Here is a 60,779-nt window from a genome sequence, read left to right as displayed (position 1 = left end):
TGTTGTATGGTCGAACCGATTTCATTCTCATACAACTAAGCTGCAAAAAATTCAAAAGAGGGCCGCAAGAATAATATTGAACAAGACATATGACACACCGTCGGCTGATTTGTTCACAAGTCTTAAATGGATGACACTAGACAAGCGGTTTGAGTTAAGTCGCGTTATGATGATATATAAATGCGTTCATAACTTAGCACCCTCTTACCTTCAGGTAGGCTTAATCAATCCTAATGATGTACATGAGCATCATACAAGGCAAATAGACAGTGGATGTTTACGTGTGCCTAGATTTCACACTGATTGTTATAAGTGTAGCCCAATTGTTTCTTCCATATTTGAATGGAATAAGCTAGATAATTCGTTGAGAACGGCTTCCTCTGTCAATTCATTTAAGAGATTGTTTAAACAAAGTTGTAATTTGTGAATGGCTCAGCCGTACATACACTACGTGCATGTTCTGTAATATTTACATGTCTTATTCACATAATTGCGACTTTTTTAATTAATATTTTCCTATTGACATTACTGCTTACTAGGTTAATGATATATGTTAATTTTGCAAACGAGTATTATTTTTGTAACTGTTCTGTATAAATGTTATAAACGATGTAAATATGTTCATTCAGGGCCCCATGGAAGACCACTACTTGCTGGTGAATGGGCTACCCTGTCAAAAGATCAGAAATAAATAAATAAATAAATAAATAAGGAAGGGAAGGGAAAGGGAAAGAGGAGAGAAAGGAAAAGAAGAAAAAAGTAAATGAAGAAAGGTAAGGGATATCAGTTGCAATTTTCCCGCCAACAAGGTGTAGATCAGAGAGAGGGGGGGGGGGGGAGAAAATGCTTCTTGAGATGCCTACATATCAGGGCCCGCGGAACGGCGGGATCGGGATCTTCGAGCCCCGCCCCCTCACTTTCTTTGAAAAAGTATATTAAAGAGAAATAGAAAGAGAGAGAGCGAGAAAGAAAAAATAGTTAACTGCCAGTGTCACATTATAATGGGATATCAAAATATGTTCATCTGACCATGATTAAATGCCTAAAACCCCAATGGCTCTGCCCCCTGGATTCCAACTAGGGCCCTAAGGCGGGCCCTTAGATGCTCATCTGACGGTCATTTAATGCCTAAAACCCCTGATTTCTGGGGGCTCTGCCCCCTGGACCCAACCAAGAGCCCTTAGGTGGGCCCCTTGATACTCATCTGACCGTTATTGAGTGCCTAAAACCCTTGAGATTCCGGGGCTCCGCCCCCTGAACCCCAAGCCAATTAGTGACCTGCCACTGTAATAATTAGGTATCAAAATAAGGCTCATCTGACCGTAATTAAATGCCTAAAACTTCCGAACTTCTGGGGCTCTGCCCCCTGGACCCCGCCTAGGGCCCTAAGGCGGACCCTTGAATGCTAATCTGACCGTAAATTAAAACCTTAAACCCCTGAGCTTCCGGGGCGGATAAGGTATCATAACATAATGTTCATCTGACCGCAGGCGAGTAGCCAGGGGGGCAATGGGGTGGTCCCCCCATAAACGCCGGCCAAAAAAAGAGAGAAGTGAAAAGGAAGAGGACGTAGGAAGAAAAGGGAATAGACAAAGAACATTTTTGAAATTCAGACAAGGATTAAGAGTCGAGAACGGGACAACGAATCGTCTTCTTTCTCTAATGAATTAATGAAACGTCAAAGCTTCCGCGCTTCGCGCGGGTGGGGGAAACTAAATTATTTTCGAGAGCGGAACAAATAATCGTCTTCATTCTCTAAAAAATTAATGAAACGTCGAAGCGGGGAGAAAACTGAATTTAGACAAGGATTAAGAGTCGAGAACGGAACAACGAATCGTCTTCTTTCTTTAATGAAACGTAAAAGCTTCCGCGCTTCGCGTTGGAGGGGGGGAGGAAACTGAATTTACACAAGGATTAAAAGTAATAACGTACAAAGAATCGTCTTATTTCGCTAATGATTTAATGAAACGTGAAAGTTTCCGCGCTTCGCGCGGGAGGGGGAACTAATTTTTTTTCGAGAGCGGTACAACAAATCTTCTTCTTTCTCTAATAATTTAATGAAACGTCTAAGCTCCCGCGCTTTGCGCGGGAGAGGGGGGGGGCTGAATTTAGACAAGGATTAAGAGTCGAGAACGGTACAAAAAATCGTCTTCTTTCTCTAATGATTTAATGAAACGTAAAAGCTTCCGCGCTTCGCGCGGCAGGGGGAAAACTGAAATTAGACGAGGATTAAAAGGCATAACGGTACCACGAATCGTCTTCTTTCTCTAATGATTTAATGAAACGTAAAAGGGTGGGGGGGGGAAACTAAAATTAGACGAGGATTAAGAGTCACAACGGTACAACGAATCGTCTCCTTTCGCTAATGATTTAATGAAACGTAAAAGCTTCCGCGCTTTGCGCGGTGAGGGGTGGAACTGAATTTAGACGAGGATTAAAAGTCATAACGGTACAATGAATCGTCTTCTTTCGCTAATGATTTAATGAAACGTAAAAGCTTCCGCGCTTTGCGCGGTAAGGGGTGGAACTGAATTTAGACGAGGATTAAAAGTCATAACGGTACAATGAATCGTCTTCTTTCGCTAATGATTTAATGAAACGTAAAAGCTTCCGCGCTTTGCGCGGTGAGGGGTGGAACTGAATTTAGACGAGGATTAAAAGTCATAACGGTACAATGAATCGTCTTCTTTCGCTAATGATTTAATGAAACGTTGAAGCTTCCGCGCTTCGCGCGGGAGTCGGGGGGGGGGGGGGGGGGGAACTGAATTTAGACAAGGATTAAGAGTCGAGAACGGTACAGCGAATCGTCTTCTTTCTCTAATATTTTAATGAAACGTCGAAGCTTTGGTCTAGTGGATACGTCCCCGGACTGTGGATCACATGGTTCGCGGTTCGAGTCCCGCTGCGGGATTAATGTCCGTCGGCAAGACCATCCCAGGTCGAAAATCTCATAGAGACCATTAGAAAAATGATATTGGTCTCTAATGGTTTCTGCTGGAGTCTATTGGTTTCTGTTGGACCCATATAATAGAATCCCATAGAGACCATTCAAACCACTGCAGAAACCAACAGAAACCAATAGGACCAATAGGAATAATGGAACCCAATAGGACCAATAGAAACCAAAAGGACCAACACTCAATATAGAAACCGATTGGAACCAATAGAACCAAAATCAACATTTGCCACTCACGACCTAGGTGAGGTTATTGCTAGAGCGAAATAGTGGCACCCATGCTAAGGTCAGGGTAAAATAGTCTGATTTCCATACCCTTGCAACGCATGTTGTACGTTTTGTGTCGTATCCGGACACAACCCCCTGGACATACACCCCCGGATAACCAACCCCAGTCAACTAACCCCTAGGACAACTACCCCCTAGGGCAACCACCCTCTAGGACGACTACCTCCAGACAACTACCCTCTAGGACAACTACCCCCGGACAACTATCCCCGGATAATTACCCCCTGTCGTCCTAGAGGGTGGTTACCATAGGGTGTAGTTGTTCTATAGGGGGTAGTTGACTGGGGTTGGTTATCCGGTGTGGATGTCCAGGGGTAGGTGTCCTAGAACTGTTTTGTGTTGCACAAAGATTCAATTTATTTAATTTTTGCCATTACAAGAAGTGGGTTATGATGTAGACAAAATGTTCATGTACCCTTTACAGCTCATTTTGTGCATGCTATTACCAAAGAAAAAAATGAAATTATTCAGTTAGTCACTCAATAGTGTCTGACAGGGAAGTCTAGAAGTAAACGGGGTTCCTTGCATAATTTGAATACTAGTATTACTAGGACACCGCTCACGTTAACATTTCACAAATAGGTCATATTACGTGACACATTGATAATTCCTGCAAAATTCTACAGAATTTGATGTTGGCTGCAAGTGGGACATAGTACCTTTAAAGGGGCAGTTCAGCCTGATAATAAGTTGGTTATAATAAGAGCAGATTTTTTTCGGGGGGTAATTATCTTTGAGGGTAATAATTGTCCACAGGGGATTATTTTCATAGGGGTGATTTTCCGGGGGGTAATTGTCCTTGGGGTTATTCTCCGGGGGGGGGGGGGGGTAATTTTCCGGAAGGGGGGGGGGGGGTAACTGTCTTTGAGGAGTAGTTTTCCGGGGGGGTCATTTTTCGGGGGGTGATTTCCCAGGTGGTAATTGTCCTAAAAAACCCGCGTGAGTCACATAATATTATTTTGTAGATTAAAATATGTCTACTGGTAAATCGATATTAAGTACATAAATATCTCGTTGAGGAATCACTGATTTAGTGTAGGTAGGCCTATTACAATAGTAGGTATAATAGCATATAAACAGTTACACCAAATAGATTGTTATTGGAGATGAAAACACTGTTTATTAGATACAAGTCTACAACCACCAACGTTGGAATGGCTGACAGAATGATTTGAATGATTGCCCGGGTGGACGGATATATCACCCCCTTACAAATCTCTTGCTGTCTATTTTCCACTAAGTTGGGCCGGTGTGGGGTAGCAGCGACGTAGCCGGGTCCATGCAGCCATAACTTAGGGGGCACTATATCATCGAGGGGCGCGAGCGTGGGGGGGGGGGGGGGGAATGGACCGATCTTATTTAATGAATTAAATTCGAGATAACAAGGATAGGGTCCTTTAATCTTCCTCTTCTCGTCCGCTAGCTCCTTTTCTATGTTTTTGCTGTTCGTCATTCAGAAAGAGAGAGGGAGAGAGAGAGAGAGAGAGAGAATGAGGGGACGAGAAATAGAGAGAAGGGGAGGGGTATGAGAGGGGAGGTATAAAATATTAAGAGGTACAAAAAATAAATAGACGGGCAGGATCGGAGAAAGACATGCAGACACGCGAATGGGTGTATGTGAGAGAGGGAGACAGAGGGAGAGGGTAGAACAGGAAGATAATATGTACATGTATTTATTTTGAGAGAGAGAGAGAGAGAGAGAGAGAGAGAGAGAGAGGAGAGAGAGAGAGAGAAGAGAGAGAGAGAGAGAGGGGGAGAGAGAGAGGGAGAGAGAATCGAGAGAATGAGAGAGAGAGAGAGAGAGAGAGAGAGAGAAAGAGACAGACACACAGAACATACAGCTCAACAAAATTACATAGCACACCCTTTACTATGCTATACCCCAGTATTCATAATGCATATATTACTGCATGGTTGGGGAAATATCATAACATATACTGTTAGAAATTTCTGTCAACACGGAACTATTATATTTGCTGTCCTTGGGATTCGTGCTGGTCCACTCACATACACATACTAGTACGGCACGTTGTAATAGTGAGTGCACAGGACATGATATATCTTCACGCATTGAACTAATTAGAGTGCAGAAATCTTTATTTTACACAAGTTTACAGCCTTTCTCGTCACATAATTCTCGTCGTACATTTGATTTCAAAAGTATAATTTCTGACAAACTTCAGCCATGGATAAGCTCAAGTCTATGGCATCTGGAGCGGGAACGTTTATCAACCGAACGGTCCAGGTGAGTATACCAGCTTATCTTATACTCGTAAAAAAAAATTAAAAAAAATAAATAAAAATTATGTACGCAACCGCGTTGAGTTGGCGAAATGTCTGCGTTTTTAATAAATAGCCTACGAGAAAGAGAATTGCAACAATAATCATATCGGCCCACTACTTTGATAAGCATACAGTTTCAGTAGGCCTACTGTGTTGAGATAGGCCTCGTTCTAATTAGTTCAATCCAATGTGTTCTGAATAAAAAAAAAAAGACATAGGCCTATAGCAAGTATAAAAAAAGGCTTATTTTATTATTGTCGTTTTGACTTCTATGTTGAGGCTCTGTGCATGTTAAAATGCACGGTTAACGTTTTGGGAAGCATGAAATAAGTAGGCCTACCCACAAAAATTATGTTTACAAAAAAGTTTGAAAATGACCATCAACATAGATTATATTCTTCATTTATTTTTTCTTATATAATTTGACGATGTTGATTGTTTCACAGCCATGGTAATATAGCTTGTTTATTAATTAATCGTCGTTTTTGTTGGACGAAACGTTTGGGAATGTTTGTAGTGAGCTCACTACAAACGTACCATATCACGTTACCCCCCCCCCCCCCCCCAGTTTTGCATTTTACAGCCTGGCGCGGTGGCACTGCCTGTACTGCGAGGGCCGTATAATAGCTATGCGTTGATCGAGGTCCCAATCGAAACATATCTTGAAATATAGGGCAATAACGCATTCGACTGGCCAGATACCCGTGCCCAGAGGCGGCTCTCCCGGGGGGGGGGGGGGCAGGGGGCACAGTGCCCCCACGTGTTTAAGGACCCGAAAAGTGCCCCTTTTTACATAGGAACAGTGCCCCTTTAAATATATAAGAAGTGCCCCTTTTACTTAGGAATAGTGTCCTTTTTACTTTGACAAGTGCCCCTATTAATTTGTAAAAGGGCCCCTTCCCCCTTTTCATATCTGATAAGTGCCCCTTTTAGTTTGACACGTGCCCTTTTTCCTTCGACAAGTTCCCACTTTCCTTTTCAAAAAGTGTCCATTCTCCATTCTCATAAGTGCCCTTTTTAAGTGCCCCTTTTCAGGTACGAAAAGTGCCCCTTTTCACTTACGATAAGTACCCCCTTCTCCTCTGATAATCGCCCTATTCAAATCTGAGAGGTGCCCCTTTTTCTTTGACAGGTGCCCCTTTTCTTTTGTGAGAAGTGCCACTTCCCCTATTGATAACTACCCCTCGAATAAGCGCACCTTATATTTTCACATTTGCCTCTTTACCTTTCTAATAAGTGCCCCCATTAAAAAAGAGCCCCTTCCCCTTCCCCTTCTCACAAATGCCCCTTTTCATCTCTGGTAAATGAGCCTTTTCAAGTACGAGAAGTTACTCCTTTTCACTTCAGATAAGTACGTGCCCCCTTCACCTCCGATAAATGCCCCTTTAAAATCTGATCGGTGCCCATTTTCTTTCAACTAATGCATGTTTTCCTTTATTTTAAGTGCCCTTTTTTTTTACTTACATAAGTGCCCGTTTTCATTTCTGGTTATTTCCTCTTTTCAGGTGCGATGATTACCTCTTTTTACCTCTGATAATTTCCCTTTTAAAAATGATACGTGCCCCTTTTCCTTGCTAATAAGGGACCTATCCCCTTTTCATAAATGTCCCTTTTCACCTCTTATAAATGCCCCATCAAAATCTGATAGGGACCCCCTTTCCTTTTCTCATGACAGACTTTTTTCATCCCTGGTGAGTGCCTCTTTTGAAGGTGCAAGAAGTGCCCCATTTTCACCTCTGATAATTACTCTTTGTACTTTGACACATGCTCCTTTTCTTTTGATAAGTGTCCCTTTTTCCTGTCATCATTATACGCCCCCTAATTTCAAGCGACTATAAGAGTATTTTTCCTCCAAAAGTCGCTCGCTAAGCTCGCACTCATTTATAGATGATATACTCATGTTACTTATAAAAGGTGTTTTCAGTCTTCTGATAACGCCATCAGGATTGGGTTTTTTCCTCTGATAAGATGTAATTTCTTGCACTACAAAAATGACTTCACAAATATCAAAAATTTCCTTGCATGCACGCTAATTCGCTCGCACGTAAAAAAATTGTCAGACCATCACACTCAACTGCAAAGTAGCAACATCTTTTATGGTGTATAAAGTGAAGGAAATATTGAAATCATCCCTAATACTATAATTACAATGTAGGGGCCTATACCAATCTCGCTTTGAGATTTCCCTTAATTTGAATTAGGTGCCCCTTTTTTCCCAGAGAGGGCCATTTTTTCTTTGGAAGTCGCTCGGCCGCCCCTGCCCGTGCTTCTTGTTATTATTTTATGCCGAAATTTAATCCACTGAAATGGTAGCTAGACCTATATATATATATATATATAGACTATGACACTGTGTTTATCAAAATGGATTAATATTCATTCGAATCACGAGAGAGGGCGGGGTCACTAGAGGTCATTTCCTCTTGCAATATGGCTATGGACAACGTCAAGAAATTTGCTGGCCAAGCTGGCACTTTTCTGTCAAGAGCCAAACAGGTAAACCCCACCCTTTTCGATTTTGTATTGATTCTAACATTTAGTATGACTTGTATTTCTAAAATGAAAACATAAAGCTGCTGAAAAACAGAAATATCGATTTATTTCTGTCTCGTTCGATCTGCCTGGTGATGCATAAAATCTGATTTCAGTCCCATACGATGATATTAGTGTCAAGACTGGATGTGAAAACTATTTGAAGGCTCGCTCATCATCGTAGATTTGAATGTTATATTTCCTGTAGGTTTATCTGTTGATTCTATTGAAATTCTTGATTTGTGACAGAGCTGGTTATGACTTATGCCTATGGTATCTAAATTTGCTGACATTGTGATAAATTTGATGAAAACGAACATTCACCATTTCACTCTAGCAAAAAGCGTTGCATGCAATTGCAAATGATCGATCATCTAGCCTACATGATCATGGATAAAACAATCCATTTTTGAACTTTTATACTGGTAAAATACTCTACTATTACAACATAATTTGGACTATCAAATCATTAGGTTGAATCATATAGGTCTAGCCTACCATTTTTTATACGTGACGGTACTAAAACATGAAAGTCTAGAATGGAAAGAAATTTCGTAAAGTTTAAAGCCCTTCCGCTCCCTTGAGAGACGACTGCTTAGTTCCCTCCTCTTGATATCCATAAAATAAATGAGCGGGCGTTGTGGACACTCCACCAGTGACGTCATTTGAAGCAGTTGTGCTGCTTGTGCAATATCCGACGGGTGGCTGTCTCGCATACGCTGATAGCCTGCCGCTGACCTGTCTTAATAACCGATCGCAACGATAAACACATACAAAGTAATAGGGCGTTGAGGTAACCCTGCATTTTGAAAAAACGTCATAAAATTAGAAAATAGCGGAACATAGCTGAAGACGGTTGGCCCAATTGGTAAAAATAGGCTCAAATATCTGGAAAACCAAGGAAATTTTCACCAAACAAAACTTGGAAGTTCCATTCATTACTTATTTGTAATCAACATTGATTCATTAAATTGTTTATCATTTAAAAGTATCGTACAGCAGATTTTACAAAATATTGCGTGAATGTACTGCAGTACAGTGTTGCTCGTCTTAATACACAGCCAGGATAGTAATGTGTGGCTGGAATGGGTATCCAGATCCTGGCTGATGAATTAAGAATTTATCCCTAAACGGGCCTGGCCCACACCACACTGCAGTGGGTAATCTTTGTTGCATGAAGTAGCACTTGATAAGAAGAGTGATTGCTATTTTGCTTACCTTCCATGTGTTTGTGATTATAATGAGTTAATGTGCGATTTACATGTTCACAAGAGTTTGCGATATTGGTTCTGTGGCTTCTACACACAAAAATGTTTTTGCTTTGCTGATATGATACTTACTTTACTATATGATATTATTACTTATACTACATGTATATAATATAATACTTAATTTTACTGTGTAAAAGGTCTGTGTGTAGGTTTTAATACCAAAATCAGGCTTTCAAAACGGGCCTAAAAGTTGCTAAAGGTACAATGTTAGTTTCTAATAATCATGTACATGTACATGTAAAAGTGGACTTTACCAAAGGATTCTAAACTGAATAGTTAAATATAGTTTCCCCAAATTTTGGATGCAAAACGTTACCAGTACTACAGACTGTTTTCATATTGTATGTATGTTTGTAATTCACTTGATTGTCACAGTATACAGAGGAGAAGCTGGGGAATGCAGAGAAGACAGAGTTAGACGCCCGCTTTGAGAATTTGTTGCAGAGGGCAGACAGGACTCGACTATGGACGGAACAGATCCTGGCAAAAATGGGAGCCGTACTGGAACCAAACCCAAGTAAAATACCACATACCATCACAATCTTGTCACTGAAAGCCTATGATCATCAATAAACAAGAAATTTTTATACTGTAGATTGTAAATTATCATGGTCTTTGTAGAATTCTACTCAAAATGTTATACCCAGGATTTTTCCAAACTTTAACTTTGTGAGTTTACTAAATGGAATTTAATTTTATGCAATTTTTTTGTTTATTTGTTCTGGTGTTCTTGTTGTTTAAACTTGCTTTGAATGGTCTTTCTGTTCATGGATGTGGTATATTTATCAGGCTTATGGGTAAAAAAATAGTCTTTGTAACCAATATACTTGTTTGATTTAGTTGCTGATGGATTAACCAATTTTTTATGACATGTTTTGTACCATAAGTAACCTTAAACAGACATACAGTATGTATGATATTCTGTTACATGAAAATGTGAAATGCTCAGAAGTTAAGCAAGGCCCAATTTTCACCTCCCAAAGATTCCAGAATGGAGGACTTTGTCAACACAAAGCTAGACCGTCGCGCCAGAGACAGAGAAAGCAATAGTGAGCAGTTTGGGAGTGCAATGATTGACGGAGGGAATGAGCTTGGTCCTGGAACACAGTATGGTAGGTTAAAGTGTTGGTCAGGGGTCATTAATTGACCTCTCGATATATAATCTGTGTCTGATTCTATGGGGAGGGTGGGGCCTATGAAAAGGCCTCAGCACTCAAAATGATAAGCAGTGTCAATTGGCCATTTAAAAATAAAACATATTGACTATTTCTGGGTAACCCAATAAATTGTGTCTTTCTTCTTAAATTTTTTAAACAAATCATCAATAAACTGAGCTTAAATATCATTGAATTATGTGTTTGTAAAGTTTTAAAATCAAACTGAAATGCATCAGTTATTTCAATCTAAATAACCAATGCTTCACTACAAAAATCTGGATTTAAAGATTTCCTCATGCATTTTGGGGGCAATACCTCCTGGCCAAATTAGTGCAGATAGGCGTTAAATGGTGTTAAAACTTAAAACCCCATTATTTCATGATTTTCCAAGATGTAACATTACTTACATGTACATGTAATATTACTATCCAACATTTTAAAATGTCGCTTAAAATCAAAAGGATCAATAACTGAAGAAATATAGTGTTATCTAACTTTGCCTATTTGGCGTATGATGGCAGATCAAAGATTACTTATACAATTTTACATTTCTTTTTATTGTAATGTTACTACTCAAAATTTGCCCCAGGCAATGCTCAAATTATTCTATTTTCACACAAGTTATAGGTCTACACAAGAACTACCCTTGGTTTTATAATAGCAATTGAACATGCCCAATTTTGTTTTCTTTTAATGAGGCCAAAAGTGAACAATTTCTCTTGAAAATGGAACTAACTAATCATGGAATCACCCTTTTATTCATTTGCTGCTCCAGGGGCAACACTGATACAGGTCGGTCAGAGCCAGCGCAAAATTGGACAGATTCAGAGAGAATACGTGCAGTCATCGCTGACCAACTACATCGTACCACTCAGGACTTTCCTAGAGGGGGATATGAAGACCATTACGGTACGACATCTAGCTTTAATAGAAAATGAATAGAATGATGATGATGATAATGTATTGATGGCAATAATGACAGGAATAGCAACAATAATGACAATGATTATGATAGCAAGATGGTAATTTTGATTCTGAGTGGATAATGTGCACAATAAAGTGCAGAATCATAATAGAATCTGGTAACCGGGTAGTAATACTGAAAGTACTTTGCTCAGTTAAGTTGTAGCTGATAAAGTGCAATGTTAGAACAGTTCTTTTATCAATGATAATAGTTTATTATGTTATGAAGACAATGCAAATGACAGTATTTATGGTGAGGGCGATGATAAAGATGAAGGTAATGACGATGATGGTGATGATTGATAGCATTATTTATAATAGTAGTCATGTTACAATAATACAATCTTGAGTAATGCTTTAATATCAATATGTTGAGGTTATACCGGTACCTGCAAATTTGGTCCAATCGTGCACTTATTGGACCTTCAATTTATTAAACATCCTGAGAAATGTCCTTGATGTTACAGAAAGAGCGCAAAATCCTGGAAAATGTTCGTCTGGACCTTGATGCAGCGAAAGGCAAAGTCAGAAAGGCCCGATCTGCTGAAGCCTCAAAAGCAGTAAGTACATGCCTTTGATACTGATGAAATATATCACCTGTTAGGAGCCAGTAGGGCATTAACACAGAGTTAATGCCCTACTGGCTCTTAACAGATGATATAAGCATGTTTGATCTACTGAGAGCTGGGGGGTGTTTCACAAAGATCCTAAGTAGAACTTAACACTAAGTTGGACTTAAAAAATATGGACAGCCATTGGAGCCTTAAAATGAAATATATTCAAAAGCAGAAATTCAAGTATTTTAGACTTTTTATAAATTCCACATCAAGAACATAGAATCTCCCATGATAATAGAAAATATGAATGATTTGAATCAACATTTTATGCCTTTTAAAGTAACTTTTACAAAAAGGGATGCTAATGGCTTTCCATAATTTTTAAGTCCAACTTAGTGTTAAGTTCTACTTAGGATCTTTGTGAAACACCCCCCTGGAATGATGTTAATCCTATTCAAAGCTACATGTATGTACATGTAACTGATAGTGACATGCAAATATTTCTATGCGTAATGGGCTTTACAAAAACATTTAATTATTAATATTAGCTGATGGTGCACGTAGGCACATGATGGGAGGAAAGAGTAGACTCCAAGGATAACCATGTATAACATGATATGTATACAAGCTATCAGGAAGGCTTGATATTATTGATTATAATTATATTGTTTTTCTACTCGAAATAACATTGTCCACATACTGAGTAAATAAGTTCACCTTAGCTGGCATCCATTCTCTAACTTGTTCTTCAATCTTGTCCATAAAATCTCTTTCACAAATTTGCTAAATAACTTTAATAATGAAAGCATATTTGCATTTTAATGTTAAGATATTTTCTACATTCAATGGTAGAGTAAATGGGAGGAGGGACATACATTTAGTGTTTGTTCCCTGTCTCACATCCTTAACATAATTTTATCATGTCTGTAAAGAAATGCTTTGAACATATTCTTAATTATATTTTTGCCCAGGTTGTAGCAACAGTAAGTACTATCCTCTATAGTAATATGGTCATCTCTAATTGGAATGTCACTACTTCATACATGTAAAATTATTTCCTTTTAATACCCATTGCGACACTTTACAGTATTTTTGTTTGCATGAATTTGCCCTATTTAGAAATTACTTTTTCATGATCATTTCTCCATTATTTCCCATATATTGCCCTACACTAGCCTAACCATGAAGAAATGATAAAGGCTGTAAGTTCTTATTGTTGATTTATTATTGGACTTTCAATGAGTATTATGTGTAAAGAAGAGTGCATTTTGAATTAACTGTGAACTTGTGCAAAGTTGTGGAAAAGGAATTTTTTATTTTATTAAAGAGAACAGTCATATTTTATTTGCTTATGAAATTATGATGTCATATGACATTCTGACTCGTTAATTACTTTGAATTATATTTAGACAAAAAATGATAATAGAATTCATGGAATGATAACGTGTGGATGCAATAATGTTTTGTTCAGTTGTAATGCTTGCGTAAACCTAGGATCTTCAAAACAGCTGTTTTGAAACTTTCAATTATAATTTCAAAACCCTCACCGTCTTTAGCAATAGTTTTGTATTTCTCAGTATCCCTCCTTTGCACTGGCCAATCCCTTTTTATCCTATTGTTTATCATTTATTATGGGTTAATTAAATTTATTTTTTCAGTGTACCTTTGAAAAGATATACATATGGTGAATATGCTTGGTGATTATCTTTTAACTTGCCATTCTTGTGTTTGTTGAATATATCTAAGATCTGAACTATATAGTAAAAGGTTTTTCAAAGCTTTTCATTTTAGATTCATTCTGGGATATTTAAAAAAAAATCTCCATGACAAACAAGAAATTAAAAAATTAAAAGGACCCTTCAATGATCAAAATATCTTAGCATTTGCAGTTTGGGGTGAAAGTAAGTACCGGTAGTCCGAGGAACGGCAAATCACTGATAATTTATTGTTGGTCACATATTGTTGTTCAAATTGGCAACAAAAATATTTCAATTTATTTCATATACATGGGTAGGGATGTTGTCAAAATGTTTAACAAATGGCCAGTTTTTATAGAAAAAAAAATGATTGTTAATTTCTCAAACTGTTGACAATTTAAGGATTTAATAACTAATATTTCGTTTTTAAACTCCTAGTATCAAATACAATATAGTCATGAAACGAAAATGGATGCTTTGTGTGCAGAAATGTTTGCCCTTTCTACTTGTGTATCTGGTTTATTTGTTTGGGCTTTGAAATCAAAAGTTATTGCCAAACTGCAAAATGTGGAATAATAGTAACAAAAGGGTTAAGGTAGCCTACTAGGGTTAGGGGTAGGGTTAGAGAACATCAAGGTTGGAGCTGAAAGGGACAGCTGTTCAGGAGAATGTCTGCATGCTCTCCATGTACATGAATCTTGACATCCTTTTATATGTTTGCATTATAGCAGGGCTCTCTTGATTCAAGTAATTTAAAAAAGTTTTTATATGAATCTTCTCAAAGCAATATGAAAATCAATGTACATGTAGACAGGTGGATAAGAGTATAGCATTATGAAGGGAAAAAAAGATTACTCAATATGTGTATAAAAGTAGACCAAGGTTTAAAGGGACTTGTAACATTGTTCAGATGAAAGAAAATGGTGCTAAGGTAGTGACTTCAATGCTAGATGTACAATTGAAGATAATCTGAAAGTTTGAGTGAAAAAAATTTGGGAAAAACTGATCTGATTGATTCCTTAATTCTGCCAACTATATCCTTACAATTTATTTACATTTAAGTGATTGTAAATTGTCACACAGCAATGAATTGGCTCTCTATACCATTCCAGACATTTAAGTGTTGAAAGATTTTAAAAAGCATGTCTTCTGTCTTATTTTTGTGGAAAAACGGTTATGAAAATACAAAAAGGTTGGGGGAATTTACTGTTATAAAGGGTGTCGCACAGTGACACCTTCAAAGAAAACCATAAATATCTTTGTGTTTTGAGAATTTGTTCGGGATTTTTTGCATGTTAGAGGGATATTACAGTAAAAGGAATGTAATAAGTAACATTTCATAAAAAAAGTACGCAGTTTTTTTCCAGTCTTTTTCATCAACCTTTAACAATGACAATGTTACTGAGTAACTTTAGGGATACGTGGCTTGGAATTGAATGTATAAAGTAGGTAAGAAGGTTGGAGTCCATTACATAAAAAACAAACAGTTAACAACATTATGTAGCAATTCCATATCGAATTTCATTTAAAATGTAAATCATGATAATTAGATCATACTCTTTATACCAAACACCTTCCTCCTTAAAATCCCCATATACTGCCAAAGCATGCTTGTGAAGAGTGCCATATGATGTGTATAGACTTTGTGAAACAGCTGGTTCAGCCTCAAATCAATTAATCAATGTACTTGTATTATAACAAGAACAATAATATGCTTGTGATTCATGTTAGCTTCTCCAGGGGTGCTAAAGATACAGATTGAAGTAGCATGTACATGTACATGTATTCAATCCATTATTGCTGTTGTTTTTGTTACCTTTAATAGTTGTTGACTTGTTGTTGTTATTATTGTCATTATTATGATTATTATTATTATTTATATTATTATTAATAATAATATTATCTTCATCATTTCTGTATTTTTGATATATTTTGCAGTCAAAGACTGCTTTAGAAGATTATCTGTCATATTATTTTATTCAATCTTTGTTATTTTTTAGTTTGATACTTCATCTGTGTTTGTGCTGCCTCTTTAATTTTTTCCAACTTTTAATGTTATTATTTTATTCCATCATCCTCCGCCAATAGTTTGAGTTTATCCTTCTCGTATCTCCATCATATATTTATGTCTCTATTTCATATTTGTGAGTCTTTTTGTGTCATTATCTCTTTCTGAATCTTTCAATACCCCTCTCTCTCTCTCTCTCTCTCTCTCTCTCTCCTTGTTTCACTACTTCCTATCTTTCTACTGTCTTATTTACCGGTATGCCAGTTTTTTTAGTCTTTCTCCATTTCTCTCATTTTCTCATATTAAAAGGTTGATATCTTAGAATGTTCAAAGGTTTATATCCATGCATGAACAACATCCTTCAATATAAGTGTAATGATTATCAATATGATATGTTATTCTCTTATATTTTGGCGTTTATGAATGATTTTATTATTGTTCTGTGTCCTTGTGTATACACATGTGCAAAAACGTGATGTATAATTATTTTGTGTTTTTTTTTTAAGTAGTAGTAAAACAATTTGTCTGTGACAAACTACCTGCACTTTAAACATATTTTTTAAATTTTTATTGAACTAGGACAGACATGCTTGTAAAGTGCTGTAATTTATCCAGGTAGTAATGTAATAGCATTATTTAATCAGTCATAACATTTCCTAGAATATTTGATTTTATGGCATTTTAATGGTGTCAGTATTAAAGGAGGTCAAAATTTCACAGTCACGTTTGTAAAAGCTGGTTTTTCTAGCTTGGCAATTATAAAATTTGAATTCCAGTTTTTTAAAATCTCAAGTGATATTGTCAAGTTAATGCAGCTTAAAGGTATAGACCAGTATTGGAAATGCCCCAATTTCAAAAAATTGAAATGGAAGCTCTTATTACCAATCATGTGAAAGAATATGTTTTGACTAATACATGATAAAAATTTTGCCGGGAAACCGCCTTCTAATTGATATATTTGGTAAATTAGGTAAATTTGGTAAAAATATCTACACGGTCTGTGAGAGATAAACGCATGTGTCGCGCACATGTGCGTATAGTCCCATATACATGTACATCTTTCTGTGTACAGTGCTTGTAACTTTACGAAGACTGGGCCAAATTTCTTATCATTTTGATGATTCCAGAACCTTGCAGTACACACCAATACTTATATGCTAGATGATCAACCTTTTCTGATCGATTCCACAACGTTTCTTTCACAATGCAATCGCATGACCATAACTGATCTTTACCTTTAATAGTTTCATTTCATTTATGAATCTGTATAGCAATGCTTGCTTACTAATATCAATGAATCATTGAAGTTGTATTCAACAAATCTTGGGTTTTTAGCAAATTTCAGGTCTGTTCACAAGACCATAGGGGTTGAAAGCACTGTGGTATATTAATAATAAATAATATGGATATTTAAATGTATATAGCGCTGGTATCTGCCAAGCTCTGATGCTCATGGCGCTTTACACATTACCCTGGTTATAGTGTAGCTGCCAAAGTAACTAGCGCTCAAGCATATCAGGTACCCATTTACACCCGGGTGGAGAATGGCAAATGTAGATTAACATCCTGCCACAGGACATTAGTGCCGCGGCGGGACTTGAACCTCGTACCTTGTGATCTGCAGTCGGGTGACTTATCCACTAGACCACAACACCTCCAATGAGGGCTCTTGGCTCTTTACTCGTCCTAGGTGAATTCAGTGCCTGAATATCATTTTGACTGCAAGGTGCCTGAATGTACATGTATCAAAATATATAGAAATTAAATTTTTACAATGCTTAATTGTTTGCTTCATTCGCTTGGAACATTTAGAAAGAGAATGAATTGCCCTAACATCCTCACATTACTGTTTCAAGATGACCAAATATATGATTTTTGTTATTCATGCATTTATATGTTTCGATTATAAAATGATATTTCAATAATGTAATTTTTATGTAGAAAAAAATATGTCTGTACACTGTATGTGCATAAACATTACACTTGACAAGAACCAGAGCGATGCAAAATGAATCTTCTGTATTGAATTTGGGATTTCTTAAAAGATTGCAATGCTATAAAAAGGTTAAGGGTATCTTGCTTCCTAGTTTGAGTAAGCAGAATATGATGTTGCCATGTAAAAAGGTCTTGTAAACCATTTACTTTATATGCTGGCATAATATTATAACTAGTGCTGTGGTCGTGTACCTGTACACGCACGAACTACCACTACACGTGTAGAAAATTCAATTCACGGATAAACGGGGGAAAACAAATCCCCTTTTTTCAGCATTATAAATTGCTGAAGTCAATATTTTACAAAAATCTCTGTCATCAGTTTAAAAGTAAAGTTTAAATTCCAATGCTAAATAATCATTTCCATACACTGTACAATTTTGATCCAATGCCATCCAGTCTCTTCTCTTGTCGTCATGCAGACAATATCATTCATTGCGGTCTGACTTTTCCACAAGCGCGATGGTTTTGTGTGCAATACCCTTAGTACAGTAACAACCTTTCTGAGAAAATCCGAAGGTTGTGCAATGTTTTCCCTGAGAATGTGCGCTGGATTGCTGGTCTTATGTGGCTGAAAAACTGTTTTTGTTTTTGGTTAATTTCATTCATTGCGGTCTGACTTTTCCACAAGCGCGATGGTTTTGTGTGCAATACCCTTAGTACAGTAACAACCTTTCTGAGAAAATCTGAAGGTTGTGCAATGTTTTCCCTGAGAATGTGCGCTGGATTGCTGGTCTTACATGGCTGAAAAACTGTTTTTGCTTTTGGTTAATTTCATAACTGTGTACATGCACGGATAAACTAGCCGTTTACACACAGAGGAAATTTCAGGGTCATTCACAGCACTAACTATAACTATTTATTGCGGTCTTTGTCTTAATTACCGGTAGACTGTGTATACAGGCTGAAATATGTTGACTAGTCCCAGGCCGGCAATATCACTATTAGACTATACTGTACATGCCTAAATGTAGGTCAATCAGCTAAATATATTTTGTTTGACTTTTTGTTACAGCTTATGGCTGGTTTGTGTACATCAACCCCTTCCATCCGGCCACAGAAAATTTTAAATGTTGTACAGTGACTTTAAGACTAAGAATTCCTTTTCTTCCCTTCTTCTTGAACCACCCCCTTGGATGTCACTAGACTGTATTTCACTCAATTTGAACAAAAGTTGCACAATTTCCTGCTTGGAGACGCATGTTATTTAAGAGTTACGTCGTTTTGATCTTTGATAAAGGCCTTGTTATCGAATATATGTTTTATATCTTTGTGTTACTATGTATTCAGGCTGAAGCAGAACTTCGCAAGGCCCAGGCAGATTTTGATAGACAGTATGAGATAACTACGTTGCTCCTAGAGGGTATCACTAGTGCACATGTAAGTCTAAATGTAAATTTACCTCCCCCCTCCCCCTTCCCCCATCCCTCTAAATTCCCCAAATATCACAGAGATCACATGCACATACATGTATACTCTAAAATACTGAAAAATTGGACTCTGTATGAATAAAAAGTCGTCCTGTAACAATTTGAAAAGACATCTACTAAGAACCAGAAGTACATTCACACTTGATATTTAACACAATGTTCCCCTAATGGCCCTCAGCAGGATATCATTCATTCTCTCATATTCAACTCGATTACACTCGGTACATTGTAGTATGGTTAGGAATTGATAATACATGTATCTTGATTTATTGTGACTCCAAAGAATTAGTTTAATAACTATCCAAGCTATAGAAAATAATTTTTATATGAAGAAAATAAAAAAAGGTCTACATGCATTAATTGTACACTGAATAATAAACAGAAGGGATTATCAAGTGGGGAACATGCAAATTCTGAAATTCAATTGGGACATTGCAAAAACTTATGACTCGTTGAATTTAGACATTTAAATCTTCTGCAATTATTTCAAGAGCACATTCCTTTTTTTTTGTTGGGAGGGGGGGGGGGGGGGTGGGGGAAATGGATTAAAGATAAAATGTCTGGGCCTTATAACCATGGATGCAGTGAATTACAGATGATATTTGCGCACTCAAGACATTTATTGGAATGTGAAGAGGTATTTACTCATTACGATTGATTCTAAATATCCTGGCCCTCTTGACAATCCTGATCTTGTCTAAACAGTCAACTCACTTGGAACGTTTGAAGGACTTTGTGGAAGCCGAGCAGACGTACTACGCTCAGTGCAGCCAAACCATGACTGAGCTACAGCAGCAACTTGGAAAGTAAGTCATGATGCAGAGAGTAGAGTCATCACATAAGAAGTGGGGGGGGGGGGGGGGGGGCAATGCGGTATATAAATATTTGTTTGATTTTGATTGGTAATGGAACAGGGAGAAAAAAACCTGTTGGTTGATTTTTTTGTTGTTGCTTGTTCAAAATAAGTTGTAGGCCAAATTTGTCCAGCTTGATCCAACAGCACCCCCCTTCCCCCTTTACCCCCAATTTAAAATGATCGTTCAATGCTGGTAGTTTTCTGAAATAGGGGTTCTCTATCTGGAAAACTGCTATCTATAGAAAAGCCTTCAAATAAATTTTAGTCCAATTATTTTTGCTATGGTGATGGGTTTGAGGTTGATGCTGAAGGCAACTGCCTGTATTCAACTTGATTTTTTTCTTTTCTTCTAATGACGAAGGTTATAACTTACAACTGAAAGCTATGGTAGTTTTAGTTGAAACTGACGAAGGTTATAACTTACAACTGCAAGCTATGGTAGTTTTAGTTGGTAATGCTGTGAGGCTCAGCTAGTGGCTTCTAAAAACTAAATATATATTTTTGTAAACAATGCACAGGGAATAAATTGTCTATAGTTTATTGTATAGCTTCACGAGTCATTATGACAAAGTATGCTTGCAGAGCTCTGTAACATTTTGTATCATGGAATTAAATAAGAAAAAAAAATACTGGTAAATAATATTACAACAGAATTTTTTTTTTTAAATCGATGTATCTGTAAGAACCAGCCTTTATCACAAATCTAAAAATGGAATACAAGTTAATGTTTTCTTATTTTATCATTATTTTTTTAATTAAGTAAAACGGATACATCTGTAGGAATTGCATGAATTACAAGTTACTATTAAACTCTGCTGAATGTAGATCATAACATTTCCTCTGAATATATTTTTGCTTTCAACTTTTAAAATATATTGCATGGCGGGAATTTTCATTCACTTTGCTCCTGTTGCTCAACTGCATGAAAATCCAAAGATGGCAAAGTTGCATACATACATATACATGTACACCCATATTAAATATGATGCATGTTCAATGCTTTGCTCTTATCAAAAACACATTCAACCTCATTGTTAATCATGTCTTTCAATTCAGTTACAATGATTAATTCTCAAATTTTGCATGATTCATAAATGTAGAAGAAAAAAAAGAAGATGTTTTTTACTATGCAATTTCATGATTATGTCAAGTAAGGTGCACTTTAACAAAATGTGGCCTAAGATTGCAAACACTTTATTTCATATGTAAGTCTAGATTCATTAACAGTTTGTGCATTAGTTGACTACTGAATTCTCTCCTTCCCATAGACTCAGTTGATTGATTGATTGATTGAACTTGTATAGCAGCCAAATGCTGAAACAAATTCACTTTACACAGGATTTTAAAAATGCATTAAAATACAAAACATTGAAAAAATGGTTTTAAAAAAATACAGTAAAAATGCACAACAATATACAAAACAGGAATAATATTGCAAACACACAAAAAAAAATCAACAAGGAAATGGAAAAAGACAGGGAAATGAAAATGAGAGACGAAGTAAAGCTTGAAATAGAAGAAGAGAGAGAAAGTTAGGTGAAGTAATTAAAATTATTTAACACAGAACAATTGCACATTATATTTACACAGGTTTGAGAGTTAAAATAGTCATGTGTTCAAAATTAAGAAGGTTTGGAGAAATGTTTGGCTATGTACACTGACATTTAGAATAGCAACATAATTTGAACCAACGATGAGAGATTTTTAATAATTGAAATACATTGCAACTGATTCTAAATGTTAACGTCTAAATTCCAGTTATTATAGGAACTACCTGGTTTATTAGCCAATGATAAATAATCATGATTAAATGAGTAAATTCTGTGCATTATTGTACTAATTGGTGGTTTGAATGGCAATGCTAATAATTATAATAAATATATTGGAATTGGTTCTACAATTGTAAGTTCTAACTGCCATTATTATTTACTCTTATCATGTATCCCATTTAAGAATGGATTTTCTAACACAGAAAAAATTACTTACTACAATATGTATGCCTGTTGTTAGCCGCTAATTTTGAGACGTCTCATCTGTTGTGGGCCATTGGTTCCCACCCCCATAAACCATACTGATTTTCCAATAAATCACAATTTTTTATATCGTACAAGAGTTTGTCAAATTGGCAACAGCCGATTGTGCTGTGATCTTCTTCATATTGGATATAATTTTGTTTGCATCCAAATTAAAGAGCCTTATATGGCTCACCTTACTTATTATTTTATTATTTTTAGAGTGAATGTTGGATATGAGGAATTTGTCTATGAAAACAGAAAAATCATTGACAAATCTTGTTTGTAATATTTGAGAAACTCCTCACTCATGAATATTCAAGGTCATCTATTGTTTTAGAATCATAGCACATTCATTTAATAAAGGATTGAGAATACGATCTGAGCAATGGGATCTTAACATACAAAGAAATACATTTGTAACATGGTTGTGTTTCACCCAAACAATACAAAGCGCTCCCCTCAAAGCTACATCACACGTTGCTGAACAATAACAATAACATTGCAGTGTACATGTACAAAATGTATACTGCTTTACGGTTTTAATGACAATGCATGTCTGGTTGCCTGGCTACCCCAATCTCCCTTTGAATAATGAATGTTATGGAAATGCATGGTATATTATAAAGAGAATGATGAGTACCAGTCATGAGGTTACATTGTGAGATATGCTGCCTAGAAGCAATCAGGGAAAGATTGATTATGTGGTACACAACTGATGTAGATACTGTGAAGTTTTAGAATGATCAAAAGGAAAATAAATTAATCCAATCTTGCTGAAAATCACACACACTGTACAGAAAGATTCTGATATGTCTTGTCATATTTCAAATATGAAAGCATTTTCTAAAACATTTGTGTACACTGATATAATAAGACAAATAAAAAAGCTCACAAATTATTTCTCGCCTCTACTACATGTGAAACTCAACCTTCTCTTTAAAATGGAAAATGTAATCCTTGTTGGGAGCATGACTTGTATGTATTTAAATGGCTTGTATCTATAGCACTGCATAGCATCCCAAATCTATGTTTCTATGTATGCAGCATTCCAGGTACAATGGGTGGTATCAGACCGCCCCGCCCTGTCTCGGGTCCCCCACAGGGTGTGGCCACCGCCACGCCCACGCCCTCAGCCCCACCCCTCGATGCGATGCTCCCAGAGGATAAGTCTCGACCGCAGAAAGGGGTCCGGAAAGCCAAAGTTCTTTACGATTACGATGCGGGCGACGATTCCGAACTATCTGTTCTTGCCGATGAGGTATGAATGCCCACTATAGAGGGAGCCTGTTAGACATCTAACCTACTAACCCCATTTATGATATAGTGTGTTGAGTTTGTTAGTCGATATAATACCCTGTCAGTTTATGTCAGTTTGAAAGAGTGACCCTTCTTCACTTACAAACCATAGATAATTCTCGGCTTTCTGTCTCATTTTCCCAAGTTTGTATTCAGATAATTAAAATATAAAATAGTTTTAGGATTTTAAAGAAGGTCAAAGGTCAAGTAGATATCTGCCCCACCTGTCTCTCTTAGAGGTATACTTTTTATTTTTACAATAAATTGGAATATTGGATCCATGTTGTGGAATAAAATTGTATAGTCTTGCACTTTGGTTGGGGGAAGTCCATTTCTCCTGCTTACTTGGTAGAATACAAAATTACCGGTATGAACGATAAATTGATGTCCCATCTATTAGGTCTTACATTTACAGCATGAACATATCTGATGGATAAAAAATGAAATCCTTGTACTATCATGATCATAACATTATAGGGTAAGGTAAACATTTTTTAAAAATTGTATATCAATCTCAGTGAAATTTCAAAAGTAAACTAGCAGGTTACGAGAATGCACAAGTCATAATCTGTATATACATTTTGTTCTATTTTTTCATTGAGGAGAGTTCAGTGAAAATGCATAAGAGCAGAAAATTGATTACCGGTAGTAAATTCATGTCCTGTCTGTCACGCTGAACTTGAAGCCCTGCCCACAAATTGTATCAGGGCTTGAACAAAATTATTTTCCCCATTCTGTGAACAAAATGCTAGGGTCGCACTCTACATGCATCGAAATAAGCATCATTATTACATGAAATACTAATTATCAAGTAGGTATGTACATAAATAAAAATGAGTGGGTTGGATCACATTCTATGCTGTCATGCTGGAATTGCCCATTTGTTAAATCTCTCTATTCTATCTCCCTTCTCTATTTCATAAACTGTCATAATGACATAATGTTATTGAAGGTTTTCAAAAATTACATGTAAAGAGACCTGTTTATTAAGATATAGTAGGTGTTGAAAGAGGGAATGGAAACTCTTTAATATATTGATTATTTAATTGATAATGAACTACATATAGAACATGTATATGACATGAAAATAAAGTACAGCAAAATATTAAGGGGCCCAATATGTATCGCAAGCATAGAGAAAGTTAATGCGGGGATTCTGTGTCCAAATAAATTGAGGAAAAAATAATTATGATGGTGGGCACCCTGGGCTGAATGACTATAGAAGCACATTGAGAAAGAAACCACTTCACAGCTTTTGTAGGATTGCATTTTTCCTTATTCGATCAAATCCGAACTTCTTAAATTCCCTTCCCCAGAATGCGTTGTTTGCTTTTTCCCCCTCCTGATTTGTAATCTACGCATGAGATAATTTGTTGCTGCAGATCCCATCTATCAAAACTAAAATAACGCTACATGTTCGAGCATTTGATTGTGCAGCCCCAAAACTCTGGAATAACTTACCATTGGAAGTCAGGAAATCACCATCTGTGAATATCTTTAAATCAAAACTGAAAGCACATCTTTTCAAATAGCTGTAAATCTAAGCATATCCGGAGCTCTAGTATCAGAGTAGAATATATAGTTTTCTGCACTCTATAAATGTATTATTTGTGTAATGAAATTAGGTGGAGGTTGTTTTTGTTCTTGATTTGTACATTGCTTGCCACGTCCTTCTTTATTAAAGTTGGTAGCATGTTTTGGTGATCAAGTGATATAATATTATGTTGACCTTTTAATTTCCCAGTAAATTATCTCATATGAACTTTTTCATTTGTGATTTTTAAATTGTTTTACTTTGCAGTTTTTTTTTGTGATGTGTACTGTAGTAGACTTGATACATGTAGCTATTGTCTATTGAAAGACAGAAGGGCTTTAACTCTATGTTAAATGATATAGCCTTCTGGCTCTCAACAGACGATATGTACCTAGTCATAATTTGTGAAGACAACGATCCACAGATGTAGTGTTTATTGAGTTCACAAGTATTATGTACCACATTTCGTTTTTGTTGGGATTTTCTATTCATGTACCAGCTTTGCAATCACGTTATCAACACAAGCAGTTACAAATTACCATGTCCATGAGCTTGGCACAATCACACACATTTTCAATGACTAATTCATTCACAATCATGTACATTTTGATTTTCCATAGAAATTTTTTTTCTTCAATATTCTTCATGATAACACAGTGCATTGCACTTTATATATGTACCCATTTTAGTAGTGATCATTCATCGCAATCCTTTCTCACTTTGCATGAGTATGATGTTAATTTACACAGTATAATAGGACAACACTTTTCCCATAATTAGGGACTGGTCCCAAATCCCAGTTAGCTATACATTTAACTATATAACTATGACTATTTATTACGATAACTATAAATATAACTATAATTATTGCTATAACCATAATTATTGAGAAACTCTTTCTACAACTATAAAACCAGTCTCCTGAAGTTAAATTGAGAGGTCGGCATTGCAATGGAACCAAGATAATCATTCTTGAATGTTGATGAGCATTAAAATCAATAAACAACTCGGATATGTATACATGTACATTGTACCGTACAAAACCTTTTTCATATAAACTTCAGGAAATAAATTTTGTGATAAAAGTTATTATTATTGTTATCAAAATTGTATTTCTATTGATATTAGTAACGTGGGACTAGCCACTTTGGATATCTAGAGCCTTATCAGCATTCACATACACTTTGCACTTTACATCTGTTTCTCAAACATTGGAAATATGTCTTGATGACAATTGTATCTCTTTGAAAATATGTATTTAAAAATTAATAGATTGTGAAAATAGATGCTCTTTATTTTATTACTTTTTCAGTCTGAAGAATATACCGTGTTCCAGAATTCGAGATAAACCAATTCTGTGAAATCATCCTCGTAGTACCCAGTGTGGAAACGTAAAGTAAACAACATGTGTGTGTTTAATAATGCGTGCTTCTAAAATAAATAAATGCTATCTTCACTATAGTGCGCAGTCATACATGTACATGTATACTGATAACATACAAATTGTGTTAAATATATCCTCAATACTGAATACAGTACTGCTTTTATGTGTGTAGTTCATGTGTAACTGACACGTGCATGTCATGATATAAGAAAATTCTATATGATGTACTGTATATTGGATAATCACCCCCCCCCCCCTCCAACAAAAAAAGAACAAACAAACAAACAAAGAGTGAGAAAAGAAATGGGATGTGATGGGTGTCAAATGAAAAAAAAAGGATTTAAAGGTAGGTACTATGTCCTATTTGCAGCCAACATCAAATTCTGTAGAACTTTGCAGGAATTATGAATATGTCACGTATGTCCTATCTGTGAAATTTAAAAGTTAGCAGTGTCCTTAATATTCAAATTATGCAAGGAAACCTGTTTACTTGCTAGACTTCACTGTCAGACACTATTGAGTTACTGACTGACTACTTCGGTATAAATAACATACAGAAAATGAGCTGAAAAAAGTAAATGAGCATTTGTCTACATCAATAACCCACTACTGCAATGGCCAAAATTAAACTGATTGAATCTTTGCGCAGCACGAAATGTACGACCATTCGGTACAAGGGTCTGAAATCAGACTATTACTTAATGGATTTCAATTACTAAAGTTGATTCGACAATTAACGGTTGTATTTTCCCACTTAGACATTTTCAAGCCCTTTCATATTGAGGGAAGTTCTAAATTAGTATTATCTTTCATATGCCAGTGGAATTTAACCTTTTCATATTTTGGGCCTGCAAATGGGGCATAGTGCCTTTAACATCATATCTGCCTGTTCATTTCAATCATGTTTAACACTTCAAACAGACCACTTCACAAATGTATTCAGGTATAGTTACTTTCACAACAAGATCCTTTTCACCACATCACACGCATTACAGCTAGGTTTTCTGATATTGTCATGCAGCTACTGGGGTTTATCATTGCTTGTTGCAATGTCAGACATATCTCTGAAAAGATACAGGGCCACAATAACAATATTTATACCAGAGGCCTGCATTATCTGCATAAGATATTAATATATTTGTGAAGTGGTTTTTCATCTTACAGAAACTATTAATATACTAGTCATGCAAGATTTTTTCTTCTACATATTTTTCATAGTAGTGCTTAGAATGAATCATCCGTTTGGAACCAGAAGGGCGTTAAGTCTGGTTTAAAGTATACATTGTAATGCCCTTTTGCATGACTACAAACATGCATAATAAATACCTACATGCAGTTGGTAATTGTGTGATTAACTTGTATTCTTTCCTCACTTCTAAAACACTTCTTATTACTATAGACATGTAATTATAGAACCAGTCATGGAAGATTTTCTTCATTTCTATGTCTTCCATAGTAGTTCCTAGATTTAATGTTCATCTTGTGTGTAGTGGTGTGATTAACAAGTGCTTATTTTCCTCACCTCCGTAAACTACATATTGGTATTGCATTGTATAGACACATACATACACTGTACATGTTTTGTCTGCTTTAGCCTTGAATGAACTACAATTTAGTATCGGTAGATGCAACAAATACTTGAAAATCAAATATTTCAAATCATATATTTTTTCATGTTCCATGTTGATTGTTGACTGCTCCTATACTCTACATGTATTTCACCATTCAATGTTGATGTTCTAGTAGATCTAGGGACGTCTTTATCATGCAAGAGTAACCTATTCTTCAGTATTTTTTTTTCCGGGGGGGGGGGGGGGGGGTCAACATCCATTGCTTCCTTTTATCATGCTAGAATTTTGATTCTTCAGGATTTAAAAAAAAATTGCTATCATTGGAAGTTTCGTTGACTCTTTTCATTATCATCTAAATATAGGCTTATTAAATGAACAAAGGCAAAATAAGGGCTTGGCTTGGCTAGCCTGGAGCAGACAAATATATCAATTGTGCAAGTATTTGCAGTACCGGTACATTCCAAACCTTCAAAGGGAAATCCTACCTTTATTACAAGTTGCCTTTTAATGTAATGCCACTCTGGCGTTACCATTGACATTGAAAATGATGAGACACTCTGAGAGATATGTAGCAAGAAGAAAGCAATGTAGTGCACACTTCTTCTCTTACCAATAATTGCCTGCAACCATTCCTATTTTGAACGAATGATTCCTTTTTCTGGGCCTTCAAGCTATTGATTTGACCCCTAGATTCCTCTCTTTTTCTGAAATATTCTGTGTGAAAAATTTACAAAATTTAGACTGTATTCGTAATTTTGCCTCAAGAGATTCCTAATGTTTGCTGTGAAAGATTGGCATCTAGGTATGTAATTACAATTTAGAGGAAGTTTAAAGGAATTTGAATGGGCTTAGGTAACCTTTAATAGTGAAATGTAGTGGCACAAATACATGCATCCTGAAGGCAGAAGGTGTAAGAGTTATTACTGTTTGTGGATTAATAGTTTGTTTGTGTTGGTACATATTTCAATGAAATTTTAGGTCACATGAAGCTTAATCAAGACAATACATGTATTTTTAAACAGCTATGATTTTTTTTAAAGGCTATATTTAGCATTTGCATCCATAAATGCTTACTTTTCTAAAATCAAGTCATGACTTTACCATATTCTATTTATTTCCATTGCATCAAATGAGTTCCTGTCATCCTATTAAACAAAATAGTGGCAGTGTTTGTCTGTGACTACTTAAAGGCATTGTTTAACAATGTGAAGTCGGAGATGCATGGCCCTACGTGTTATCAGTGTCTGTGATATGGTGTAATATGAAAGGCCCTACAAATATTGCACTTCAAAATGATCAAGAAGTCCCTCAAAAAAGTAAAAAATTTGAGTGACCAGTTTTACCATACCGGTACTTATTTTTCCCAATAGACCGTTAGGAAAACGCAAAATTTGATTTTGATTTTCAGTCATAAATATCTTGATAATCGGACAGACGATCGGCTTGTAAAAGTGGGAATCCTGACTGACCTAAAGGTTTATAATTATCATTGTAGCATTAGCTAAATCCAGGAATTGTTTCAGAATCTGAGACAAAGTTACCCAATCCCTTTAAAGTAAAATTTAGCTATTTCACATACACCGATTTGACATACGGTACAGTGTACATATGACATGTACATGAACATGTACATTTAGGTTACCACGTATATGCAGCATTATACAACATGTAGCTACTGTGTGTCGGTCTAATCCATCTGTTCTTTTGATGAAAATATCAGCAAAATGCATACATGTAATTGATATTGTTGTGTGTTTGTAACAATCCTTTGTGATAATCATTATTCTGCCCATTGAGTATGTATTTCTATCTTTTCCTAACATTTCTGCTTGGGGCTGTGGAGGAAAAAGAAAAAAAGAAGCAATTACTGTACTAATGTCTCTCTGTCAATATGCATTTAGCTGTAGGATTTCTTTCAGCTTTATGGCTACAAATAGATATTTCATGTACAGTCTGTCTTGAGATTAAGATATGTATACCATGTGCCATTATTTATGTGTGTAGCATGAACAAGATAATTTCCTTAATTACTCTTATGTTCCTTCTCTTTCTTTGTAACTGCAGACTCAGACTTATATTTTTCTAATTTGTTTATCATATTTTGAAGATTGTACATTAAATCAAGCTCATGATAATATAACTGTTAGAAATGGTTCTCATCATGTTAACGTATCACATTTGGTGCTATACCAGCATTTTTTGTTGATATTTTGCTTACCGATAGTATTAAATATGATTTGATTATATTTCTCTTTACCATAAAGAACTAAAATGATTGTGAAATTATATAATAATATATTATCAGTATGAAGATTCATACTAGATATATGTATAATAATGTTGTTTTTTATCTTTCTTTATTGATCAAACTTATTCTAATTTTGTTTTTCATCCCGCTGTCTTTATTTTTCTCCTTACTCTTAATTCTCTCATTCTTGTTTCTCACTTTCTCTCATCCCCTCTCTTTCTCTCTCTTTTTCTCTCCCTTCCTCCCTCCCTCCCTTCATGTCTCCCTCCCTTCCCATCTCCCTCTCTCTCTCTCTCTCTCTCTCTCCCTTTCCCTTTTCCCCCATCCCCTTCTCACAATGCAGGTCATAACTGTCTACAGCTTGCCTGGAATGGACTCTGACTGGATGATGGGAGAGAGAGGTTCACAGAGGGGGAAAGTGCCCCTCACGTACATGGAACTTCTGTAGGCAGGGGATGGGAGGGGTAAAATGTAGTTATACAAACAGGGATGTTCAACCTTACACTATTATGTTGCTGAGTCCCGGCATGCAATCGCATTGTTGAAGAAACAGTCTAGAACGCAGTCTGAGTATATGTACCAGCATTTTTCAACCTTTTTTAATCGCGGTACCTTTTTGAGAAATAAAAATTCAGTTGCGCATCACCCTAATCCCAAATTTAAACAGACTACCGGTATTCATTTTGCAATCGAAGAGACTACACAAATGTGTACCTTCAAAATGCGGTCCAAAACTTTACATTATTCTTTGTCATATCATTAATGCGAGGTCACCAAGAGCGATCCCATATATGTGACCTTGTTTCTATGATATTCTTTCACATAGGAATAAAAACAAAAGTGGAAACATTCAAATTGCCCTTCAACATAACTACAGGTAGAACTTATCCTTGTCTTTATCAGTTTAATACCCTGCACTTGATATCTCATTACCTGTAATATAAGCTTGTGATAAGAGCCAAAAGGGCCATTAATCAATATCATTTTACATAGAAGCCGCATTTACACTGCAAACAAAAATTATCAATTTGTTTCAAATTTCGATGAAAAATCACAATCGAAAAAATCCTCCTCTGGAGTGTTTTTTTTATATGCCTGCCAAAGTTTCACTGATTTTTTCAGTTTAGCTGCAAACTTCGGTAAGAGACTGATTTTTTGTTCATGTGACTCTCTTCGCTTCCATGCAGGCCAGCACTGATGAGTGGTACATGCGCATATGAGCAAACTTTGACTGTTTTGTCATGGGTCCTGTCAGTAGTGTAAATGGTAGTAAAACAAAATTGATGATTTTTCAAAATGGTGTTTTGGATGTGTAAATAGGCCAAGGGTTCATGTTTCCTTGCTTCTCATCAGACAATATCCTAGACACTATGAACATGACTGACAATGAGAGCGGACAAAATATACAGTTCCTCAGGTAGACAAAGGAACATCCCTTCACAGCTATTATGTAAAAAGGTGAATATGCATGTGACACCTGTTCTACACATTTTTACATAATAGCAGTAAGGGATGTTCCTTTGTCTACCTGAGGAACTGTATATTTTGTCTGCTCTCATTGTCAGTCATGTTCATAGTGAGACTTGGCTTCCAAGCATAGTTATTTTAGCCGTGCATTGAAACTTTTAGCCGTGGGTTATCACTTTCTGATTGGAACCTTCTGGCATGGTAAACAACCATCTTCTTGAATTTCATAAGTGGCTCAGTTTTATGCTGCAAAATTATTAAAGCACAACTCATGTATGTGATTTTTTGTAATTCAAGAAATTTCTAGGTTAACAGTAGTGATTCCAATCAGAAGTTTTTCTTCTTAAGTATGGTTATTGTTGATAATTGCAAATTAGAAATGGACTCAATTGGACTCATTCTAATTTGCAATTATGGAAAATCAGCGATATTTATAATCTGTTTATACACACATTCACACTCTATTATGTTTTAAAAACTTGTAATAACTTATCCAAAACTTATCCATATAAGATACTCAAAAGGACATTAACTTCCCAATTGAAACAAACCTTTCTAGGTATACTAGCCATATTTTGATGACCCATTTTCCACCATTATTGACTGTAAAAGAACATGTAGGTTACATATTTGTTTAATAAAGTTTAAGGTTGGACATCCTTTAAAAAAATACAAACTTATGTTTATATAGTAATAAAAGTATTATGCATAGGTATATTTCTATTGTTTTTAAATGTAAGACCTAGTCATATTTTATTGTTAGCCTAGCTTGTGTATTTGTGTATAGACAAAACTCTTTAGCAATGACATTTTGTGTTAACTCTATGTATTGTACTTTATTAACCAAATATCCATGAACAAAGAACAAACCATGTGTTTATTGAAGTACACGTAAATTAGCTGCACTGATTAGCTGTTCAATAAACACACATTTTTGTTTTGGAAGGCTGTCAGAGGAATCTCTCCCTTGTTTAAAAATCTTAAAATACAACATAGATTTAGCTCAATGAAGTATTCTGAAAATGTCCCCATGCTTATTCATCCTCTAAAAATCCTGCCCTTTTATTTGGATATATAAGAAATGCATTTATCTCTTTCCGAGGCATAGGCTGAGTAGCGGTTTGAATTAGCTCTTATATTCCCTTCCTATCTTTTTAATAATTATTACTTGCGAGTAGTTTTGCATAGACAAGTATTATTTAATATTTCTTGGTTAATTCAATATATGATGTATGTTTAGTGCTTGCGTGGGATAATAACTTATATATTTTCTGCTAATTATATTCTTAGCCATTCCATACTAAGTTGTATAATATCTCTGTAGAAATGTGAACCACTATTGAAGCATGACTTTTAGTGTATGATATTAAAGTGCAATTACAAATAACAAATAAGCTAGTTCATTATGGTTATACCGGTACCTTAGCTTTTCTGTCAAGGGATTTATTGCCCATAGGTTTACCAGGGAAGATTGTAAAAACAATTTAAATACATGTATTTCTTGTGGAAGAAAAAAAATATATTAGTACACTGCATGGACACGTATATGATCTTAGAAGATATAAAAGTATTATTGCATTTTTCCTTATGCCACTTATCAATTCAAACTTCTTGAATATAGTTCAATTTTATCTAGTTCATAATTTGTCATTATTTTAAAGTACATGTATGTGGATATCTGTACTTACTAGTAGGTGTAACTGTATTTAAATGTAAGATATCACTGCTTGGCAGATTGTCCATTACATTGGTGTTGCATTTTAAGGTTAATGCAGATTTTACTTCAGCAGTTTCATCGCATGCATTAGAACCTACAATTAATATCAAGTCTTCTTTGGCAACAGTTTTCCCCGATAATATACATGTTCCTTAAAAAACACATTCTTTTTTAAATTGTTGATTATAAGACAATATACCAAGAAAATTTAGCAAAATTGTACCATGATATGCCCCAAAAGTCACAAGTTTTGATAAGAACTTTTAATGAGAAATACATGTGATAATAAACACATTTTGTAACACGTTTGGTTCAGTATTAAAATGTTCAAGCCCAGTCTGTAAAATCAAATTTTTTTGTATGGACTAGTTGGCATATGTAAACGTGTCAGACAATGCAACACCAATGCAATATGGCAGTCTTTATTTCACGATGTCCACCAATTTCTTCCAAACTGTTGAAAACTCGAAGTATATCTATCATTGGACAGATTTGTACGGTCCAATATTAGCTGTGTTTACTGGATATTCTATGGACATAGCATGGGTGAAGTGGGTTGGCACATGTGTATAAGTAAAATTAATAAATAGACTTGTAATATAAAGGTACCTTGAATATGATGAGTTTTTATTATGACATGTTCATGTATGCGTTACCTGTATATATTATGCCAATCTTGAGCTTCACAAAAAGTGTGTGATGAGAGAAGAAAATGAATATTGCGCAGAATTAATTTACTGAAATGAAACGGTTGAAAACTTCTATTTACACAATACATTTCAATTGATTGTGTTAAAAAAGTTTTCAACCAGTTAACTACCAATCAGATGACCTTTTTAAGGGAATAGCTTATACCGGTAATGAAAAATGTCTGTCATGCTACATGAATTGTTGACTAAAGATGGAAAAAAGAAATAGATTTATTAGAGGATATCTCCTGAAAAAAGAACAACATATCGATGCACTTACAGCAAGACACCAGTTGGCCATTTTAAATAATGCATTCAAATTCATGCATGCTTGCAGAGTGTTAAACAAGGTAACAATAGTTCAAACCTTGTGGCAGATTAGCCCTGTGCTAAACAAGTTATCCAATAAAGTCTACTACTACTACAAACTAAAAGGCCAGCTATTCCAAAACTCCACTATTCCATGTCTAAGCCAATTAATTAAAAGAGGTAAAGGGTAATATTCAGCTTTCTTTTGACACATTGCTTGCACATATTCATTGTCATGTATCACAGACTGAACAGCTAATATGCAATGTGCATTCTGACAATGGAATATTAGGTTAATGCCATACATGTAGCTTATCACTGGGTACTTGGGGAAGAACTATGCTTGAGTTTGATTGAATTACAACAAATTGCTATTGCGTAAAAGATCTGCTGAATTATTTAATACCTTCCATGTACATGCAACAAGATGGGAAAAGGTAAAGAAGGGGACAGACAGTCTGAGAGGGAGAGAGAGATATATAGAGATATATATATATATATATAAGGAGTGATACGATTAGAGAGAAAATACAATGTAGAACAGCAAGTTCAAGAAGAAAAAATTGAAGAAAAAAAAGTGTATGAGAGCAGGAAATGTGAAATGACATGGAAATGCTGAAAATGAATACCAATACGAGGACTGGGGAAAATAAATTGCACATTATGAATCTTTCATTTAAAAATGTTGAATTTATTTACAACACGTGTCATTCTCTGCATTTACATTCATTATTTCTTGATTAATAGTATGTTGAAGATAAGAATAAGAAAAAAAAACACGATGAATAACAATAATATAATAAACAAATTGGTATATAGGAGTCGTGCCATTATTTGGGAGACAATGACAAACGTTGCAATACCACATTTCACTAGAAGATGCCTCTGCTGCAATCTTCAAAATTGACAAACCTTGGTGGATCATGGCTGAATCTTTTTAAACTTCTCTGTAGTATCTTGAGCCTTTCTGTAGCGTCTAGGATTGAACACTATCTCCCTGGTCACAACAAAACTGTAAATATGTCCAAAACTTTTGTAGCGAGAGCGCAGAGATGCTCATTTGGCTCAAGAATATATCAAAAGCAACACATCCCAGCTCTAACTTGGCACTTTGGCAGCAGCACACAAAGTGTATTACAACTACGAGAGCAGGAAAGTGGCTCTAATTTTCTTTTGCCCTTGTTTTCAGGCCTGTTCCAGAGACGTTACTAAGTAACCATGCTACTTCTGTTTACAATGCTATCACATTCGCGCTTGACGAGCTTCCTTTTAGCGGTGCAGACTTTTTCTGAGCCAGTAAAGAGTTTGTAATACAGTAATAAGTACCCTCAGGCTACACTATGGAATTGGTATTACAGTTATCTAAACAAAACAAAAATTGAATTAAAATAAAAAATGGCATTATGGTTGCCCATTACAAATAGGACTAGATACGTGTACAATAATAACATTTCACAATCAGTACATTGTAATTCCAACAGCGTTTCAGATGGCTGGTGTGCACCATTTGCAATTACGTCCATCCCACCTTGTAAGTTTGTTAGTGCGATTTCTGAGTTCTACTCCCGTCCAAAGCTGCATAATACTGGTACATGTATATTCCAGACATAAAAAACTTATTTTCCCTGAATTTCATCCATTTTGCTTGAATTCCCAGACCTTTCCCCCGACTGTAAGCCTAAGGGCTTGTTCAGATATGTTGTAAAGTGTCATGGGCTTCACAATTCTGTATCTCACAACACAGAGCTCAGTGGATACACGCAAGTTTTATTTTGCAAGCAGTTGCCAATCATTTTATACACACAAAAATCCTGCAGCAGTTATTTTGCGGCGGTTTACCATGCCATATCTGAACAGACCTTAACCTTTTTTCGAGATTTCCCCTCATTTTCATGATAGCTGATCACCCAACTTAATGATACAAACTTTTAACAATTTTTTCTTCAAATTATGAGGTAATTGTTTGCCAAATATGCTGTACAAATTTTTTTCCTCATCCTTTATCCACAGTAAAATTATTGTTTACCAGGTAGGCTAATGAGAAAGGAGTCCACTTGCCTCCAATAGGGACTTTTAGATTTACACGATGAGAGCGTGGACTGCCGCGTGTGACATTGTGTTAAGGCACTGGGCCGTGCCCGGCAGTGCCTTAAAAGGACGTCACATTACCTTAAAAGGATGTCACACATGGCGATCCACATTCTCGTCGTGTAAATCTAAAAGTCCCTAATGTCTAGGGTTACAATACATGAACATGTTTATCCTATTGCCATCGATGCATTTTTTTTATAACAAATATGGTGTATTACAAACTTTCTACCTTAAGTTTTTCAGGAGCTTAGCTTTCCCTGTATGTTTAACCGGTACACTATAAACAATCTACATGGATGCCAAATTTCAAGTGATTTGCATAAGCTTTGTTGAATCCCATTCACCATGTTCCAAAAATGACGCTGAAACCTTCATAATTCTAAGCTCTTCTGAACTGGACTTGAGATGCATATCCATGGCAACCATCTACGCTTCCATGCCAACTGAGTGTCATAGTGATGAATGTTATCATAGTGATGAATATTCATAAGCTGGTGATGCATATTCATAAGATGGCGATGTATATTCATATGACAGCCAAAAGAATACATCACTGGTAGTACAGCTCCAGATTGGCACCATCTGAAACTTCATCTGAAAGGAGAATATGTTAAGGTAAAATCTCTGCGAAAATCAACTTTCAAATTCCATTTTCACAATAAAGCCATAAGAGATGAAGATAAGGATGGTGAAGCTTACAATCCCATACATTTGAAGTACTTTGTAAGTGACCATGAGGAAAAGATGCTATAACCAATGTGGGGATTGCATTGGTTCTAAAACGGGGGATCTCAAACTTTTTCCTTCTTGGTCCAGATGGGATTTCAATAAAAGCTAAAGGTCGATAACATCAAAAATTCTTACGATCATTGTAGGAGTGGAACAATGTACTTTTAATTGCTGGAAAGCCAGACTTGACTGAACAGAGTTTCTGGTTTCAAAGTAGAGGAGTAACATATCTTACTTCAGGAAATTTAAGAAAATATATAGTTTAAAGAACACCATGTATATGTACGTTAGTTGTTCACAGAAGAAAACATTAGAGAATCAATCTTCCTGTAGGTAGTGTCCCACATCCCTAACAGGGGTCTGATATGCAGTATGAGGAGGGTGCATGTCTGGGTGAATTGCCCTTTGGTCCATACCCAGCCTGTCTACTATCCACATGGTCAATCAATCATTTGGTCTACTTATCATTTGGTCTATTGACCATTTTTAGGCTTATAGTCATTTGGTCTAATTTCCATATGGTCTAATCTCCAATTAGTCAATAACCATTTGGTCTATTTTTTGTTTAGTATAATAACCAGCTAGTCTAATTCCTAGTTTGTCCAATGTCCATTCATAAGACCATACAATCACAACATTATTCATGATTAAATGACAATTACAATATATAGTGGACAAAATGGAAATTAGACAAACTATTAATTAGACTGACTGAAAATTAGGCCAAATGAGCGATAGACCAAATGGGTAGTAGACTTATTGGAGATTAGACCAAATGACTATAAGCCTAAATGGCCATTAGACCAAATGATTATACCATTTGGATGGTAGACGGGCTGGGTGTAGACCATATAAGAATCGCCCAATTGGGTAGTAGACCAAACGGCTATAAACACATGTCTGCACCCATGCACGGCAAGAGCACTTCATATTTACGCCTCTACATTTGAATGTTTCACTTTGTCCATAACTTCAACTCCACATCCAAACAACAACAATGGTGAGGAAAAAGGATACAGTCTCTTAGCGTGATGTGATCTTTGTAGATGCTGTACCATTTCTTGATGATAATCCTCTCCCACTTGGTTCCTGTTTGAGCCGACACAAGCTTCTTCAGGTCCCCTATGGTGTCATCCTCGCTGAATCACAATATCTGGTTAAGGAAGATCAGTGATCTACATGTAACCCTCCCCAACATAATAATAATAATAATATTTAATTTTTATATAGCGCTTATTACAAATGGCTCTAAGCGCTTTACAAATATACTATTACCCCGGTCATTGGACTCGGTGCTTGCCGGCACACACACTGTGTGCACAATCTCCACTCCCTGGGGAGCATTTTAGCCAGGCGTTACATGACGCTCAAAAACTGTTTGACCAACAATGATGGTCGCATCCTACCGGGTACCAATTTGACACCTGGGTGGAGGGTAGCAAGTGCAGGTTAATATCTTGCCAAAGGATGTTAGTGCCGTGTCGGGATTCGAACCCTCGACCTTCGCATCTCCAGTCAAGCGCCTTAAACCACTCGACCACCACACTCCTGCATTTGCTTAAGAATTGATTTTATCAAACATCATTCGTTCAGGGTTGAGTTTCAATGAGGTTTAATTAGGTTAGGTTAAAGTCATGGAATGTTGGGTCCAAACCGTCCAAAAATTGTTGGAAATTTGATCAGTGTTAGAATTTGACTTGTCAGCAATTGTTGGTATTACAAACATGTACATTTTCTTTATTTTCCTCTTTGAGGGGACAACTACATCTAGACAAGACATCTCAACTGCAGAAGTACATGTAAAATCATAGTAAGGAGCTGGAATGTATTTATTCGTAAACAAATATCAGATACATTTACACTCCCTTTTCTTTTAATCGGTCCCTATAAACATTTTCCACGGTATATGATCCCAATTCTATGTGCTTCACTTCAACTTCATGGTGATACATGAAGAAAAAAAGTGGAAAATGTGAAATTTTAGGATCCTGAGAATCCTCCCACACAAGATCTAACATGCTCTCATGTGTAAAGAGAATTTGAATACAATACAGTATGTTCAATTATTATTTTTTAGTTTCATTGGGAATCATGCTGTTAGACTCAGTACTTCTGCATGACCAATATTCCCTGGATACAAGTACTACTGTACTCCAATAACACGACCTTTACCCTACCTTATACAATAGCTTACTTCGAATCGTTGGGTCATTGTCATTGCCGGTGGTCGCGTTACCCTACCTTCTGTGAAAACAAGCCCCTTTATCTGCAAAATGTTGGGGGTAGTGTTTGTGAAATAAATCCCTCCTACCTCCAAATGGCCTACCGTATTTGCCGGCGATAAGGCCACAGTGCCGGATAGGCCACACCCTCAACTTTGACATTTTGTAGAGGACTTTTTGATATTTTCTCTTCTAAAAATACTGTGGCCTTTACGCCAGAAAAATTTGGTAGTCCAATTTATCCAACACTTTGTGAAAAACCTACCCAAATCTATGAAAGGTTGCATCCTTAACGTGCATCTCCACACAATCTTCCGTTTTGGTTTCACACAAGGTCTGGTATTGTGACCTCCAGACCGAACGCGATGACCCGATGATTCGAAGTAAGCCTCAAATAACTCCTTTTGTTGTTCTGTTGCCATTAAAAAGGATACTTGCACTTGACCCTGACCTTCTTTCCCAATCTGTCATTGAGTGTTACTTCAATCATAATGGGAAAGTGTTCTTCTCCTGCAAGACAGAATAAAAAAATAAAAATGAATACTTGAGTTCATGAATATATGATTGACAAATAAGAGGCTTGGTCACTGAAATAAAAACAGTAATATGTGTCTGGAAACCTATAATTATGAAAACTTTGAAGGTAAGCGAAAGTGCGTAACTCTATTACTCCGTAACAAATTTGCCTATTTTGGGTAAAATTCTTGACTGATTTCAAAGTGTTTTGCATGAGTAAAAAGAAGAGGTCTGACAATGATAATGATAATGATAATCTTTCAACTCATGAAAATATTCGCACTATTAAATTTATGACCATTATTATTTGTAATCAAGTATAGGGGTCATTCCATGTCAAATCACCCAAAAAATCTGGAAATCTTAACCCGACCAATTTTGATTTTGATTAAACTTAGTGTACAAATCTCAAATTTTAGGTCAATCGGTTGAGGGGTTGAGAGATACAGCCCACCAAATTTTGAGATTTCTGCAAAAATGGATGTGGTGGGCTAACCTTTGAACCCTTGTATCTCTAATGGGTCAATCTTCACAAAATTGGTATTGTTGGAAAATCAAAAGTAGTCGGGTTAAAATCATTGGGTGATTTGACATGGAATGACCCGTAGGCCTTTCTGATGCTGATTGATCTGATTGCACTGTCAATTGTGAAATTACATCTGGGGAACTGGGAAGTGAATATTGGGATTAAATAAATGAAAGTAAAAGAAAGTGCGCCGCGCTACATTCAGTGAACTCCACGTGCGGACACCTTAGTACGCTAAAGTAATCACTATTATTGAATAGTCAGCATCAAATTGGCAATTTCAAAATTTGAATTTTTCACAGAAACAACGGGAACATTCATGAGAGTTCAGCGTTTTTTTAATGTAAATTGCTTGTTAGCTCATTATCATCAGGTAGAGGTGGAAGGCAAGAACATCGCTATCACTCAGTTATCAAATTTTGGGTTTAATTCTTGACTGAATGCAAAGTACTTTTGAGGACTATGAGTAGAAAGAAAAAAAAAAATCTAGTTTCTAATTCTTTCTAGTAAACCCCGAAGGTATAGTTTGCAAGGTAGGTTCACTTTTATCAGTAGGGGCGCTGGGTCGAGTATAAGGATCCACATAAACGAGGATGTCTTCATACGCGGACAAAACGCGTCCTAAAAACAAAGTTTGTCTGCATTTTCGCTGACGATCCTTATTACCGATCCGCGCTTTGGCGATGCGAAAAAAGGATTCCGCGATGATGCTCCATGATGCATGTATCACTTACGCATGTATTACTTACGCAGCACGCTTTAACGTTATAAACGATACATCCTCGGGCAGACGGACAACTCATAAAAGTAGACAGTGAATTGAACTGGGGTTTTATGACGAGGAATCATTTTTTTGCATTGCCAAGGTGGGGATTGATCGGTTTAACCCTACATCCGCAGAGCGCCAAAGAAAAAAGGCTGTCTGCGACGATCCTTATATTTTAGGATGCGATATGTCTGCATTTACGAAGATATCTTCATTTAATTATGCAGATGATCCTCATCTCTAACCAGCACCCCCTACTGTAGACCGAATTTTCCGTCTCTTTCGTTCGTTAGCCTCTTATTGGGGTAGGGTCGGCTCTCTCTTTAGAGACGGAAACCGTCTATACACATTCCCTTGATAACGCCACGGCCATTTCAGGTCGTAGCGTTTTGCCCCCAAAATCCCCCAAAATGTCATTTTACCTCGTGCATGTTATATTGTAAATTAGGCCTAGGCTATAATAAATCAGTTCCACTTACCAACTTGACTGAAATAATCAGTTTAATAGTCCCTTTTTAGGAATTTATGGGTCCAAATCGAAATCCATGTTGAAAAAGATTTTCAAAATGGATTTCGATTTTGACCCATAATTTCCTAAAAAGGGACTATTAAACTGATTATTTCAGTCAAGTTGTTAAGTGGAACCGATGTATTATAGCCTAGGCCTAATTTACATGTGGATATGCACGAGGTAAAATGACATTTTGGGGGATTTTGGGGGCAAAACGCTACGACCTGAAATGGCCGTGGCGTTATCAAGGGAATGTGTATAGACGGTTTCCGTCTCTAAAGAGAGAGCCGGCCGACCCTACCCCAATAAGAGGCTAACGAACGAAAGAGACGGAAAATTCGGTCTACCCCTAGGCCCTACTGTTCATCGGGTGCGGGAATGCATGGTCATGGACAGGTAACAACTAACAGTAACAGTAACACCAACGTATTGATAATCGGTTTTGTTTACATCACTCTTCAGTCTTCACGGAGGGGTATGGGTGTCAATTTAAGGTCAGGTGATATTACTTTCTTATTTCATTTCATCACGTAGCCAAGACGAAAATAGTTCTTTTCTCACCGCAGCTGCACCGCCATCACTACTGTGGATAGCACGAGCAGCAGCTCCACGGCGGCCACCCACATCATCACTGCATTGCAATTTGCATAGGGTGATAGGCTACACTTTTCCTCACAGAAACGGAGCGCGCAATTCTCACATCTTCTTTCACAATAATTACACTCACATTCGTCTTTTTTTAATTCAAACCAACTTCATTTCATATACATACCTAATTGTAAAAAGCTGCGGCAGGACTCACATTCACTCAACTGGTTCTAAGTTGTGTTTTTTTGGCTGATCTCTAAGTTAGATCTACCGACGGCAAAAGTTAAGTGGAAACATCGCTACGGTATCTCTAAGAGCTCAAGATAAAGCAAGAAGTAGAAGAACGCACACATAATTATAGGTACGGTTTTCCTTTTTTTTCTTCATAGAATTTTATTCTCTTCCCTCATAAAGAACATTTTACATAATTTGTACAAGATTACAAATAATCTTCACATACCGGCCTAAATAAATTTGCAAGTGAACTACAAGGTTACAAATAAATTGTCATATACGATATATCTGCAAATTAATGAAGTAACACATTTACAGAAGAAAATATTCACACTTTATATTGTTTCACATTTTAAACAAATCGCACATTAAATTTTTACGATTTCCTCCTTCAGGGAGAAAAAAGGGTTATAACAGGGAGGTGAGATGCCCTGGTTATAAGGAAAAGAAAGAAAAAGATACATGATATGAGGACTTTTCATCGAAACGAAAAGCCATTATCGGTATTTATGATCTAGCTGAATATGGAAATCTGCCCACAGATTTTGAAATGAAGAAAAAAAGAAAGAAAGAAAAAACAAAGAACCTAGAAGACTATAATCTTTTCTTTGGTGTGCAATATACTTATCCTATATGATTGACTTTTTATTCTGAAGTTTCAAAATTGTTTTTAAAAGGCATATGTTATATCAAAAAGGGGGGGGGGGGTATATTTTTCTCATAATTTTTTATTCTCAATGTGTACTATACGCTTTGCCAGATTTGCTATTACGCATTCCTCTACTCCTCCTATTCATCACCGACTTTCTTTCGCTCATTCAATCTTTAAAAACTAATCATTGTCCTTTCATAATATATCGTCTGTTCAGCCAGAAGGGCACTATTATAGCTGCATGTGTTAAAGTATATGATCAAGTACATTCCCTAATTCTGGCTAAACAGACAACATTCATTTCCACCATTCTTCCTCTCTTTCTTCCATCTCCTGTCATTTTCTCTGTCTTAATTGCATATTCACCATTTCCTTTAAAAAAAACATGATAATTCAGGTAATTACATATGAAACAGCAATACACATCCTTCAAAGTTGTACCCTTTATTCAATGTACAAAAGAAGTCAGTAATACATGATTGATGAACATGTATAGCATACTAGATCTTTCATTACTGGTACACCGAATATGTCTGATATAACATACTCTTTACAATATTTATATACTTATACCAACAATATTATTGACATTTTTGCAATTTATAGTTTTAGTTCTAAAACAGCTTCATGATGAAGTCAAACTATTTTAGAGACTTCACCACATGTGAAATTCTTAGAAAACGTTTGTATTCTAGTGTTATAAACACATACAACAGGAAGAGAAAGGGAGAAAGAGAGAGAGAAGAGGGGGGGGGGGGGTAGAATGGTTGACAATTTTAGAGTGAAAACTTGAGTGAGGATCAGCTTACTCCCTTACCATATACCTTGCATGATAATTATCTACTACATGTACATATACAAACACTAGAGTACAATAAATACCCATAATAAAATCTTTAGTATAAAACAATTTTTCCATGGATCTACCCTTATGTCTAGCTTATATCGCCCTCCAGAACCAATATAGGTATAGCTATAGTATATAGCGATAAGTTTAGTGAAAACAAGCTGCAAGTTGATTGTCATGGTTGCAGCATTTACTGACAATTTATACCACCATACTTCTCTTGATAGAGGGTGGTAGGGGATGGGATGGTACCTCCCCATTGACAATTTTCTGTGGCAAAATGAACATTTCGATAGGATGTACAGTATATGTCAGCAAATTAAGATTATGATTGTTTTTCTAATTTGCTGCCATGGTTTAAAAATATAATGTTACATTAACATTTTCAACAAATTTAATTCGTCAACCCCCGCCCATAATCAAAATAGTATAGTGGAGCAATACACAATTAATCACACTATGTATTACACATGCTACTATCTTTAGAGCAAAATAAAGAGTACTAGAAACAAAGATCGTTTTCATTGGATATAACTTACTATACAACATTTGGTACATCTATTTCTAAATGTCACAATGCAATGGATTTATCATAATAAAAATGCTTTCAAGTCATTGAATTGTTCACAGTTCTTCTTGCTGGATGTAGTGCCATGCAGTCATAGATGTAAGGGAATGCAACAAATCTTCATTACTTTCCCTCTTTTGCAAATGCCAAGGAAACCAATTCTGAGCATCTACATGATGAATTATTTTTACACTCAATATCACAATTTTGTGAGTTCCGAAAGTAGCATTCATGATTCTGTTTATGCATGATTACACATCTAAAACAGATAGGTCCATATTCTACTGAATTTTAAACCCAATAATAGTTGTGTTTAAAAAAGGAAATTAGTCGAGTCTAAGCTTTCCTTTGTTAAATGTGACCTTTGACCCAGGAATGGGTTAAAGTGAATTGTTAAAAAATGGATGTTTTGTGTTTAAGATAGGTTGCGTGAAATGAAATACTAGTATACCAAAGGTGCTAAAGACATTAGGGATTAGAAAATATGGCTCAAGGTTATGTCTCAATCGTTATTAAACTAGGTTAATTTTATATACAACTGTTAATTGTCTATATAGGGGGGGGGGGGGGGGTGGGGTTAAGAAAATATAGACTCTTTGTTGATTTCATTGGTTTAACAGATTATCCTTCTCATTGATCAGCCAGCATCTAGCTGATGACCGGTGCAGGCTGACTTATTTGATTGATGGCCCACAAGAATGTCGGCCTACAACCCAGGCAGCATTGGTGGTCTCAAGAACCCTGAGAAAAGTGGCCTCATGACGGTCCATGGCTGCTATATATAGCCCAATGGGCCGATGGTCAACTGGGCCGCATCCGGAAAGAGCATTGCTCTCAGATAATTTACAACTGAATATTTTCATAATTTTCATATCCCTCTAACATAACAATGACATTAAAAACAAACAAATAAAATGTGTGCATTTTCAGTACAACTTGAAAGAGCACCAATTTATCAATATACTTTCGAAGTTGCCTCTAAACAGTCAAGAATATAGAATACACAGTTTAAAATCTATAGCCAAGTAGACACATTAGATAGTGTGAAAAAATATCAGTTTGGGACCAGAATTCCCTGACATGCATCTAAGAACTAGACACCATGTACAACTATAAAGTTAGTATTCACATGCAAAAGTTGAGTGTTTAATTAGAACCTAGCCTATTCATTCCCTATCCAACACAGCATATATGCTACATGTACCAGAAGCATCATGCACAAGCTAGTATGTACCAAAACTTATCAGTAACTGCAGTATATTAAAGTGGGGCCAGGACTCCAAAGTTTGGACCACATGGAAAAAATGTGACGTACAAGTAGCTAGCATTTCCTTTCTAATTGTGACCGGTGACACATGATTGGAATAAGAATGTCCGTACCCTGACTGGAAAGAGAGTTGAAATCAGTTTTCAGTCTGAAGTGGGACCAGGATTTGGAGGCCATGATTTTGGACCACTTTAACAAGAATATGACATACTAGTAATATGCAGAAAAGTTCTTCTTGCCAAAAGTTGTTAGTTGACACACACATTGAAAGGATGAGAGCAAAGGTAATGTTTCAGTTCCTAGAAACACCATGTTAATGATGACAAGTGCTGGAAAAACATACATGTCGTAGGTCGTAGGTCAAAGGTCACAGATGAGAGAGAGAGAGGAGTAGACTAATCCACACCCTGTATCAGTGTTGGAGGATATTTCAAGAGTTCTTGAAGAGGTAGAGGATTCCATAGTAGCCCATAAGGTTGTTAAATGCTTTTTCTTTCATGATCCATTCTGACTCCTCTTTCTTTCTTTCTTTATTGCATGCCACTATAAATAGAGAAACAAGATTTGATCAATGATTAGTTTTCTGAAGTGACTTAGGTTGTGACTGCCAAGGAATACCAATGCGGGCAGTACAAAAGGACCATTGGCTAAAGAGGGTGGATTGGTGGGAGTGGGGGGGGGGGAGGGGTGTGGTAGGGTTGGGGGAGAACCATTCCATTGTTGTATACACCAAATAAAGAAAAATCACATAAAACTAGCATTTTTATAGGAAAAGGGATGAAATATTTCTGTAACTTTTGCTGATGCTCGACCAAAGGTTGTATCATAGCTTGATTCATGCATATGGTCTCTATCAAATTGTTAGGCAGGAAAGAAAGAATTGTAAGATGAATGATTTATAATATCATATTGCAGTTATTGAAGAGATACATATATTGACCCAAAATAACATGCAAAATGGGGGTTGAAAGTGCATTAAAATGTGCAACTAGCTAGAGGTTTGCTTTGCTCGTTTAGTGCAAGTCTAGGTGAATGTTCCTGACAATCATGCAGTATAATAGAAAGCAATGTAGAGTCAGTATTATGTTCAAACTAAATCACAACTGCCATTCTACCAATTAGTCAGTCAATGTTAAGAAGTTATTTGAATAAGAGAAAGCTCAACTTTGCATGGGAATCTTTGCTGGTTTGTATGTATGTGAAATAGACAGCAACAGAATTATAATCATGCCTCCCCCAAAAAAAATAAATAAAAAGTCAAATGTGAAATGTTTAATATAAAAAAGGAGTTATCACATGAGTATTATGAACTAAACATAACAAAATGAACACAAAAACATTATGGAAAGTATATTATCATAGTTCACACATACATACATGCACAATGACCAAAACTTATATTACATTTACAGTGTATGTGTAACACATGTGAACTTGCATGAATTCGGGCAATTACCTAGTTTTGTTAGAATACATGATAATTTATAATTATAAAATAGGTTTTCCTGCCCATTCTAACACTTTCTTTCATTCAATTTGGTCCCAAAACTTCCTAATCTAGCACATCTCAAAGTCAATTTCCACTTTGGTCATTCATTTCCAATGTTTGTTGTCCAATCATTTTCATCTTTTTGCATCCAATTTCGTCAAATTCAAATCTAGTTTTTCATCCTCAGCTGCATGAATCAATTACGTCATTTAACACTCCATTTAGTATTAAAACGCGTCACATGTTGATTGTAAGGTCTTGTCTATTGAAAAAAAAATACTCTTGAAATTGATTGCATATGAAGACAAATTTGATTATTACATTTTGACGGAGACAAATTCACAAGAAATCGGATAAAAATGAATGGACAAGTGTTGAAATTGATTGACCATTTGAATGGCAAGTGACTGAATTAACTTTGACAATTGCCTGAGCCTGGATTCCCAGGATAAAACTGAAGTGCACAAAGATGAAATTGAAGAAAAAAAGTGATAAAATGACGGGAAATCCTATAATGGGTTCTTGTATAGCGCTCATGTTTGTAAGACTTGACACTTCATATCCCTGAGACAGTTAAATGCAAAAGAATGTGAAGTACTAAAAATAAAGGAATTTCTTTTTAGAAAATGGAGGACTGAGTTACTCAAAATTAGGATTAGAATATAACTGCTACAAAACGTTCTTGAGAAATACATTGATTACTTGTACAAAAAACACAGTACGAAAACTTGAATAACCAGTATTCCTGAACAAATACATAAATAAAATTCATTTACTGAGTGATTATTGCTCATTACAGGTGTAATCAAACCCGTGGAAAGCAGAATTTATTTAGTAATCTTCAAATCACAAAAGAGATACATGATAATATTCTTTCATTCTGTATACCAAAAGAAAAAGTATGCTACAAAACTCTGTACAAAAATATCTATAAATGAAAAATTTGCACAGTGCACACAGGGACACTCATAGTGCCTACTTTATCATTACATAGTGTAGTTCAATGTCCAAAAGTAGTTTTTTTTTTATACAAAACATGATTAAAATTTACATATGATATTGACTATTCAGTAATAAAACACTTTTTTGTTAATGTTAAATTGGGAAATTATTCACATGATTACGAGTTCATAATTTTTAGACATATGGACTGGATGGGTAAAGGAGAAATGACTTTTGTGTTTTGAGTTTTGTTGGTTTTTTCCCATAATAGTTAATCTTACAAATACTCATAACTTTTGGAATAACCCCCCCCCCCCCCCCCCCCCCCCCTTTAAAACAAAAAGTATAACGTGGGGATTCCAATACCAGTTTACGACACATATCATCTTCCCTCATTGCAAACTGGCACATTTGCAATGAAATAAACAAAAAACATCAATATATCAGCATGCATTAAAGGTAATACAAAGTTTTGTGAAATTTTGAAAATTAGGTGGATAGTGATTCTTTACAATTTTTATATATTTGGATGCCCCTGTGGATGTATTTTAAGCACTAGAAAATTTAGCCCCTGAAACACTTCTGCTTTCGAGAAAAATGAAATGTAACAATTTACCGGTGCTCCCTGTAAATGTTGATAAATTTCAAATAGCGCCTACGGCCGTTCAATAGTAGCTGCGACCATGAAAATCTCAGAAAATGTACTGGTAGTTGTTATATATAATTTCCAAACGGGAATAGCTAATCGGTTGATTTTAGTCAAGAAACATTGTTTTATAGCTTAATTAATGTATTGACCTTGAGAGGGAGCTATACAACATAAAGAGTTTATTATTAAACAATTTCAAAACTTTAGACTCGATTTCAACCGCGACAACGACCACTAAATATTGTAGGATCGCATATGCTTCCGATATGTTCATTTGAATCAAATTCATGACCGCATACCAAAACTTTGTATTACCTTTAACATTATGAACACTCTAAAATTGTAAGCTTTTGGGGATACCAAAAATGCTGATCTCAAGAAAGAAAGAGAAATAAGAGGTAATATGGTGATGAATGGACAAGGGAGGCTTTAAAGACCCTGTCTGATTTGAAAAATAAAATTGACGAATTATATGTCAACGGAAAGCTTAAAAGCCATAGATTACAATAAGATCAATAATGTGCTTTTTAGTGCCTCTCAGAGGAGTAACATTAATTATGCACAGCCCATCACCTCAGCTATATAGGCCAGCCGATCAGGTCCACATGTTATGTTATGAGGTTTTAATTAAGACAATAATTTTCCCTTTAAATTTGTACCGGTATTCTACGTGTATTCAGTTGTATTTTCATCGGATAGGATCTTTGAAGCGCAAACACTCCAAACCTTCTAATAAATTCTCTACTAGAGAAATCTGATAGTTCCAAATGAGTCAGACTGGGAGAATGGGGTAATTAAAATAACCTGATTATTTCATAAAATAAATTTAACCCAACTATTAATTACAATAGCTTTGGTAAATCAGTTGAATCATTAGTTATAATTGAATACCAACACAACTTTGCAATGAAAAAAAAGACACTGTACACCGACATGTGAGAAACAAATATGAATACATTATATGTAACTTGTCTCACAAAATATTGGAACAAAGGGAAATGAAAAGTGAACAACATTGGCCAGTTTCTCAAAACACATTGTGAGTCTCATTTCTTGTACATGTACATCTCCTAGAAACGTATGTTATAGGTATTAGTGTCATTTGTATGAAAGCAAAAAAATAAGAGAAATAGAACTTTGAAATATATCGGACCAATAATAAGAAAGTTATCAGTGTTTTGATCATGATATCATAAATCTATGAGAATCGCAAATTGATAATTTGGTCACTGGATTGTAATGTATTCATGAACAACGTTCCCATTTATTATATACAAGAATATCATGAATGTCTATTTTTTCTCCCAAGTGCCTGTGCTTGGGGCATGATTAAAAATATAGTGTGGGTAGCATATATTACTAAGATTCTCTTGAAAGAAAAAAGTGTTCCTGAGCCATACATTTTGAAAAATTTACATTTTAGTAATTTTGTGAGATGGAACAAATGGGAAAGGTGTCCAGTAATTCTTCACAGTGACACTGAAAATTCAGTGAATTCGGAGTGCCCATACTTACAGTGATTACAACTTATAAGAATGTTTAATTCTTTCATTTTTTTTCCGCTTTCGTTTAAACTTTTACCAATATGATTCTCTGATTTTTGTTGTTTTCTTTTAGAGTATTTTACTATTAACCAACTGACTACTGAATTCACATATTCTATATAGGTTTAATACAAGAGCCACCTGGTTCCAGTAGGTAATGAGTTAAGGTTGGATTTCTCTTTTAAACTAGCGCCTTCAATGGGATGTCCACAAACTTAGACTTAGGATGGATTTGAGAAACCTGCCCCATGCTATATTTAAGCTTCTGAATACAAGATATATGGCATTTACACTCAGGTAAGAATGAGGCAGAAGCAAGGGTAACATTCAATGAATCATGATTTCATCAGTGAACAAACTTAAAGTAATACACAATGTTGGTAAAGATCATCAAAGTCATCAAAGAGAAAGGGTGAAGAGCATTAGTTGAAGGCTCGGGCTTGGTAATGTGGAATAGTTTGCCATGTCCAATAAGGAATTCAACAACAGTCCAGTCCAATATTTCTCCATACTGGCGGATGCATAGACCGTGAATTTGAAGTTTCCAATATTATATTATATTATACCAATATGGCCTTTCGGCAAATAAGATATTTTTACTAAAGCTATTGGCTGGACCAACACTGATTATTACTTTCAATAAGCAAATAGCCAAATCAAAAATAAAATTAACAAAATGAACAAAAATAAAGAACAGATGATTGCAAGCCTTTATAAGCCGCATAGTTAACTCTTCCAGTGCTGACAATTCATGCTTGGGGATACTGCGTTGATAAATTTTGAAAATGATATTGTGATTGTTTTTCCTTGCTGATTGCTTTTGATGGTGTATTTTACCCAAGTCCTAACTGTATATTATGCTTGTAAGTATCCAGGGACATTCAGCTGTCCGTCCTATCTGAGCGACTTTTGCTCAACAGGACAGTCACCCAGAGAATTGCATATTTCAGAAAATAGAAACTGTGGGAGCTATTACAATGGGACAGTATAGCTCAGTATATAGCAAAGGCTTTGAGAGGCCGTGTACACAGTTCAAGAACAAAGTCATTTGACTATTACCCCTTAACTCCTAAATCCTTAGAATCAGACTTAAATACGTAGGATGGAAAGAGCTTTCCTACTAGCAGATACAGCCTTTATTAGCAATCAGTTAAAATAACCAATCAAAGAATCAATTGATGTTTCTGCATTTCAAAATGTATTTTGATGTGTGCGCGATTTAGTAGCAATGGCATATCTGCAGATATCAAATTGGTTGTATTTGTACATTAAAATCAAACAATAACAAGTATTAAGAAAAAAAGAATCCAAAATATAGCGCTCTTCTTTGATTGCAATGGTGAATTCTTTCTGATCATGACCAAACATGATGAAACCTGTATATAAAGACCGCTCAAAGGAGAAAAAAAGTGACTTTTATCAAGTGGTCTTTCAACAAAATGTTACTAAACTACAGATTTGCATGAGAAAGATTATTTGATCAAATACTTTTTTCAAAAATAGACATGTGGTCTTTATATCCAGGTGGTTGCTAAAGCAGGTTGGATTGTATTTACATCATGATGTAGCTCGTAGTTGATTGCAAAGGGTGTGAGCTCACCTGATCATGAGCAAATACAATAAAACCTCTACATAATTATAGGCCACTCAAAAGAAACACAAAATCTGACCTTTATAGACAGGTGGTCTTTCAACTGAAGTTCCCTATAATACAGATTTCTATGAGAAATACCATTTAAAGGATACAGAAATTTGATATTTGAGTTAGAGACAGGTGGTCTTTATATACAGGTGGTACATGGAGCTAAAGCAGGTTTGATTTTTTTTCTTTGAGTGCATCAATTGCAAAGGTTTGAAACTCTGAACATGAACAAATATAAAGACAACAAACTCCCTCCACAATCACCTCCTAAAGAAGGCATACTTTCTGGGCAGTCGACCTTCCTTGTGGAGCAGTCCAGCCTGGATGTCTGCATAGTCTGGTAGTTTAGTGAGGTCACCTAACGCAGCTACGGAGGGCTGGGACTGTAGCATCCTTCTCGCCACTCGCTTGATGTCTGCAGCTGTCACTTTCTCTGTAATTTTGAGAGAATATATATCAGTTAAACCTGAATACAGAGACCTGTACACATATATATATATATATATATATATGTATAAAAAGAAAGGAAAAAAACATGTTAAGATGTTCAGTAAAACCTGTATCTCAAGACCACTCAAGGGAAACAAAACAAGTGTTCTCTTTGTACAGAATGCTAAAGCAGTAAAATACTAGGGCAGAGCTGCCAACCTTGTGCGACCTAAAAAAGGAGTTTCAAGCAAGAAAAAGGTATTCATTATAACGAAACTTACAACCACGCGCGACACACTTCCAATGCAGAAATGTCCATTCCTCATGCTGTTTTTTCCATATTAGGACCTATAATTTATTTACAAGTAGGTATTTTGTTGTTGTTATTGTGGTATTATCAGCGTTTCATTCTTTTTGAGAATATTTCCTCTTACAGTATGTTTTCAAGTATGTTTTAACCCTATGTTAACTGGGGGGGGGGGGGGGTCAATTTGACCCCCCCCTGTAGAAATTTCGCGACTACTCCGAAATCGCGGCAGATATAAAGTTTTCCTTTCGTGACTTTTTACTTTCGAGTCTTACGCATCTTTTAAAACAATTTTTTTGAAAATCGGACCTACGGTTACAAGGTCACGTGACCTTTTGTCTTTGCATGTCAGCCCGAAAATCGCTCATTTTCGTGATTTGTGTACAAAACATATGTAAAAGTCATTTTTCCTAAGAATAGATAAAACATTGGTTATTCAGTCTTGTTTAAAGTTTAGATGTTTGTTTTGGGGTCAAAATAGTTGAATTGTAGTTATAAATGAAATAAAACAACAAAAAAAATAAAATACATAAGTTAAAAAAACAATGAAATACATAAGAAATTATAAAAACAAGAGATAACATAAGGAATAACCTGGCTCTTCCAATTTTTTGTGTTGTATTATTATTCCAAATGGTCTAATAAATGTATGTAGTGAAAAAGAATACGTAAAAATGAATAATCTATGAATTATGGGCAGAAATGTGAATTTGATGACCTTATTTGCATAAATTACCATAAATATGCAAATGAGTGAATTTTTCAAAAATTTGAAATTACCATAGTATTCTATACACTTCACTTGACATGCATGCAAATTTTCGCGGCGATCGGCGTGAAACGGCCGAGATCTTAGGGGGGGGGGGGGGGGGTCAAATTGATCCCCCCCCAGTAAAAACCTGGATTGAAATAGCCCAGTTAAAATAGGGTTAACCTTAGTTTTCTATTGAATTTGTGATCAAATCAACATTTTAGGGCAGTTGTTTGACGTTGCGGTATGTTTACAATAAGTAATCATAAGAATGTTAATCTACATCTGCACAGTTCAACTTTAGTTGATGTATTTAATAATGATTGAGCACCCCATTTGGCATTTCATATACAAGTCGTTCGTAACTTTATGAACAGCTGTATGAAACATCCCCCCCCCCCCCCCCCCCCCCCCCCCCCCCCCCCCCCCACCCCCCCCCCCCCCCCCCCCCCCGGTCAACAAAATAGATTAGATATCCGTTACACCCAAAAAAATCTTTCTGGATAACAATTTTATTTAAAAAATGTGCTTTTCTTTTTGAAGAGAGATAATTATATTTTGAGTATATTTTGAGTATTACTCTGTGTCTCACCAATAAGCTCCACATATTCCCTGGGATGTTTTCTGTTTCCTGTGGCAAGCACCTGTCTTCCGATGTCTTCAAAGACGACTGGTCTAGATTCTAGATTCATCATGAGCATGGATTGGAGCTGTCGCTTGGCTCTGCTCAGCTCCACCTGAAAAGGAATCAGAATGAGATTTGATTTTGTTTTGTTTTGTTAATCAACCCAAAGCTGGTTGAGAGAGTTAGTTGCGTCATCCACATGTTCAATAGTAAAGTAATAAGATGATTCATGAAGGTAATGGGAGGGGGGGGGGGGGGGGAAGGGGCGATACAGTTAATCTATTATTTTGATACAAAGTATACTATAACATTTAAAGTGATTAATATTATTCATACATGAATATTTAAATTGAATATACAGTTATTAATGAGACCATGTGATCATATAGTTAAAATTTAAAAGTATGATTTATTGTTTTTAAATTTAGTGTTGATTCTATAAAGGTTAAGCTTAAATTATTAATATGACCTACTCGGTGATTAATGAGCAATGTGTAATTTAACATTTGTTCAATTGACCTATGCTTTATGTACTGTATATACCTTGTAACCATGTGAAAAAAGAATTTCCATTTAATGTGGACAAAAAAAAATCAAATAAAATAATTTCTCCATATGTATTGTACACAACGCAGAATCGTCGATTCACCAATATGTGAAAAAGTGACTATTATATGACGAATATGTTAAGTCACAATGAGATGGACAATGAACTAAAACCTCTTGTTCATTATCCTAATGTAGTCACTAATGCACTCGCAATCATGTATTATTTATTAGTCAATTAGCAATAATTAAAAATCATTTTGAGATATAGATGGGCTCACCTCTTCTACAGTTCCTGCCATGTACACAAATTCTCTGACAATGACCTCTAGAAGTTCTCGAACCTAGAAAAAAGGTAAAAAAAGGAACATCAGAAACTAAACTAGGCAAAGAAAAATTGTGTCATTACTAGTTTTCATATCAATCACAAAATAAGTATTTGTGGATTGGCAAAGAGCACTTTTAATATGATCAAATATATTTCTACTTGCACAGCTACACCATCAATAAATGAAATAGTATTTATCATTTCTGTGACATCAGAGTAGAATTATTTGTATTCTTTTGCCAAATTCATGCATGATTGCATTTGCTTAAAGAAATCTCTTCTTTATGTCAACAAACAAGTCACTGTCTCAAAGAAATGCTGTTCAGATGCTGCTTTTGCAGACAGCTATATTCGGCGGCTCACCTGCCAATATTAAACAGAAAAATAAAAGGAAAAAATTAAGAATGCGGTGTAATTTGTATGCTTTTACACATAAGTTTTCTGGAAAAAAAAAGGAATGTAGGATTACTAACACAAATATAAAGGCCTGAAAATAGGAATATTTTCATAGAAGAGGAATGATTTGGAGTTATGCTACAGAACTCCTTTGGTTGTCCATAACTTTCAAGAACTTGATAGTGTACTTGAAAGGTCCAATAAAGTGAGGCTGATATTACATTGTTACATTGCTTACCATACTGGGATGACAGCTAGCCTGTATGCAGAAGATGCCACTATCCTCATAGCTGTAATGAACAGCGGCTGCCGAGTACATCCAATGGTACCTGTTGAGAACGTTGAGGTAGAGACGGGTGTACATCCCTTTGCCAGGACCCCCTGCGGAGAAGGAGCCTCCTCCACCCATCAGCATGTTGAGGACTGCGAAGGAGATGAAGTCAGAGTCCTGGTGCCCACAGCTCTCCAGGGCCAGGATCACATGGGCAAGTTCAGGGATGGGCGTGCCAGGGGCAATGTTGGACATGTCCTTGTTGATCTGCAGAGGAAATGCAAGTATGATATAACTTATTAAAGGGGCTGTAGCATGACGAGACTATACATGTATGTCTTTCCCGTGGCCTGACTCGGGGCCTATCGGGTATAATACGACTACGTACGATGCTAACGCAGTAGGCCTACATTTTCATGTGCGTGCAACTACCCTAAACTGAAGCAAGTTTCACACATGCTAGCGAGCGCTGACCCAGTTCATCAAGTCCATTCGTTTACGTGCAGTTGTCCAAAAATGGACGTAGATGGCGTCAACCAGTATTTCCCATGCTACAGCCCCATTAAGGTACTATGTCCCATTTGCAGCCAACATCAAATTCTGTAGAACTTTGCAGAAATTATGAATATGTCACTTATGTCCTATCTGTGAAATGTAAATGTTAGCAGTGTCCTAACATTCAAATTATGCAAGAAAACCCGTTTACCTTCTAGACTTCACTGTCAGACACTATTGAGTAACTGACTGACTTCTTTACTTTCTTTGGTAATAAATTAAACATACTTAAAATGAGCTGTAAAGGGTACATGTGCAATATATTGGTGTAATATTCCCACTTACCTTCTGTAATCCTCCAAAGTATTGGGATATTGATTTATCAACCCTTCCACCCATCTCCTGAATTTCAGGGGTGCTCCATGTCGGTTTCGTATTGACAAAATATCGTTTTGCGAGGTCGACGAGGGCTTCGTGGTCCATGCCGACCCCGGCCAGGACCATCCTCTCAGGGACCAGATAGTTGTTCATATATTGTAGGAGGGTGGGGCGTCCAATAAGGGGAATGTTCTCCGTCGGGCATACCCTAGGCAGGCCCAATGTGTTGTTTTTATAGGCAGCCTGTGTTGAATGAAGACAAAAATGGAAGGGGAGGAGTTGAGGATTAGGTCTGGATGCCCCTATTTTGTACAATCACACTAAAGATTGTGGAAAAGTCACCACAGAGGTCAACTGTCTATCATGGCTACCAATAATGTTATTATACATGTAGGTTTTCCTATCCATTTTTAACACCTCCTTTCATTCAACATCAAACTTTTTGTCATTCAAATTCTGCCCGAAACTTTATGATCTTGCACATTTTCGAAATTTGTCCATTAAATGTTAACATTTTGCATCAAATTTTGTGAAAGTCAAATTCAGTTTGTCATCCACAGCTGCCAACATACCATTGCTTTTATCAATTTTGTAATTTTGCAATCAGTTTCGTCAATGCGCCATTAAATTTGTCTCAAGTTCAATTGCTATTATGGATACATGTTATGCTTTGTCCTTCCATTTCTACATGAATGTTGCTTTGTATATATGGATGCATATTTATTTTAGCGGTATAGCTGCGTAGGTCTATGAGTTATCTTTATCACTCTCAGAAAAATTCGAGTGAATTCTTTATCTCCCTGTCTTTTATTCTTCTTTTTGAATATTCATTGATTGTTTCTGCTCATATTAATTCCTAGTCTTGCCTTCAAAACAATTAATGACATGTAGTGTGGACACCAAGCCACCACTTCAGGGGATTCACACAAATAAAATAAAGGTGTATATCGCTTTTATGAGAGGGAAAACTATATAAGGCTTACGGAAACAGGTATACCTGATATATCGAAAAACATATCAGGGGGGTGTTTCACAAAGGTCCTAAGTTGAACTTATCTTTAAGTTGGACTTAACAATTATAGAAAGCCGTTAGCATCTTTGAAAATATTTTGTAAAAGTTATTTTAAAAGACATTAAATATTGATTCAATTCATTCATATTGTCTATTATCAGGGAGATTTCATGTTGGGTGGAATTTATGGAAAGTCTAAAATACTTGAATTTTTGCTTTTTAATATATTTTATTTTAAGGCTACAATTGGCTCTCCATAATGTTGAAGTCCAACTTAGAGTTAAGTTCAACTTAGGATTTTTGTGAAACACCTCCCTGGACTCTCATTCTGCTTCATAAAACTTGTTATCAATAACAAATGCTGAAATGTCATGACAAATTAGCTCTTAGCCAATCAGATGCCACGATTTCAGATGCTTATAACTTGTAAGTTGTTATTGACAACAAGTTTTATGAAACAGGGTCCAAGTTGTTTGTTCTGCTTACTGCATGTATAAGCTCTGTCATCATTATCTCTGGATCAGGAGCCATGTCCAGGGCTTCTAATTCAAATAATATTGCCTGCCTGCTATCTTCAATCTACATCGGGTGAGACAAATTGTTCAATTCAAATTAATTCAAAAATGGTTTATTAAACAACATGATTTGCAGCAAAAAGTTGAATTGCACATGAACAGGATAACATTTAACATCAACATTCAAATTGTATGGCAATATAAAAAAATTGATAAAAAATGTCGTCAAATTACAATCATCAATGTAATTATAAATATAAAATACATTGTTAAAGAGAAGGTTGAGTTCTGGGAAGAGGTAAAAAAATAATTTGTGAGCGTTATCATTGTTATTATGCAAGGGTGGAAGAACATCAGATTAAACATGTTCCCTGAAAAGCATGGCTCTTCAAATGCCTTCATATTCTAAATATGACATGAAACATCGTAAAAATCGGGGGGTAGGTTTTTTTCGCCATGTGCTCGTGTAGTCCCATATACATCATTCTGTGTTCAGTGCTTGTAACTTTGCCAAGATTTGGCCAAATTTCTTATCATTTTGATGATTCCAGAACCTTGCAATACACACAAATATTTATATACTAGATGATCAACCTTTTCTGATAGATTCCACACCGTTTCTTTCACAATGCAATCACATGACCAGAACTCAACTTTATCTTTAAGAATCTGAAAAAGTTATATACAAATATCAATAAAATTGAAAACTTATAAAAATTAAAATTGATTAATAAGACCAATTATTCCATGAAATTAAATTGTGAGACTGGTACCTGCGATTCAGAGCCAAAAAACATGAAATTGACGCAGGGGGGGGGGGGGGGGGGGGTAAGAAATGGGCAAAGGCAAGTCTTCAGTCAGTGAGCAACCAAAGCGCCCTTCTAGAACCACTTCTGCTTCTAACCAGTATATATGTTTAATGTTGTGACACAAATTTTTCTAAAGAGGTTGTATTACAGTTCTACACATACATTAGTTGTAGTTCAGTATTTAAGAGGATAAGCCATGAAAAACATTTAAATACAAGTAATATTATCTTCACTTACTTCTGTGTCTGAGAGCTTTGGTTTAAAAACAACCTCTGAAAGCAAGTGAATCACATCTTCTAAACCACCTCTATTTGCAGATACCCCATATACCAGTGTGTCCCTGAGAAAATAGCAAAGAAAATCACAACATTTGATAATACAAGTGTGTATGTACTTAACATAGCAACTCTGTTGCACTTCAAAAACAATACATTTAAAACTGATAGTGAATGTACCTTAGACTGTACGTGGCTGGATGGTAGAGTTGCTCTACCATTAAGCAGTATGATTTCAGACAATGGAAATAAAACCATAGTACGCACTTGAAAAGCCAGCTTCTTCAGTATCAACCCTTACTGTACTGGGCTATTTTGAGCACGATCTCGACCGTCGAAAGTCCGACGAACACGAAAATTTGCATGTTTGTAGATATTTACGTAAGGAGCAAGATTGTATAATTAGTTTTTTCCTAATATGCAAATTTTTGTTTTTTGTCGTTAGCAAAATGCTAATTTTATGCATTTTACAGAAAACTACATATTTGTCTGTAGATTTGTGAAGAATCTTGAAATTGTATTGAATAGATCTTTCCTTCATCTCAAATTCATGAGGTTACATCATTTTTATGATATTTGAAAATGCATAGGTTAATTTGCATAAGTTATGAATACGCATTCATGAATATCAAATCTGGAAATATAGAGGGAACTAGAATCATTACAAAAATTGTCAGACTCCACTTTTTGAATGTTAATTGAAACTCATTATTCATCTGAAACTTCTTATTTAACACAAAATAGTTATTTTGATGTAATTAATAATGATAATTTATGCAAATTTGATGCGATTTCAAATATTTATTTTCTTTTGTTTTTTTATTTCTTATTTTATCTATTGTTTTATTTATAATGTATTCTTTTGTTCTGGAATACATCAAGTTACTTTGAAAAACATATAAATGCAATTTGATAGGAAGAAATACATCTAAACCTGTATTCACATTTCTGCTTAAGTACATGAATATATGCAATTAGAGCATATTTTTTATGACATGCGCATACTAATTGTTACATGTATGTAACACCTTACAGGTATATCCGATTTCAACGAAAATGGTATCAAAATGTGCGTAAGACTTGAGGGGAAAAAGTCATGAAACAAAAATTCAAAATTCCAAGCAGGTTGTGGCGCAGTACAATAAGGGTTAAGGGTTAAGTCAATTTTTTCTTCCTGGATGATCTAAATGCATGTCCAACAGGATTACACAAAATGTTGCTCTGACTTATGCTTTAGTGACAATTCCTCAGGGCTTTATGCATTCAAAGATACATGATTGGGTTGGGGTTGAAATCTTGAGTTTTAGATTCCGCTTAGTGATAGGTTGGGTATAGCGTTTGGTCCAGCTTTGAAGTTAAGAATTAGGTTACGGTTGGATATTGAAGGTAGAGCAATTGTCAAAGCATGTGTTGTACAACCTAGAAATTAGAATTGAAATTAAAGACGAGCATTGCAATTTTGTCATGATGACAAGCTAGTGTCAGTCCTAAGGAAAATCAATTTTCTTCTTTTTGAAAGAGTTTCATACTTTACCTTGATGCTTGGCAATCACATATTCCGCCATGTTCTTCTAACGATTGAAGGATTTCATCTCTACTTTCAAACTTCTCTGTTTCCTGTACAAGGAAAACAGAA

At 35.8% G+C, this 60,779-nt stretch overlaps 2 protein-coding genes across 6 annotated transcripts in view; one reads left to right on the top strand and one right to left on the bottom strand.

Moving 5' to 3' along the window:
- The first annotated feature begins 5,195 nt into the window (after nt 1-5,195).
- Nucleotides 5,196-31,316, top strand: LOC752803 (endophilin-B1). Of its 5 annotated transcripts, none has more exons than XM_011673544.2 (10): nt 5,196-5,489; nt 9,706-9,847; nt 10,314-10,442; nt 11,263-11,396; nt 11,918-12,010; nt 13,183-13,209; nt 18,998-19,087; nt 19,843-19,943; nt 23,053-23,266; nt 30,385-31,316. In XM_011673544.2, the coding sequence occupies exons 1-10, from the start codon at nt 5,430-5,432 to the stop codon at nt 30,487-30,489; spliced, it is 1,095 nt and encodes a 364-aa protein (XP_011671846.1). In that variant the 5' UTR covers nt 5,196-5,429; the 3' UTR covers nt 30,490-31,316. The 5 variants fall into 5 exon arrangements, with proteins under 5 accessions (XP_011671846.1, XP_011671845.1, XP_011671848.1 ...); XM_011673543.2 differs by lacking the exon at nt 5,196-5,489 and adding an exon at nt 7,938-8,023; XM_011673546.2 differs by lacking the exons at nt 5,196-5,489; nt 13,183-13,209 and adding exons at nt 7,938-8,023; nt 12,979-12,990.
- An 18,045-nt stretch (nt 31,317-49,361) lies between these two features.
- LOC100889464 (mitochondrial-processing peptidase subunit alpha) overlaps nt 49,362-60,779 on the bottom strand; it is a 15,787-nt gene continuing 4,369 nt past the window's right edge. Inside the window, exons 4-11 of the mRNA XM_011673547.2 lie at nt 60,678-60,760; nt 59,106-59,208; nt 58,031-58,123; nt 56,500-56,775; nt 55,627-55,926; nt 54,946-55,008; nt 54,086-54,230; nt 49,362-52,439 (exon numbers count right to left, since the gene is read on the bottom strand). Of these exons, the coding sequence (XP_011671849.2) occupies nt 52,267-52,439; nt 54,086-54,230; nt 54,946-55,008; nt 55,627-55,926; nt 56,500-56,775; nt 58,031-58,123; nt 59,106-59,208; nt 60,678-60,760 (1,236 nt within the window). The 3' untranslated portion in view covers nt 49,362-52,266. The remainder of the gene's footprint in view (nt 52,440-54,085; nt 54,231-54,945; nt 55,009-55,626; nt 55,927-56,499; nt 56,776-58,030; nt 58,124-59,105; nt 59,209-60,677; nt 60,761-60,779) is intronic.

The sequence above is a fragment of the Strongylocentrotus purpuratus genome, unplaced genomic scaffold (assembly GCF_000002235.5).
Source record: "Strongylocentrotus purpuratus isolate Spur 01 unplaced genomic scaffold, Spur_5.0 spur5_scaffold_4, whole genome shotgun sequence".
NCBI lineage: Eukaryota > Metazoa > Echinodermata > Echinoidea > Camarodonta > Strongylocentrotidae > Strongylocentrotus > Strongylocentrotus purpuratus.
Note: the sequence above shows the minus strand (reverse complement) of the source record. Positions and strands in the feature narration are given on the sequence as shown.

Bases quoted from the DNA above. Each gene is read 5' to 3' on its own strand.
- LOC752803 (XM_011673543.2), top strand. From the start codon at position 7,958: ATGGCTATGGACAACGTCAAGAAATTTGCTGGCCAAGCTGGCACTTTT. The intron at 19,088-19,842 runs GTAAGTCTAAAT...TTGTCTAAACAG, and splicing joins AGGGTATCACTAGTGCACAT to TCAACTCACTTGGAACGTTT. The intron at 19,944-23,052 runs GTAAGTCATGAT...CTATGTATGCAG, and splicing joins CTACAGCAGCAACTTGGAAA to CATTCCAGGTACAATGGGTG.